We start from the raw sequence: 72089 nt of genomic DNA on the forward strand, positions 1-72089 counted from the left end.
CATCAGTGTGGTTGCAGCAGGAGTTGAATGGTGCTAAAACTGTCCAGTGATAGTTTGATAGTAACAGCCTCTCTGGACAACTTTTTCCAATGCCTTCTCATTCGAGTATATTTTCAACAGAAATATTTTAAATGGGTTTTAAGCCTTATCCTAACTGGATAAATAATTGAGCAAATTCTGCTCTTGCTAAACAAGATGCAGGTTTGGGATGACCTTAAAGATTTTTTGTAATTCTTAGGCAATAAGGTAAGAGGCACAGTAAAAACCTGATGGCACCAGCATACCAAAGAATGCTTGGCTATTCCTCTTTTTTTTTTTCATTTAAAATTAGCTTTTTGGGGCCCTTAATTGATTATACTACTTTGGCTTTTTGAAGGTGAACCTAATTCTTTTTAGAATCTCGTATTACTCATTTGTTTAACAGGCTATTAGAACTAAAGCCTTAGTGGTATGGTTAGCCAATTAATACTCTTGCCGTTGGTCCATGTGGAACTTGCACTCATGTCCCAGGGAGTTCTTCCTGTTTTATACAGTAGAGATAACAGTGAACGCAATTAAATGCATACTCCTAAAGGCTAAAAATAATTGTCTTAACTTTATAGGCTCCTGTTGCAAAATAAGGAAGTAAGGTTTAAAGAATCTGTCTGAGAGAAACAAATGAGCAAGGAAGATACTGGAAGGGGAAGCTCAGTGTTTCTTTATCTTCTCTTTTCTCCTGGAGTAATCCTAACATAGTGAAGGCTTCAAGAATTTACTGCCTTTGCTTTTCAAATAAATGACTTGGGTGTGAAAAGCAGCACATCCGCCCTGTGGTTGAGCTTTTTTTTTTCTGTGAGTGGCTTAGCTCTGAAATTCTCTGTAGTGGTGGGCTGGTGGCACTCCCCTGGCCTCTCTTGGAGATTCCTCTCTTCGTTCAGTTACTTTCAGTTTACTGACAGACCCCAAGATGGCATGAGGAAGATCAGCTGCTCTCATTTTCTGACTTCAGACTGCAGCGATCACGTACGTCTTCGAAAGTAGAATTCTATATTTAGGAAAGCATACCCATGCCCTATTCTATCAGGAAAGCAAGATCCCAGTTTATTGCATTTATAACTTGTTACGATGAAACCTCCAGTAATAGAACCCACCAAACCCAAATCTTTAATTAACCAGTGTACCACCCCTCCCCCCAAATTCAACTTTTAGGGGAAAAAAGCAGAATAGCAACTGTTTCAGGAATATATTTATTTACTTTTGAAGTGTTCTATTAGGATACATAACCATACAATATAATAGTTAATTTTAAAAATATGACTCCAAACTTAGTTCCATTTATTTGTAATACAGTGGTATTATTAACCATTTCCTTCCATCTTTTAGGGTTCTAAATAGGGGAACATACACTCAAGGATCATACTTGGATGAAAGTCAAAGTATTACTTTATTAATATTAGCAAAAACCCTGTAATCCTTAAAGTGGAATACCTTCTCATAAACAAGCGAGGTCCTCAAAAACTGGTGTTTAATATACACTTTTTCTCCTACAAATTGATGAAAATACGCCTCTAGTACAAACTCCCTGACTCACCCATCTGGGTATAAGAAATGAAAAGGTGGCAGCCTCTTCCCATTTCTACTCCTAATCAGGAAAGGCCTTGACCAGGTGTGCGGAAACTTGAGGAGGGCTTATGGCCCCTGGGCAGAAGGAGGGCCTCCATGAAATGGACAGTGACCTTACTTCTCCAGTAAAATATGCAGCAATAAATATTAGGCTCCAGCTGATTAGAGCAGGGAAGGCAGGATTCCTGGTGGGGGTGGCAGTGGGAGGTATCACACACAAAACTTCATCAGGTGCAGAAGGAGTCAGGTCACCATATGTGAAGGCACAAGTCATGCACTCCATCACTGTAAGGTGTGGAGGGTTCCATTTACAGAGACTATGATGCCACTGTATCCCAGAGGGTTGTACAGGAACAGACCTATACAAGAAACTGGGTGTTTTACCTTGGCCAAGTCATTTAATCCCAATTAGCCTCAATTTCCTTGGTTAGAGATTACTGTTTTCCTACCTACCTGTCATTCTCCCCTATTTCCTTAGCAATAGACCCCTATGCTGATGGGGATAGATTTGTGTCCAGATTCAGAAAAAAAAATTCAAAAGTACATTTCCTAGCTTTCCTTGCAGATAGGAGTGGCCAATGGGAAATCTCTAAGTGAAAGTAGCTCAGCTAGGAGATACACCCTTTCTTCTTCCTCCTACCCAGAGGAAGATCGTGATAACTGGAACTCCTGAGATGTAAGGTTGCCGTGAGTTCACCTTCAGGCTGGAAACCACCCACTGTAAATGATGCAGCAGAAAGAGAGAAGGAGTCTGGGTTCCTGATATCAGTGAAGCCACCAGGTCAGCCTTGCCTTTGCAGGCTTCCTATTTAACAGGAGATAAAAATACAGTCTTATTTTGATTAAGCTACTGATGGTTAAGTTTTCTTTCACATGTGCCTGACCTAATCATAAATGGTAAGTACTTTATCTGTAATAATACTTGTGTGGGTGCAGAGGAATAAGAAAGAAAATACCTGGAAACATTTTGTGAACAATAAAATGCCACATTATTGTAATAGCCTCGTGAAAACCTAGGCTCAAGCACTGTTGCTTTGGGGCACCCGTGACAAAGATTAACACAGAACTGTGCTGTGGGTCATTCTCTTCCTGCCCCCACTTGGCCCCAGAACATGGTATAGCTTCCTGAGGGCTTGGAGTGGTCATTCCCTGAAGATAGCTCTGCCAGACCTGGTGGTGTTTTCTGCACCTGAGGCAGAGTCTGCCGTGATACTCTTGGCAGGAGCTGAGAGAGAGCAAAGTGTAGGAGTAGGCAGGTCCTGAGAGCTGAGGATTCCTTCCCCGAGTGTTCCCTGGAGTAAGAGTCAGAGCTAGGGTAGCTGACAGGAAGGGTCCTGAAGTGCTGATGAGACTAGAGCCATAAAGACTTCTGTACATGACCTAGAGGATCATTAGACATCTGGATACAGTAACTCAGTCATCTGAGAAATCATGTGCAAAAATAATCCCAAATGAGCAAGGGAGAAAGACTTATCTCTTCCTGGAGATGCCAGGGAAGCTTCACTCATCCTTGGTCCTAGATGCAGGCCTAGATCTGCCCTTGTACAAAAGAAAAAGGCTATATTTGTGTTGTGTAGACCGTTGGTCCCCCACTGCTCAGGACAGGAGATCAGGGTGTCCTGGATATAGTTACAGGAATCTCTTCTGCAATATCCTCAACAAGCTGACATCTAACCTGTCTACATACCAACAGAGGCTAAGAGATTAAGGTAGTAGTAGAATTTACTAGCCCTTTAAAGAGAGCACGCTGCTTTTGAATTTCTTTCCTTTTGGTAAAATGTTTCCCCTTATAGTAAGCCCCAGAGAGCTTCTCTGCAACTTCTGCTCTTGGGATTCAGATCTGTTTTTTGAAGACAAGGAAAGTCTATCCTACCCATCTGTGAGCTTACCCTTAAAATATCTGCAAACAGCTCTCACGTCTTCCTGCAAGTCTTAAGGAAATGTCAAGTAAAGAAAAATACAAAAAATGCAAAACCTGGATTCTAAAATCAGTTTGGGGATAAAATACGAGCTTTATCTTCCTGATGGCTGTGTGACTTAATTTATCTAACTTTTCTGAGCCTATTCTGCCTTCTAAAAATGGAAGTAATGATTTCCAACTCCTGGAATTACAAGAATGATGATATTGAAAATAGTAGCTAACCCTTAATGGCTGTAGACTGTAGGTGAGGCATATATATTGTTTCACTTACTCCTAACAAGATCCCCGTGAAGTGGGGACCATTGTTAACCCCATTTTTCAGATGAAGAAATTGAGGCAGAGATGTTTAGCAAGTTACTGATGGTCACACAGCTGCACTTAACCACTAACCCATACAGCCTTCTTGTAACATTGAGTCCCCACCAAAAGTCAGTCAGGACTGACCCTTCTAAGCTTCAGAGATCAGATAAAATGAGGCATTCCAGGGACGTAAGGTCATAGAAAATAAATGAGCTAATGACTATTGATGCCTACTACAGAGCTGGGCATATTAATACACGTGACTTCATCTTGCCTTTCTTTTCCTCTAGCTTAAGAAGCCACAGTTCCTCTGGGTCAACTTAAAGGGTGAATACAAATTAATTTCAGTTACATTTTGGCGGAGTGCGGGGGGGAGAATCAGGAAGATAATTTCTTCCCTCAAGCCCTCATAATTACTCCTAATTAACTCCAGCTAACTTTATGGAGACCCAGTTATGTGCCAAGCTCTGTTCTACATGTTGTTCACGTATGTTAACTAGTTTGCTCGTCACCCCAACCCCAGGAGGCGGGTAATATCATTATCCTTGCTTGCCACAGGTCCAAGAGGCACATCAACTTATCTGTCTTTGTGAGACAGCTATTCACTCGGCCTCCAGAGGTTCTTCACCTGCCCCTTAGCCTCTTTCCACCATGCCGTGAAGGGGGATATAGTTGCTCCAATGAAAATCTCTCTTCATTTTAAGGGTTTGCTCTAATCATAATAGGAAGAAGTTGGAGGATACCAAATACAATATGGGTCAATTAAAAAGCTTATGAAGGTCTGGCAGACTTCTCCAGGTATGTTACCTGGGAAAATAGAGTCTGAGGGTATAACAGAAGCCTTATTGGATTGTGCTCCTTGATATGATTCTGGAGGGTGAAGGTCTGGAAAATGTGTCTGGTTAAGGCAGTGTTTATGGAGTTTTCAGGGGCAACAGAAGCTGAACGCCAGGTGCCCCCTGTCTCAAGATGTGACTTTAATTTCTGGAAACCTCCAAATAATACCTACTTCACTGAGTGCCCTTTTCACAGAGTAATGGTTTTCTTTGGGTATTTCCTTACATTAAGAAAGTTTTTGTTTTATTTATTTTTTTTGTGGGCTACCCAGGAAGCCAGTTAATTATGATTTATATAATGCTGTTTCTTCAGAACAAAAATTTTGATGTCTAAAAAATCAACTTGCAAATGAGTGTTTGGAACTCAAATTTTGAAGTCAGGGTGTTTATGTATTGACTCACTGTGGACGTTAAATTTCTAGGTAGAATGATACCTATTTTCTTTCAGTTCATGTATTTTGTGAATACCATTATTTTGTTCTCTTTATTTTGTAAAATTACCCAGTGCATTTTAAGATGTCATCCTATAAAGATGACAATTTTCCATGAAGTTAGTTCATAGCTTTAACATCAAATAAAATTTTTAACATTCTTTTCAGAACTAGACCAGCTGGTTTTTAGATTGCTTTGGGAAATTAAACAAAAAAAAATCAAGGCGTATTTCAAAGAAAATGAAAAATAATGGGAGAAGACAGATCCTAACAGATAGTAGATTATGTTATAGCAATAATAAACAGTATAATATCAGTGCTAAAATTATCTGTTTAGTGAAATGTAGTAGAAGAAATTCTAATCAATTTAGTTTACAGTAGTAGATGTATGATCAAGTTTAGACTATAGAAACTTTATTAAATGTTATAAAAAGTAGATAGGAATATGGAGAAAAATTAAGTTAGAGGTATGTGCCAGAATACAACACAGCAGAGTAAAACATTAAATTTTTTTTTTAGAGTAGAAAGTAAATTCCCAGGTATGTCAGAGAGATCGATGCTTTTGAGAAAATTAAAGCAATAGAAGAAATCATGGGGAAAAAGATGGATAATTTGATTAAGTAAAATTTTTTATAAAATTAAAACTAACAAAAGAGGATTTGATAAAATGAAAAAATGGTGGCCTGTAATGAGACAGAAGAAGGTCCAGGAGGGGTGCGTAAAGCAGGGGCTTTGAAGTCAGACCACTGAGTCCAAATCCTGCCTTTTCCCATGTGTAAACATGTTCAAGTTATTTAATTCATCAGTGTCTCAGTTTCTCCTTCTTGAGGCTAATAGTATCCAACTTGTAGCAGTGTTGGAGGTGTGAGGTGAATGAGTATAGAAAAAACACTTAGAATGGTGTTAGACTTGTAGTGACTGGTTAGTAATTGACAGCTATACCTGTCATGATCTATGACAGTGTTCCTTTACCTGGAGGTAAAGGCAGTTTTGCCTCCCAGGGACATTTGGCAATTTCTGGAGACATATTTGACTGTCACAACTTGGTGGGGGGTGTGTGTGGTGCCACTATATCTAGTTGATAGAACCTACTCAGCATCCTATAATCACAGGACAGATCCACAAAAAAAATTGGCCCAAAATATCAATAGTGCCATGGATGAGAAACTCTGCTCTGTGGTATGTGCAAAGCTCACACAACTAAAGAATGGCAGTGATATTCCAATAGATACATGGAAAAAAGGGCATGGACAATTCACTTAAAAAGAAGTTTGGAAAATAAATATTTGGGAAGGCATTAAAATTTGCCAGTAATTAAAATTGATTAACTCAGACAGTGAAGAATTATTTGAAAATTTCAAGAGTTCATATGAAAATCCAAAGTCACGGGTTTACCAGGGAAATGGGTATATTCATACTTTGTTGGTGGTTCTGCAAATGACTCTGAGTCCTTAGGAAATAATTTGGTAGAGAGCCATGAAAATGTGCATGACTTTTAATCCTTTGGTATCCTTTCTAAAGATTCATTCTAGGGCGCCTGGGTGGCTCAGTTGGTTAAGCAACTGCCTTCGGCTCAGGTCATGATCCTGGAGTCTCGGGATCGAGTCCCGCATCGGGCTCCCTGCTCAGCAGGGAGCCTGCTTCTCCCTCTGACTTTCCCCCCTCTCATGTGCTCTCTCTCTTTCTCATTCTCTCTCTCAAATAAATAAATAAAATCTTTAAAAAAAAAGATTCTTTCTAAATTAATTATTAAAAAAATAACTTATATGGGGCAATATCTTAATGCATACTGTAATATTTCTAACAGCAAAAACCTAAGAGCAATTTAAGTGAACATAAAAGGGAAACCGTTAAGCAAATTATATTTTATAATGAAATGGACTGTTTAATCGCCACTGAATTTATGATCAAATAAAAAATATAACTGTGCAGAAGATGTAATGCTGAAAGTAATGTTAAGTGATAATGAGTAAAACATTTTATTTATTCTATAATTAGAATTATATAAAACAAATACACATAAAAATGTGTTCAGTGACATTGGTTGAATGAATTAAAAAATTTATATGCATTTTTTCCATTTAATTTAATATTTTTTAATGTCTGAAAGTTGTCTAAACAAGTAGAAAAAGCAAGCAAAAATTCACCAGGCATGCCTACATTTTGTGAGTTAAAGTTAAGTCAGAGGCACAAATGGATGGTGGCCTTCACATAGCCACAACTCATAGGGCCAGTGACCTTCAGCAGTCTGTGATATTTCTGAGTACACAAGCATCTGAGGTTCTGCTCAGTCGGTGGCCCCTGCAAACTTTGCATTTAGCTTGGGGCAGGATCGTTTTCTTGATGCTTTTTTTTTTTCCATTTCAGTTGAAATCTTGGGGGGATCCTTAAGTAAAAGATGTAAATAAATCACCAGACTTATTAGACACATTTTTAAGGATTAACAATAAAACAATAGTGTGTTTGTGATTGTATGAAGTTGGTCACAGGGAAAATTCTTTTTTCTTAGTTTTGAATAATGGTCCTTGGAAAAAAGTAATTCATAGGTTAAGTTTTTTAATTGCTTACTTTTAATATATGTTAAGTCAAAGTTTTGACAGCAGTTTTCTTCTTTAATTTTATATTTAAGAAGGCATTGTGCTTTATATATTTACAAATTTCCTAAGCTTTTGCCATTGGACGAAACAGCATATAGATAAGGAAAAAGGCACAAAGTCACTTTGGAATTGGTTCTGAGAATCTGTAGTAAGGAGAAAGTGCTACTGATACTGTGTTTTGCTCAAGATGGGTGGTGATCAATGCTAAATATCACACCATGTCATCATCTTCCAATCATTTTTTCCTGTAGATTTTTTTTTGGGTACAACAACCCACTGGTTACCAGAAAAAAACTACAGAAACACTCTCCACCCCCTTACACCCCCCCTACCCCCCACAGGGAGAGAGAACAAGAGAGAACTTTGACCATTTGACTAAAAATTTAGCCCTGGCTTCACCAACGGTTCTTAGTCACCTTAAATCATTTAACCCTTTTGGCCCTTGGATTTCCTTATTATAAAATAGGAATAAAATGTCTCTGTGTGCTTCCCACCCCACTGAGATTTCAAATCACAGAGGAAAAAGTGCTTTTTTCTAGAAATGAGTTTCTGGCAATTGGAGAACCATTTGTGGGGGAAAAACCGAATCCATGTCTCACTCTATCCATATACCAAATAAAACACAGATGGATCGACATTGAAATGTATGAAATGAAACTATAATTTACCAGAAGATAGAATGTTTTTATAATTTTGGAGTGGCTGTTGGGTTTTTAATATTCCTCTTTATTAATTTAAACCTAAATGTACATGGAATGTCCTCTGGGTAAAAGATAGGTTTCTTACAATTACCTTGCAGTAATAACAAGTGAGAAGGCTTAAACTGTCCCAGCCCTTATCCCTGGGGTAATGTGATGAAAACCAGGTAAACCAGGTCAAACTTTATGACACAGTGACTTGGCTATATGGATTTTCCTTATTTGTTTATAGGAGGAGAGACAGCTATTCTCTCCTCCTGAAAGGAGAGAGAGAACAAAACCCTTTACTCCTTCCAGAAGGTATGGAAAGGGTCCGTGGTTCTCACTCTAATCTTCTGGAATGTAAATATGTCTTCTAAAGGAGCACAAATGTTGGGTGTCTGCATCTTTTATGACCTAGATATGTGTTTAAAGTCTGGGCTTCTTCCTTTTTAAAATGTAATTACCTAAGGAGAAACAGCTCCCATTTTCCTGACCCCTTGTGGCCTTGCCTGGCTGTAACCATTTGGCCCTCTTGGATTAGAGCAATTCACTAGAAAAGTGGCTACAGATCTAATTCTCATGGTATGTGTGGAGCAAAATCCTTCTAGGGGAAGTGAGAATAAACATTCCCCATCTTCTGTATTTCCGTGTCTTAGGAGGCTTAGGACTTTTTACAGATGCACTGAGAAACTCAGGGAAATTTTATTTTCCTATTGTAGAGAATATTTTTCTGAACAGAGCACAAAGGCCAGCACCCCCACCCACCCAAAAAATTTTGACAGATTTGACTAGGTAATAAAAAAAAAAAAAGTTGAGAAACTAATGATGACCTGTAAAAAAAACCCCCATATTTACAGCATATATGCTAGGCAAAGATTTAAAATATCTCTTGACTCTTAGAAAAGCAAACAAAAAAGACCTTTAAAAATTGTGCAAAGGGCAAAGATTTTCTTCACAGAAGAATAAAAGTTCATCTATATGCTTAGACTCATTAGTAATCAAGTAGATGCAAGTAAAACTGTATGTGATATCATTGCCCACTGACGAATTGGCAAAATGAAAACAAAACAAACAAAACAATGCCTACAGCTTGCAGGGTAGTGATGAAAAGTCCTTTTCATACTAGATGGGAGTGTGATGCTTCTACAGGACACTTTGGCATTACGCATTCTGGGAGGCAGAATGATAAACCCACAGATGTCCACATCCTAATGCCCAGCATCTGTGAATATGCTGTTATAGGGCAAAAGGGAATTTGTGGTTGCCGATGGAGTTGAGGTTGCTAATCAGCTGACCTTAAAGGGATGATTCTGGAGTACCCAGGTAGACCCAATATCATCACAGGGTCCTTAAAAGTAGAAGAGGGAGTCAGGAGAAGAGGTCAGTGATACAACGTAAGAAGGATTTACCCGTGTTGCTAGTACTGAAGATGCCGGAATGAGGTCTCCAGAAACTGGAAAAGGTAACAGATTCTTGCTCCGAGCCTCCATAAAGGGACATGATGTTGCTGACGCAGTGATGTTATTCCAGTGAGACCTGTGCCAGCCTTCCAGCTTATAGAACAGTAAGATCATACATTTGTGTTGTTTTAAGCCACTAAATTCATGGTAATTTGTTATAGCGGTGATAGGAAACTAATACAGCTAGACTTTGAGAAGCCATTAAAAAGTGTGTGGGCTGAGAGAGAGAAGGCCATGAGCCACCTAATTAAAGTCTCTTTTTAGCATCCCCACTCGACTCTCCTGTTTCTTGCTTGCCTTGTCTTATTCATCTGGAAAAACCAGAGTCCCACTAAAATCCTGTTTTCCTGTGCTTCACTCCTTCGCCCCCATCGGCTGGGCATTGCTGGAGAAAAACCCACAACCGCACTGGCTGGGCTCACTTTACAACCATGATCATGAAATCTCAAAAGGCATCTGAGGGCTGCCCTGCAGCCATACTGCATTTGTCTAGTCCATTATTCTCCCAGTCTCTCAAGCAGCCAGTTTGCTTCTGTCCTCTCCAGTTACCTCCAACACCTCCTCCTTGGGCCCCACTCTCAACCATGACCTTGCTTGCTTTTCACTGGAAAAGCTGCAGCACTGGACGTGAACTTCCCCCTCCCACACTGCATTTTCCCACCATCTGCCTCTGTGCTCCTACACCCGCCCTGTGCTCTGAATCCTTTTACCCTCTTGCTGACTCAGTGATCTGCTCCAGCCCTTGTTCCATCCCGCTCCTTCATCCACAGCCTTTCCCTTAATAAGGAATTATTCTTGCCAGCATACAGATGTATTTTCACCATCTTAAGAAAGTCTTAACCCCACTTCTTTGTTCAGCTGTATCCCCAGTTTTTGTTCACCTCGAGAGTGAAACCTAGCAAAGCAGTTGGCTACACTCGCTGTCCCAATTCTTCCCATTCTCTCTTGAACCTGTTCTAATCAGGTGTTTCTCCTCACTGCACCACTCCACAGGAGTCACTGATAGATAGGTGCCAGGTTCTCCAAATTCAGTGGGCCTCTCTCCACCTTCATCCTATTTATCTGTCAACAACATTTAACATAATCCGTCACTCCTTGCTGCTTAAATTTTCCTCACTGCCTTACAAGGCGTTCTTCCCTCTTTTCCCTCCTGCCTCAGTGACCACCTTTGACTCCTTTGCTTGGTCCTCTTTATTTCCCCAATCTCTGAATCTCCATGTATTTGAATCCTTTCCTGAATTAAAATTTTGCATGGGAGTCTAAATTGGATCTCAGATTAACATGCCCCAAACAGATCTATTCTAACTTGCTCCTCGTCTGGTCTTCCCCATTTGCTCAGGGAAAGATTTGACTCTTACACGCCATGTCCAGTTCCCTAACAAATCCTGAAAGCTCTAATTTCAAAATATACACAGTGGCTGCCCAAACTCTTACTCTCAGAAGCTTTTTAACTGTTTACTGCTGTTTTCCTAGTGCCAAGAATAGAGCCTGGCACACAGTAGATGCTAAAAAGATTTACTGAATGAGTAAATAAGTTGAATGAGCCCGATGTTAGGAATATAAGGATATGATCAGGTATGTGCTAAAAATGCGTGAGAATGTTCACAGTAGTGAACTTAATTTAAAATTTAAAATATTTACTGAGCCTTATGTATGGTAATTAAAAATTGTAAGCCTCTTATATGTCCATTAATAGGATTTGATTCAGTGAATGATGGTGAATATCTGTAATTTCATCTGCTCAGTAGCTCTGTTCTCATAGGACCTGCCTTTGCTTATTCAAGTGGCTGCCATGGGAGTTGCCATATTCTAGTAGCTAGTTGACACGGGGGTGGGAATTAAGTAATGAGCATCTTCCTTGAGATTTTGAACTTTGTACCCTGAAAATTACATAGTCAGTACAGTTAGAGCAATGTTTCTTGCTGTGTGGAAAAATCCATGCTAGAGTGAAAGAGCATGAAGTAGACCAAGAAAAAAGCAAATGGATCAGGAGGACAGAAGTCTCAGTGCTGTTGGGGTCCCTGGTCCTCATTTCTCCTGAGGTTCCATTGCATCCTTGCTCTTTCCTCAATTAGTCAACCTTTCCTTAGTTCCGGCAATCGGATTAGCTTCCTCTTTCTAAAAAAAATTTTTAAATTAACATATAATGTATTCTTTGTTTCAGAGGTACAGGTCTGTGATTCATCAGTCTTACACAGTTCACAGCGCTCACCATAGCACATACCCTCCCCAGTGTCCCTCACCCAGCCACCCCATCCCTCCCACCCCCCTCCACTCCAGCAACCCTCCGTTTGTTTCCTGAGATGAAGAGTCTCTTATGGTTTGTCTCCCCCTCTCTGGTTTCGTCTTGTTTCATTTTTCCCTCCCTTCCCCTATGATCCTCTGTCTTGGTTCTCAAATTCCTCGTATCAGTGAGATCATATGATACTTGTCTTTCTCTGATTGACTTATTTCACTCAGCATAACACCCTCCAGTTCCATCCACGTCGTTGCAAATGGCAAGATTTCATTTTTTTGATGGCTGCATAATATTCCATTGTATCTATACACCACATCTTCTTTATCCATTCATCTGTTGATGGACATCTAGGCTCTTTCCATAGTTTGGCTATTTTGGACATTGCTGTGATTAGCTTACTCTTTTGTTCGAGTCCATTTATATCTGGGTTTTGTCACTTGAAGTCAAAAGCACAAACAACATAGTACAATGTAGGTATTAGGGTGATGCATAGCAATATTCACGGGTGTAGGAAAGACCCCACGATAGAATAGAAAAGCAAGTTGTGAATAAAGATGATCCTATTAGTAAAAGAGTATATATTTCAAATACATATATGCATTTAGAAAGGAAGGGAAGGATCTATGTATGCTAAAATGTAGTTATCATTGGGTGGTGAGATTTCTGAGGACTCCTTTTTTTTTTTTCTTATGTCTCCTATATTTTTTTGAATTTTCTACAGTGAACATCATAATGGTTACAAATTTTTTACATACAGAAAAATAAGCAAAAGTTCCTCTTACCTAATTTATTATCCGGGTATTTTTACTCAAAATACATCCTATGTAGGAGAGAAAATGGGGAAATGTAGCAAAAATTTTTCTAGGACTTGACCCATTTACCCTATTGAATGCTTTAGTAAGTTGATACCATCACACCCCTCCCCCAGCATCATCACCAATTTACTAGTGAAAAACTCAGTTGAAAGGGATCGTGAGGCGATTCCTGGGGGGGAAAAAACTACCGTCATTGAATGGTGTCTGTCTTGGGTGTGAGAAGAGTAGCATCAAGTGTGATATGGTGGACCCTCCTGAAGACAATGGGAAGCCGAGTCTTGGCTTTCTCTTCTCATTTTGCCCAACTCCTTAATGTTGATCCATGCTCACAGAGTGAACTTTTAATCCCCGTGCAGGTTTGCACATGCAGATATAAATATGAAGCTATATTTTGTATTAAGTTTCTAAGATATATTCATATTCTTTGTAGCTGCCGTATATTTTCACAGTTGCATGATAAGTTAGTAAACCATCCCCTCCCACCAAAAATTCTTGTGGAAGGTCAGAAGGTCAATAATGAGCCTTCTGATTATAATCTGACTTTCTATGTAGTTTGACTACAGATACAGGGTATGCTAATCATGCTAGATGAGTCTGTTCAGTTATGTGAGGTTTTTGTTTTTTTTTTCATTGTAAACATGTATGTTGGCATTCTGATGTCTTCCTCTGGCTCATGCATGTTTTAGTGAGCATGAGTACATCTCCTGTGACTCCTCAAGACAGGTCTCCAATGCCTGGAAGTGAAAGGCCAGATCTAGGCAGCCTTCCCTTGGAGGACGTAGAATCTTTGCAATTTCCAGCAAGTTGTTCCCTACTGATTTTAATTAACTGCTCTGGCCCTCTCTATATTGGTCATCCTTTATATATTTTTATTATGCAATATTTCACATACGCAAAAGAATGCAGTACCATAATAAAAAAACACCCATGACCCACCTTTCCAACTAAAAAAAAAATAATGTATTAATGCATTACTTGTATCATGTGCTTTTCTTTTCCTGCCTCTCCCTAAGAAGCAACCATTTTTCTGTAAGTTGTGTTTATCATTCTGTTGATAATTCTAGCACATACATATATAACATTGTAGTTTTCTTGTTTTGAGCCATATTAAAATGGTGTCATACTGTTTGTCGCCTTTAGAACTTGCTTTTCCCATATACTACCTTTTTAAGATATAGTCATGTTGTCCATGTAGCTCCAGTGTATTTTCACCCCTGTATGATACAGCCTTTGTGACTATACCACTTTTTTACCTTTCTATTTTTTATTCTATTGAGGTTTGTTTTTGGGAGCATTTTATGCTATGTCTTCTCTCCTGTGCCCTGTGTAAGAGTTTTTCTAGGTTATACATCTGGGAGCAGAAATTCTGGGTCATAGGATATGTGGATATTCACCTTTTATGAGATAAGGCAAAATTGTTCTCCAAAGTGGTTGTCACCATTTTACTGTCCCACCACTGTTCATAAAACGTTGTCTTCCTTCAGGTTTCGGGGCAGGGGAATGACCTAACAAAGTGGCATTTTAAGTGGAGACATCTGGCATTTATGTGAAGGATGGATTTGAAGTATATTTAAATTGGGAAATCCAATAAGAAGCTATTGAAGTAGTCCAAATTTGAATTCAGATCCTAATTTAGAGGGTGAGCAATGGGCTTGGTTGACCAATTATTTCGGTCATTGTATTTGGTTATTAAGGTGGAAAAAAAACATTAAAAATAATTCTAGCATCATTAGCTTGAGACGGGATTCATTATTCAAACAATAAAAATATGTTGAGAACCAACTACATGTCAGGTTGTATATTAAGCAGCAGGAATATAAAGATGAAACACAGAGACCTTTTCTTCAATTAAGGGAGAAATATTAGGTTATGATCAGTTACAGGATAGAGTCATCGCCGTGGTAATGAGGATGAGGACAAAGGGATCTTAGAAGTGCAGAGAAGGGTCACCTAATCCAGTCTGGTGGGGGTCTTCTGGAGGAGGGGATCTCTGAGCATCCCAATTTTGAGAAGCAGGAATGATCCAGAAGATACAGCAGAAAAGGCCTTTTAGCCAAGAATACAAAAAGGATGAGCTTGTTGCTGCATTTGAGACACTGTAATTATTTTGTTATGGCCAATGCTTGGTTGGCATACAGGGGAACTTTTACTTACGGAAAGATTGTAGTGGTAGGCAGGAGCCAGATCCTGCTAAGGAGTTTGGACTTTATGACAAGGCAGTGGGAGGCCTTTGGAGTTCTAACTCTGTATTTATGCTCAGCTCCCCAGACGTTTTGCCCTTCTACTTTTGATTGTGGCTCATCAGCTTACACTTGGAGGTTGTGTCTAGTTATAGCCTCTAGTTCCTATTACTGAAGGAATCCTGTAAGAGCCTTCCTGGCTGAGGCATTAAGGTCTTTATACCTCCAGTAGCTTACTGCCCCTGGAATTACCCTGTCTGGTTTCCAACTCACCTCCTTAACTAGATCATTGTGTGCCCCTTAAGCCTGCCTGCATTATGAGCATACAATTCCTCATCCAAACTGGGCCTCTCTTGAGAGTGAAGCAAGGTGGTATTGGTAGTTATTTGGGGCAATGAGGATAAATCAGGATTGTCTCTGGGGAAAAATAGTGACCTATGATCACCCCAGATTCATCCAAAATGCTTTATCTTGTCTTTTGTGTGTTTGTGTCCTATAAGCAATTTGCCAAGCTTCTGATCCCCCAACTCTGTCTTAATGGCTACATTTTGGACATTTCTTCAGTTGGGCAAACTTCCTCATTTGGACTCTTCTGTTCTTTTTGGATTTGCATTAGATCTTCTTGATGTAATGTCTTTGAAGTGTCTGGGATCTGCTGTCACCTGGTCCTGGCTGTCAGACTGGGAGACCAATGCAGTGAGAGGGCCAAACCTGGATGGTGAGTGTGCTCTTGAGAATATAAATGCCCTCATTAAAGTGGGTAACGTTTTTGTATAACTTCTAGGTCCAGGTATCACTTCAGATACCTTATCTCATAACAAGGTTATTATATCCATTTGGATGCTCAGAGAGATTAGACAACTTTCCTGAAATCTCACTGCCAGTAAGGGTATGAGCCCCACATTTCTCCCATGCTCATATCTTTCCATTCTAATACCCACAGGGATTTGTTTTAAAAGGCAGCTAAGGTGATGTAAGGACATCCAATCCAGCAGGCAAAGATTGAATCCAGAGAAGGTGGTGCCAGGAGATGCCTGGGGCTCTGAGAAATGTCAGAGGTCCTTGCAGTGGGGTGGATGGAAGGGCATGGATGAGCCTTGGAGATCAAGGCAGAGAGGAATCATGATTAACTTAAGTTGCTCTCCCACAAGGCTGAGTTTACAACAGAAATTAATGAACGAGTTTACTAAGGTTTAAGGCAACTTACCTTGAACGTGCATAATGTACCATTAATAAGATATAGCTGACTAAAAAGGTGTGTAACCAAAATTTCTCCAGGCTTCATTATTAGATTGCATTAGAAAAGATACTAGTTGTGTACTATTCAAATCCCTCTGGTTAATTCTCTCCAATTTCTGAAACAAGACCTGAAGTCCCTGCAAAGTTTCCTCCCCACCAGCTTTCTGGGGGCCCTCAGAGAATGTGTTCAGAGATAAATATGCTCACCTGGGACCTGCAGCTTTTCTGGCATGCACCTGCCAGGTGTCCTTTCAGGAGATTCTCCATGGTCTTCTGGGTGTCACAGACTCAGTGAGCCTCCCTGTCGGGCACCATCATTGAGTCCTGCAGATTGACTTCAGAGTGGGTGTAGGGATCTACTAGGGCCCTCAGTGAGCTCCACGTCCCACCTCAACCAAAGCAGTCCGCTTTTATCCAGTTCATAAGGGGTCTCTTTCTATGTTGATTTCACTAAAGAAGAATTTGAACAATTTTTTTTTTTTTTTTTAGAATTTGAACTTCTAACAGATGTTTGAAGACTATTTCCCCAGAGCCCCCTTGGTGCCAGGACTCTGCTGCATTCCAGGGAAAAGTGGGCAAGGGGTCATGTTCCTGCTCAGTGTAGAACTTTGTCTACCTGGCGAACGAAGTACTGTTGTTCAGACACTAAGCATCACAAAATTGCTTATTGAAATAATTTCTGCCATTCTGGCTTCCGGTTCCTTTCTCTAGAGGTGTCAGACCTGGGGCAGACTGGGAACAAACACCCTACTTGTCTCTGTCGGAGTCCTTAATTGCTACTAATTGAAATTTAGTGTGAGCAGACAAGGAATTGATTTCCCAGAAGGCCAGAAACCAGGTTGGGAGGCCCTGGCCAGGACCAGTGCCCAGAATCACACTGAAAAACTGCTCTGGTAGAAATGGCTCTGTTGCTTCTGCCAGGCATGCACACGTTGCTGGTGCTGCGTCCTGGCTGGTGTGTGACCTTGGCCATCCCTTCCTCCGGAATCTGATTTACCTGCTGCCATTCTTACCAGAATGGACCCCAGATGGCACTTGTTTCTCTGCAACACATGCTTCTGATTCAAAACCTTGCTCAGGTGTGTGTGATTGTCAGGGCCTGTGTTAGAGCCCAGTGTCCTAGCTGCAAAGGAGGTGGGCAGTTCTCCAAAGGTAGGAAGCACGTTCGGTTGCACTGAGAAGCTCAGAAGAAGTGGGCCTCAGCTGAGCTCCCAGCAAACAGCCGGCGTCAACTTGCTGGCTGTGTGAGTAAGCCATTTGGAAGTGTGTTCTCAGATGAATGCCTGGATCCTTCTCATTACCAGACTTGGCTTGCATCACTGCTTTTGCCTATACTAATATCTTTATTAGCAAGAACAAATAGCAGGCTATATGTGATCTTGAGCTCAGCCTCCATGTTGCATGGTTCATAGAAGGCTTGTCCCTGGTTTTATCTCATCAGATGGTATATTTTCCTTGCTAACTAATGTGAATCTGGCTCTTTGAGCTTTCACTTTTGTTCTTTTTCCTCTGCTGCCCTCTAGGGGCCCCATTTAGACCTTTCATGTGCCAGGCAAAAACTTACTGCCTGGTGGGAACTATTCTAAACATTTCACCTGCACTTATTCCTTTATTCCTGACAATTTTCTGAGGTGGGTTCTACTTTTAGCCTCCTAAGAAAACAGATGTCAGAATCAAGTAACTTGTTCAAAGTCCTATAATGACCAAAGCTGGCATTTGAACCAAGGCAGTCTTGTTCTGTTGTCTATGTGCTGCACTATTCCCCTTCTCTTCTGGTGTGGCAGAGGAGATCCATTAGGCATCTATGTCAGACTTGTTTATGTCTATAACTTTTCTTCGAAGGGTGGGTTTTTACCTCTTGTCTGGATTATGGTACTAACGGCCTTACTGGCTTCCCTGTTGTTAGTAACTTCCCACCAAATAATCTGTTCTCCACACAGTAAACTGAATGATCTTTTAAAAAAAATGATTAAATGCATTCATTTCTCTTTACCTCTTCTCTACACAGGAAAACTAGAAGAACCTGTTTTACCAGGGGGTAGATTAGTCAACCAAGCAAATGGGGTTCAAATCTGCTAACACCCTAAAACCACAATCTAAAATGGAGTCTATTGATGCGTGGTTATAACAATACACAATGTTAATTTCTGAGTAATTTTCAGGTTTATCTTGTTCAACATCACACTTATCCTGCAAGGGAGAAAGCACACCTTCTCTTTTTTATGATCAAAATTCTACCAGTGCTCTGGCTTAGACAGAGTTACAATAAACGTGGTACAGGGTTGGCACTGTTACTTAGAATAGAACTGCGACTCCTAAAACCTAAATGGTTTTCAAAACCTGAATTAGGTGCATACAGTGAAACCCTTTAAGTATAATCTGAAACAGAAGGTTACTGTGTAAAACAGATAAAGCTGCTCAAGTTGAATAGGGGGCAATAACTGTAGGGGGTATGTGCTTGGCCATTTGCAAAGACGTTGGAAGCATAGCAGAGAAACCTCTTGAGCTCAGCTTCAAAAACTCCTGGAAAGCATGTGTGGTGAAGAGCCATTTTCAGCAGTGAAGATAGGGATCAATAAGTTGCCAACCCCAAATCCATAATCAATATTTGTACTTCTTTCCAACGTTTCAGTTCTTTATCTCTCAGCATTCTAGTTTTCTATGTCACGTGAAAGAAAAAGAGAAACATTGAAATTCAGTTATCCTTATGACCTCACCTACAGAACTGTGGCATCTCCCAGCCAAGACCTCCAGCTTCGCTCCTTCTGTTTGGAGATTTAAGCTCCCTTGCCTGGTGCGTGGGAGTGGGGAGAGGGGATGCCAATGAGGAGGTGGCTTTACCAAATTTATGCTCTTGTGGGGGGGGTCTTTTCTGGGATCAGAGCTGCGTACCTGCTGACTTGTCAGCTGATATGTAAAAGGTGAAGAGAGTCAAGAGAGGCAGCAACTACTCAATAATGAAATACTCAATAGATGAAAATACCATTTCTCAAGCTCCTGTCTTTCCAGTCCTTATTGCTGAGGGCAAAATCACCATATTCAACTTCAAGTGTGAATCTAGATCATGGGGGGAGATTATTTTAGATGAAGATTCCGTTATGATTAAGTAGATTTTCGTCTGCTTGTTTTTGTTGTTTTGAAAAGCCTCCAGGGTGATTCTGATGCAAGCAGGTCTGATGCAAGCAACACTGGCCTATGGGTTTAGCAGGGAAATTGGAATTAAGTAGTATTAACATTATTTCCCATATTATTCTTTTAATATGGGTCATTTGGATTCCTCCCGAGTTTTGTTTTGTTCGGCTTTGCTTTCTGGAAAAACAGATAAGCTTGAGACCTTTAGGGAAAAACAAATTGCTATGATCACATTGGCCCTGAGGATTGAACTATTTCTAGATCCATCTATTCTGACAGACATAGCAATTTATTCTTGTTCTGTTGTGTAATCTACCCCAAATGCATTCACCTGCCATGCATTTCTCCCTCTTCATTTTCCACTAGCAGCTTTAAAAACCTGTAGTTATAAATCTTCTATCTCCTAGACTGATGCCATGGCTCATTCCTGGCTCTGCCTTCCAGCATTGGAAGAAAAAAGTAATTATCTTTGTGACAATATAATTATTCCCACCTCTGACATCCCTGCTCCATGGTCACATTGGTAAGGAAATAACTTGGAAGGGGAAAAATACACATGTTTTGGAATTAAAGGCATTTAGCAGGCCTGTACTGAAAGTCTTAGAAAATTTGAAATGTTGAAGCAGCTGAAGACAAGGTCTTATAGATGTAGTGTCAAGAGGAATTTTCAAAAGTCTTAATGAAACAATTGTTTTCAGTGTTTCACTACATTTATGAATCTGTAGTGCATCAGTGGAAAATATGATGCTCTGAGAGGCAGCTATGAGGGTGGGCTGGGATAGAGTGTTGGGTTATCTCTAAAGATACTTGTAGTCCACTCATAAGTGTACTTCACTGTTCTAGACCATAGGGCTTTTAGACACCTAATCTGATTTAGAGGCAGCCCTTCGAGGTATCACTGAGACTTATGAAATTCAAACAGTAGGACCTCATTGTAGCCTTATAGAGAGAAGCTCAGATTTACTTGTCAACATTAATAGGTTGCTCCTTTCATTAATGTCAGCCAACCAGTAGACTGTAACACACCTTGGTCTAAACTGAAAATTCCACTTTGTGCTCAATTAACTTCTCTTCCACCCTGTCAAGTGTGCTGTAGTTTCCCATTCTGTATATATTTGCTGTTCTTGTTAGTCACATGAAGGCTTACCTCAAGGCCAGAAGATTGGTCCAGAAAGTTCTAAACCATTCAGAGTTCAGCATCAGATTTCCAGCCTTGTTTATTTATGAATCTGTTGTTGGTTCTGACCCACCCAATTAGAAGAGGAAGTAGAAATGTTATCAGCATTCAGGTCAACAAACTCACTACAGGGGCAGGAGTTCTAGCTGTATGGAAGGTACCAATAGTGGAGACTCCAAGCCAGGAGAAATTACATTTCCTATTTAGTTCCTGGAGTTCTCAGACATGCATTAATTTGAAAAATCTTTAGTGTGTTCCACATGCCAGAGATTAGAAATGAGTAAGATTAACTTTAAAGCTTTAGAACATTGACTTTATAACATAGATTGAAAAATCTACATCTTGTGTCCTCATGTACAACTTTAAAGGGGTAAGTTTGTAGAAAGTTAGAATGGATGGCCCCAGAGGGGGATAGCCAGATACCTCTCTATTAAAGGCAGCCTTTGGGAATTTCTTTTGGGGAACTATTTAAGCAGTTGATTTCTGTTCTCTCTGGGATCTATCTGCCTCTTTGCTGACTCTGGCCCAGGGGGTGAATTTTAATATACCAATTCATAAAATTGGAATAATAGCACCTACTTTGTAGAGTCATTGTGAGGATGAGAAATTGTTAGATGTGATAAACAGAAACATGGCGAGGATCCCGAATGCCTTTTATCTTAGGTTGGGTTCTCTAGAAGCAGACCCAGAGACAGATTCAGGCCAAGTGACTTGTTGAGAGAGTGCTCTTCCGGAAAAACCTATAACAGAGAGGAAGGCAAAACAGGTATAGGTCCATTGCTCATCGAGGATATAGTCACAGGTAAATTCTGTTGTTGGTCTGAACAGTGGGGGACTCTGAGGCATACAGGGTACAGTAGAATTATCATGATTTGAGGCAGACTGTCCTTTTGTGTTCCATACAGTCAGCCATTGGCTGATGGAGAGTGGTAGGGGTAGGTGGTGGTTGTGTTGGTGCTAGGGTAACCTCCCAGGTGTATGTATGTAAGGTGACTTCTATCAGCCAAGGGCCATTCTCTTGTACTTTTAACCTCTGTTCCTAAAATGGAAACTTCTTTGGACTGTGTCCCTGAAGATCCCATTCTGTCCTTAGTACTTCCTCTTCTGGTATCCAGTTAGAAGGTATCTTTGAGCCCGCTTTAGAGTAGTCTGTGTGAAACAAAACAGTGTGCTTCAAGGTTCTAGCACGGTGCTAGGCAGACAGGAGATCTACAGTTGCCAGCTTTTCTTTTGTCCTCCTTTGTCCCTAGAACTGTCTCTCATTTAAGATAATCGCTGCTAAAGAATCCTCCTTCCAAGTCATACCAGCGGTGAAAAAAATAGAAGAGACTCTAATCGAAGCACCTGGCACATAGTACCTGTTACGTGTTGGGTACATTCCTTCCTTCCTTCCCCTTAAGAGCTTGTCTCAGGATCATTTATGTGATTTGAACTTTCTTAAGGTATAGAAGAACTTGTTTTCATCGGTCAGTTATCATGGACATTATCGATAATAATCACCATACATACTAAGATCCAAATGGATTTGGAGTCATAACCGTTTGGGGGAATGTATTTGTAGAAAATAGCCAAATTTTGTCTTTTTAAAAACCTTTATCTCTGATTCTTTTAAAACATGTGTAGTAGACACTATCACCCAATTTGGTACTTAAGTATCTGTAAAAAGTTTTCTTTACTTTTTAAAAAATAGTCTTACGATAGACTCTGAAAGACAAATTGAGGGTTCTAGAGGGGAGGGGGGTGGGGGGTGGGTTAGCCCGGTGAAGGGTATTAAAGAGGGCATGTTCTGCGTGGAGCACTGGGTGTTATGCACAAACAATGAATCATGGAACACTACATCAAAAGCTAATAATGTAATGTATGGTGATTAACGTAACAATAAAAAAATTAAAAAAATAAATAAAAAATAGTCTTAAGGGTAAAGACTTTCTATTGTCTCCCTTGACCATCCCATGCCTTCTGCCCCAGTCCTTAGTTAACTGTCAGAAGCAAAGAAAGTGCTTAATTAAATACTTGTTATCTTGATCAAGTAGATTAGTGGGCAAATTAAAACCGCCATACATCAACTGAAAATAATCCCTTAAAAAAAGAAACCACATGAGGAATTTCTTCTAAAATTCTGTGCCAGAAATTTAGCAATAACTTGTAATATTTTGAGTGCTCACATCTTTTTGCCTAGTAATTATGCTTCTATGAATGTATCCTTAAAAAACTGTACCCAATTCCTATGCCCACTAAAAGAATTACATCATTACATTCAAAGGTCTTTAAGCAAGAAAGAGATAGATGTATGTACTGATGACAAAAGTCCAAGATGCAAGTGAAAAAAACAAATTGCATGTCTATATGTATACACATATATTCAGATATATGATATATATAGAAAATTTTAGTATTTAGTATTTAGTTGTGTGCCTTTTTAGCTGGGTCAGCAATCCTAGCAGACTGACCTACTAAATAGAAAATGTTAATTTTGCTGTATGTCAAGTTACCATAGGTAACTGGATCTTTTTCTGGATGCTACTGATTTGTCTCTTCCTTCAGGGGTATCACAGTAATCTGATCACAGTACCTTTGTAAACAGTCTTAATAGCTACATAGCAAGTGTCCCACCCTGCCTGGCTCAGTTTTCTCCTTTATAAAAATTTACAGGCAATCGCCTACATTTATTTTTATATTTACTTACAACTTTTATCTGGTTTAAAAAAATAAAAATATTTTAGTGTGATTGAAATTGCATTTAAGATTAATTTGGGCAGAAGTGCTAACTTTATAAAAATGTCTTTTTTGTTCACTGTCTCTCAGTATAATCTTATAGGTTTCCTCTACTCCCACCCTGTATGGGGGGAATTGGCTATTTCTCTTTTTATTTTCTGACTGGTTAATGCTACTATAAAGACAAAGTATTGATTTTCATTTATTTTATATCAAGTCACTTAATAAACTTGTATTCTGATTTTTTTTTTAAAGTGTTGATTCTTCAGCTTTGTTGGAAAATTGTTGTGGTTTCTTTTAACCCTGTTAGATACAGAAAGGATATAGTAAATGAAAAACCTTCCTACAACCAAGTTCAAATTAGTTTCACTCTTATTCTTTATCAATCACCATTCCTAAAGCACCTTTCCACCTTCTGACGGAAGAAAGGAAAGCAACATATAAGCACTTACGTAATCAGGTCCTCCTGCTCTCACTCCGTCTAGGACAGCATGACCACCAGACTCCTGAATTGGAAATTCCCATGATCAGTGGAGGAGAAATCCAGCAGCTGATGCATGAGGACTCACAGCTTGGCAAGTTCTCTGTGTATCCTATCAGGTGGATAGAAGCCAAGGAAGGTAGGTTTATTTAAATTTTATAGGACTGATTTGCACGGTAGATTAGGTACCTGGAGGCTAGCCTCAATCATCCCTTTTCTCCTTCTTCCTGGGTTAAAATCAAGATTACAGTGACCTGGTCCTGACGGTTATACATTCTACAAAACAGCTTCACAAGACAGTAGTCTCTAAAGAGGTTTTGCAAAAAGAGAAATGTAAATTTATTCAGTGTAGCTGTTTCAACAATTTTGTGAATTAATTTTAAAAGAAGACCTTGATTTTATTTCTAACATGTTTTATACAAGGTGGAAGGACAAGGGGAAACTCATTAATGGTTTCTAGCCCAAGGAATGAACTAGCATGCACAGTTTTCTGTGACCCTTCATGACAGTTCTCTCCCACTAACCTCTGTGTTTAACTTCTTGGCCCTTTGTCCCATCAGTACATTGTAGTTCCCATGTATCATTCTATTCATCCATCACGTGGATTTCAGTGAACGGTCAAGAATCACCCTCAAAACACATTTCCACCACTGCCCATCAGCACTACCAACAAAGAGTGTAGAGATGGAGTGATTTTATAAGTATTTAAAACTTTATTGAAATAAACTCAAATGCCTCCATCAACTTTTTAAAAGAGAAATAGATGATAAAATTTTCTGAAGCACTTACACACATGGGGACCCTCTATGCAAAGTTCCTAGTGATTCAGTCACACTGTTCACAGCTTAGAATTCTGTAGCATACATCTCTGCTGGATATACATGTTTCAGTTATTTGTATGTTCTTTTCTAAAAAAAAAAATCTGGCTTTGACTCATAATGGCTATATAGCAACACCTCTTTTGTTATTAAGCATTTTGAGCAGATAGACCACTGGTATTTCTCTACTCTGCTGCCTCAGCAGCTGCTGATAGATGAAATCACCCTTCTTTACTGAGAGAGCCTATCGCTCTCAAGCAGAGAGTGGGAATTCTGAAACCCCTCTGGCCCAGGGGTATGGGATTATGTTTTAGCACCAATTTGGAGAAGATCTTTTTCTTAATTATTACAGACGTGTCACTTTTTTTATTATAAAAGTAATATGTCATTATTAAAGACATTTCAAAAAATCAAGAAGACAAAAGTAATGAGAGTACCCTTAGCAAACATCAAGATTCTCCACTGTACCATCTCTGCATCTGTGTCAAATATTATTAGTTACAAAAATATCAGCAATACAGTGATATGTGTATTTTATTTTGTGTTTCTGTTATTAATGATGAATATAAGTTGTATATGCCTATTGATTAGTTATAATTAATAAATACAATTGTTTTTAATTTCCCTTTCATATTTAGTTAATTTTGCATTTATTTGTATCTCCCACCCACTCCCCCTTTTTTTCTGTAGAGTTTTTGGTCAAGTAATATAAGCTCATGAAACAGTAAGATACAGTTTTTAATATTTTCAGCAGGCCTTTCCACAATTTGATCCTAGTCTCATGATTTTTCAGTTTCTGTATTGAAGTTTTATGTTTTCGTATGGTGTGATCTTTCATTTCTTCCCTTACGTCTTTCGTCATTTCCAAGCTTAGTAAATCCTTTTGCCTCTAGGCATTTGATACTCATTTTACCTTTCTTCAACTAATTTCTGTTGTTTGATTTTTCATGTTTACTTACTTAATTTATCTAAAATTTATTTTGGTGTGTGAAATGAAATGAGATTATAAATAAACTTTTTTTCAAACTAACTGATGACTCACATAGCACTATTGACTAAAGCTTCACTTGCTCATTGATTAATGATGTCTCCTTTATTGAATACCATGGTGCTATATTTCGTGGGTTCTGGTTCTGAGCTATACATTCTGTTTATTTTTAACCCAGTAATACATATTTATTTCAGAGGCTATAGAATATATTATAGTAGGCTATATCTGACAGGATTAGTCTAGTCTTAGTTTTTTTGTACTCGTTTTCTTTATTTCATTTCTATTACTTTTCTGATTTATTTTAGTGTAATTTGGTTGTGTGTATGTGTGTATATTATTGAAATTTTGACAGGAATTATTTAGAATATACAAATTTATTTTGGAAGAACTGGTGTCTTTACTATAGTCAAAGAAGAAAAGCTTCTTTAATCTTTCAGACTCAACAAATAGCCGTAACATTTGCTAGTACTTATCAGAGTATAATGAAGGGTTTAGAAATTGAAAATGCAAGCAGGTTGATTACTATGGTAAATAACTGGTTCGCACAATCACCTCAACACTTTAGTCAGGCTCTATAGCAAGATCCTGTTTTGTCATTATCATTATCACTATCGTAATTTCATAATAAGCATAAAATGATCCCATCACTTTCAGCCACAGACACGAGGTCAACAGGTTACAATTAATTACGGGTTAGGTGCTAGATGCTGGGGGTACCAAAAGGTAGAAGACTTCTTCAATGTGGTAGAAGGCTTACTGTGCTCTTTCATACCTCCAGGCTTTGTTCCTTCTGTCATTCTTTCTGCTTCTCTTTTTCCAGTCCATCAAGATCCAGTTCATGCATAACTCTTTGTTGGTCTTCAAAGACCCTGGCAGTTAGTCACTTCCTTCTCTTTAACCTTAAGTAGTTGTTTATATTTCTCTGATCAGCTTGTCTCTGAGTTGTAGCTACTTGCATACGCTTCTCTCCTTCACTAAACTGAAGTCCTTGAGTGCAGGAACCTATGCTTTTCATTGTTATAAACTGAGTGCTAATTATTGAGGATGGACAATAGTGTTTATTCAATGAGTATATAAATGAATAAAAGAAAAATGTTTTTATTTCACAAACATTTCTGTCAGAAAAATACTGAAATAAAGATTTCTTGGAGATTTTTGATACGTTTCAAACATTTCGAAGCCATTTAATAGAACTTGGTGAAAATCAGATATTAAAATCTGGTTGTGTGCGTGTGTATATGTGTTGTAGGCAGAATTTCCTCCTCAGATTTCAAGATGACATATGTGGGTTAGTTGGCTCATCACTTTTGTTTTCCAAATAATTCTTAGCTTTAGAAAATATCACTATAAGCACACAGCAGCCAATAGGTAAACTTTGTGAGCTGGACCGAAATGTCATCGCCAAGCTGGACTTTCCCAGGTGGAAGGCCCATGTGCTAAATAGAAACTGTAGTGTCTACCTGTGAAAAACATTTACGTGTCAGAATTGACTTTATATGTGGATGGGGTTGATAATTCTCTACAGGGTACTTCCTTCAAAAAAAATCGTCTCTCTTCACCCACAAAGGAGCCATAGACTCTCGCCATTGCATTATTCTTTTAAGAGTGTTAAAACGAATTAAATCATTATGATGTAGAGCACTAAATTAGGCATTATTGGATTATATACATTTTTTTAAACCACTTAGTACAAATGGCCACCCCACCCTCAAACATATTCCAGATTCTTTGTAAAAGAAAGCTCTATTGTGTATTCCATATTCACAACCTTACCCATGAACACAATCCTGATTCCAACTCCTCCTCAACATAAGCTTGTCACCCACTGGTGCTTCACATCTTGGACTTGATCTTTGGTTCCAATTACCTCTTTGTAGCTTTGGCTCTATTTTCTCAGTCTTTCTGGTTCTCTACTTCCTGAAAGGTTTAAATTGTCTCTGGCCATTGTAGATAAATATATCCAATCTCTTAGGCCCTGGAGAATTTTGTGTTCAGTAGTAGATGGAGCTTCTTCTGGATTACTCTGGCACAAGTAGGAATTAAACCCTACAAGAGGTCTCTGACCATCAGTCAGGGGAACAATGACGGTAGGTGGATGGTTTACAGGAGACCAGCTCTTTGGAATAATGTTAAATATTGTATATTTCTGGCCATCACAATCAAGTCAGGACCAAGCATATCACATTAAGGAATGCCATATTATTCTAGGGTCCTATCATTCAGCATGACATTTTGTTTCTGACAGTGAACAACTAGCTTCATTGTACTTCAGTACACATCCAAGCAGGGTTCCCCACGTTCCTCTGAGAGCCCTCCCCACCAAAATGTATTTTATCAAAAGACTTATTTATAAGAAGTCTATGTAGAGCAGCTTGTCGGAAATGGTACACCAAGACAATGACCGTTACTGCAATACTGATTATTAATATTGACTTGTTTATTATTTACAAAATACTTTGCTTTACATATTATTATTTGGTCTCCCTGATTCTAACCTTACTCTGTGAAAATATATTCTCAACAAAATAGACCGTTAAAACACAAATGATGGTATATCACTCTTCTGCTCTAGACCCTGCAATGGCTTCCCAGGTACCTTTCCCAGGGATTGAAAATCCAAATCCTTAGGTTGACAATTCTCTGTGATACTTATTCTACCCCCCAAATCCTCCCTGTCTGCCTATAAAAGGGTCTCAAGTGCTTATCATTAGTATTGCCTGTTTAGTTCAGGGTCATTGGAACCAATTAAGTCAGATGATTTGGAACATATGCCCAGGCCTTATGATCTCCTTCCTTTTACTGCTCAGATTTCTTCTCACTTCCCAGCTTATTCAGTCCAGCCACAGTGGCCTTCTTGTCCTTCTTCTAGCACTGTACTTCTGGGATGAGCCCCACTTGGTCCTGAGCTATGGCATTTTTTCTGTATTGTCACATTCAACTTGCTAAAGTTTTGTTAAGGATTTTTACATCTGTGCTCCTGGGGAATATTGGTCTTTAGTTTTTCATTACTATCTTTGCCTGGTTTTGGTATTCAACTAATGCTAGTCTCAGAAAATGAGTTGGAAAGTATTTCCTCCTCTTCAGTTTTCTAGAAGAGTTTGTTTAGATATTCTGTCTTGCTTAAGTGCTTGGTAGAGTTCACCAGTGAATTTTCTTTGTGGAAAGGATTTTCATTCAACTTCTTTAACAGATTGTAGTTAAAAAGTAGATTGGGGAGGGTATATGTTGTAATGAACAGTGGGTATTATATAAAACTGATGAATCACAGACCTGTACCCCCGAAATTTTTTTTTACTCTTGCCTTTTTATTAGAGTAAAAAGAAAAAAAGAAAGAAAGAAATCTTAAAGCAGAAAAAAAGTAGATTTAATTTCTTAATAGATACAGGGCTATTCAAAATCTAGTTCTTCCTTCCTGAATGAGCTATGGTAGCTCATGCTGTTCAATACATTTATTAAAGTTGAGTTATTGGCATAAAGTTCTTCATAATATTCCTTTTTTTTTTTTAAGAGAGTGCATGCAGATCTGCAATAAGGACAGAGGTAAGCCGGAGTGGATGATGGTAGGTTTTGTTCTAAGTATAATGAGAAGCCATTTGGGTGTTGAAATCAGGGAGGTAATGATATCTAACTTACTTTTAACGATACCTCTAGTGGATATATGGAAAGTAGACTGTGGCAGGGCAAGAAAGGAAGCAATAAAAACCGGTCAGGAGACTACTGCAGTAGAGCAGGCACAAGATGATGGTTGAACCTGGAGTCTGTAGTGGAGGTGGTGGGATGTGGAATTGGTAGAGTTGACTAAGGAGTTGGATATAGGGTGTGAGGGAAATTGGTAGCCTACATGATTCCTAAGGTTTTGGCCAAAGCAACTGGTCAATGGTGGTGCCATTTCCTGAAATGGAGGACAACTGTGGAAGGGTTAGTCATGGGCTGAATTGTGTCTTTCCTCAACCCCACTTCCTGTGTTGAAAGCCAAATCCCAGTGTGACTATCTGTGGAGACAGGGGCTTTAAGGAGGAATTTAAGGTTAAATGAAGTCATAAAAGTGGGGCTGGAATCCAACAGGGCTTGTGTCCTTATAAGAGGAGGAAGACAAGAGCAATGTGTGTATATAGAGAAAAGGCATGTGAGGGCACAGCAAGAAGGTGGTCACTTGCAAGCCAAGGAGAAGAATCTCAGGAGAAACCAACCATGCTGGCACCTTAGACTGATAGTCTCCAGAACTGTGAGAAAGCAAAGTTCTGTTGTTTAAGCCTCCCAGCCTGTGGTATTTCATTGTGGCAGCAATACTACCCTAGAAAACCTAGCAAACAATACAGAAATGAAGATAGTTGGGGGGGGGATAATCAAATTCTCTATTAGACATGTTGAGTTTGAAATGTCTATTAGACTTCCAAGCAGAGAGGCTGAGTAGGCAGGTGGATATATAAGCTCAGGGAAGAGATGGAAGCTGGAGATGTAATGGAAAGGTATTAGCATAAACATGATATTTATTATAGGGAGAACACATATACCTGGTTTCTGTGTTCCTATGAGGAACCTCCATTAGTGTTACAGTCCTGACTTCTCACTGTTTTCAGAGTCCCACTTCCCTAGGAGGAGTATTGACATAACTTGATTGGTGAGTTTGGGAAAAAGAATCAAATTTCATTAATTTTCTGGTATCTTTTTGGGATGTCTGCCTTCAGAGAGTATACATTTTCTAATCTTTCAGGTTGTGAGTTTTTCAAGATGCAGTTTGCACTGGGAGAAGCCTGTGGTTATACAAATGTTCCTATGATTGAATGAGATAGTCAGCAAAATATTAGCAAGTCTAGTTACCCTGTGACTCAAGGGGAAAAATAGTTCTACAGAGTTCCAGGCAGAAGGACAAGAACCACCACATGCAATGGTTTAACAGAATTGAGCTTTGCCTGGAATTATGTTCTGCAATATAAATATTTCAAAAACCAGTAATAGAGGTGACATTTTGATCTTTCTTTGACCCTATATCTATGCTAAAATTGATTGTGAACTTTAGGGTTCACTAGATAAAGTCATCTATCTAATGAATACCAACAGAGAAAATCATAGGGTCCAAACATAGAAACTTGGGGCTTTCCAACAATTAGATGATGGGAGAGGAATCATCAAAGGAGATTGAGAAATTAAGACTAGAAGAAACCAAGAGAGTGTGATGCTGGAAACCAAGTGAAGAAAATATTTTAAGAAGGAAAGAACAGTCATCTGTTTCAAAAGCTGCTGCTATGTTGGCCTAAATGAGAGTTTATGAAATTGGTGGTATGACCATCGCCTCTCTTTCCATTTAATTTCGTGAAAAGAAGAGAAAAGCCACAACTCCAGCTGGCTTCACTGGAGGCAGGATATCAGCACAGCCTCCTACATTCAATCACTTAGTTAAACATCTCCCTCAAGAAGGGTGACCGTCGTCCGGTTTGTAGATCAGGGAGTGAGTAGTTTCCTGAGATGCAGGACTTTCAGTGCTAAAATAGGGAAAATCTGGGGTAAACTGGAATGAGTTGGTTAGCCTGTCTTCAAGTAACACCCCCTGCAAACACACAATTACACACACAATCATAATCATACCACTGTGGCTAATTATCTTGTACCTCTCAAGGTAAGCTATTCCGCTGAGAATGTATATTCTTCTTAGTAGTGATGTAGACATGGATTGGGGGAAAGAAAAAGGAAAAAGGAAAATTGCTGACCCTTTCAATCACAGATAAGGACACTAGCAACAAGCCTACTTGCAATTGTGTAAGATAAATACCATGGTCTCCTGATGTGAGGTGGTGGTAGGGAGGTGGATGAGAGAGCATGATTCCATATGATGTGGTTTCTCCTCAAAGGTGGGGGAGGTGTTTTTGGGCATGTAAGTAAATGGTAATCCGTTATCAGAGTAGGGAATAGGAGGAATAGGAGATTTGGGAGACGAGAATGATGATTTTTGTTTTGAACATACAAGGCGGGGGGAGTGCCTGGGGGCCACGAGAGAGTGTAGTGCAGCAGAGTGTAGTTCTTAAGGGCATAGACTTGAGCCTTCCTGCTTGGATTCACATCCTACCTCTTCACTCATGACTAGCTCTGGGACTTTGAATAGACTTAACCTACTAGACCTCAGCTTTCTCATATATAAAATGAGCAGAATAATGGTGGCTCTGCCTCATAAGGTGATTGTGAGGAACAGTCTCTGACACATAGCAAGCGATAGCTACTCTTCATAGACTGGAGGAGCTAGATCTATGGGAAAGGGGCTAATTAAAAAAACAAAACAAAACTGAGCTGGCAATACACCGATATGGACACTGAGAAATGAGATGCCCAAAAGAGATGAACAGGGCAGGTGGGAGATTGAAGAGAGAGAGAGAGAGAGAGAGTGTGTGTGTGTGTGTGTGTGTGTGTGTAGGAGGAATAATAGTGGAAGGGCAGTTAGACAATATATAAAACTTTAAAGGTGATTGTTAAAAAGATAGTATGTTGTATCATGGTAATATATGAGGTATTTCTTGTCTCAATTTTCATTTGGAGTTTTTATCAATTAGCTGTTTCTTCAAAACAAACCTTGTCAAAATTTATTTTTTCTGCTCATAAATTGCTGTTTTAGCAGTTTGGGCAGGGCTCAGCTGGGTGATTCTTTTGCTGGCCTGCCTGGGGTCACTGATTTGGCTGCAGTCACCTGGCAGCACAACCGAGGCTGGAGGGCCTCCCTCACATGTCTTGAGGTTGGATCTACCTGTTGCCTGGGAATGGTCTCTTATCCTCATGCAGTCTGGCCCAGGATTCCTTATGTGGTAGTCTCAGGGCAGCAAGAGCCTGAGAGCAAAAGCTGAAAGGCCTTTTAAAGCCAAGGATCTGAAGTCATTTGATGCCCTTTCTGCTTAAGTGAAGTCACAGGGCCATCTCATAGTCCAGGGGAGGGGAAATAGACTCTATGTCTTAATGGGAGTGGTGACAAAGTTACATTGCAAGGAGGCACATACATAAGAATTGGACGAATTGTTGTAGCCATCTTTGTAAACTTTGTAAACAGATTAGACAACGATCTGATGTGATGTTTTTCATGTCATAACTGAAGGCCTACCAAACAGGACCTCAGATGCTTAACAATCTCCCTACCCCAGTTATGCCCTGAATAAGCCTTGTGCCTGATACATAAGGGTAAGTGATGGGTATGATAAGGGTAAGAATGAGTAAAGGTGCAGTTTGTACTACAGTTTGTATTCTGATGTGATATTACCTATTGTGAAACTCTCCTTTCATGAGAATTTGGGTAGCTGGTCAAGTGGACAACCAAGTGATCATAGGGATAGAACTAAAGAAGAGAGTATTCTGAGACCTGAGAGCTGGAGAGAAGCCAATATATCTTCGATATTGGAGAAGTCAAAGTGGAAACACAGTGAGTAGACCCCATAGAAACACAACGTCTCAAAGGACCAGGACAGAATGGAGACAATACCTACAGCACTCACAGCTCAGCCCTACTTTCCAGTGGGGTTTGCTGGGGGGGCTAACAGGACCCAAAGGCAGATGAGTACTTACTGCAGTGGTTGACAGGGGGACTTGGTACCAAAGAAAAGTGCCAGGCTAATGCTGCTCTGTTCTCTGCTCTGAAGTTTTTTTGGGTCATTGAAGTCCTTCCTCCTCCTTCTTCTCACTGGCCAGTCACAGCTATGAGCTAACCAGAAAGTGAGAGAAGAGGTCACAGTTTCAGTAAGGAATGGGTATGTTTTCTATTTGGGGTGCTTCTTCTACTTACCACCACTGTATCTACTATACTCACATTATCTTCAGATCCCAGTATGTGGCAGCACATTAGGATAAAGGCATTGCAGTGGGGGCAGAGGTCTAGGAGGCCATGTTGATGTCAAAGATGACCCTGGACTAGGATGGGTCACAAAATCTGCAGAGATCATAGGAAGATTGTTACCCACATTTTTAAAAAGCCAAACCTTTCCTGATCCAATCTTGTCTGTAGTTCCTAACGAGGGCCTCTGATTTTCATTTTTTTTCTGTTTTCCTTTTGGAATTTGAATTCAAGGAAAAAAATATTGAAGGGTACATTAGAGCACGGTTCTGATGTCAGACTATGTGAGATCATACACTTACTGGCTGTATGAGTGTGGTAAACATAACTAACCTTCCCATGCCTCAGTTTTTTTCAGGTGTAAACTGGGGGCGGTGACAGTAGCTACCTCACGTACTTGTTGTAATGAGTTAATGTAATTAAATGAGTTAATACATGTGCAGCTCTAGCAACAATGCTGAGCACATGGTTGGCATTCAAAAGGTCTTAGCTCTTATTGTGACTGTTGTTTTGTTGTTTTTAATTTTTACATGCCATGTAAGCCATGATGATAAAATTACAGAAAGATACCCCCAAATATTCCCATCTTAAAAATGTTTGCAGTTGAATTGAGGAAATAAGGTATGCATATATAAAATATTTAAAGATGAGTTAAAAGGCCATGTTTGAGAAAAACACTTAGACTAATTACCCATACAAGTATTGAGGATGATGAATATGGGGAAGGATGTTTAATAGGGGACCTACAACTTAAAAGGAGGGAGACCTTGAAGAAATGGTGTTTAGTTTGGGATTCTGTGGGAGGACCACCGGCCAGTGTGGACAACCACCTTCAGTCTCCCAGCGCCCATCCCCTCAGGTCAAATGTGGCTGGTGGGGAAGTGGCATGCTCTTTTCTACTGCTCTCACTTGACTCTTCTGAAACATTCTTTCACTCCACTTTTTTGGGTGTGTGAGTCAAAAGTTCAGGAACTTGTCATTCTCACATAGTACCAGATTGCTTGGGTTGAGTTGCAGTTTTCATCGTGATTTCAGAAGTCGAGTTTTCCACAACACTCTATCAGCTTCTCTTCAAGGGCATATGAAAGCTGATTTCAGAGAAAACAACGTTGGCCCTTCTTGGTGAAAAGTAAAGGCACTTCTTGAGCTTTGAACATTTTGTTTACTTCTCTGCTTACTTCACGTACTTTGTCCAGATTCCGTTATCTGGTGGAAATATGTGCGTAATTCTACAGTTGCCTTTCTTTGCACATCTGAAATTTTATGTGGCAGTTTGTTAACAACTACAGTTTTTTAGTTTGGTCTTCCTTAGTGGTTGTAATCCCATATTTCTATTTTTAGACCAGTGACAACTTTTGGCCCTTCCCCCTTAAGATTTTAATATATTGGTGTATTTTGGTGTGTATTTTATTATATCGGTGAAAGAGAAAATCAAATGTTTCCTTATACTGTCTCCCTCAAAATCGGTCTCCCTCATACCTGTGCTCTTCACTTTAACCTACACACAACACTACACAAATTGTCTTGCTAAAGCACAGGTCCGAGGATGTCCTTTCCTTTAAAAAACCCCTGATGACTTCTGTGGCACACAGAGTCAAGCCTGTGGTCCGTCATGTGACATTCAAGGCTTGCCAGAGCTTCTTCTACCTCCCAGGCCTCCTTCACTCTTGCTGTTGTTCAGAGCCCACTCCCCCTTCGCTAACCCTGTGTGAAGGGAGTTCTCATGCCTCAGTGCCTTTGATCATGCAAATTCCTCTCACAACGTTGGCCTTTCCTCGTCTCTTCCTAGATCATGTTTCAAGGACTTTTCTAACTGGCCCCTCCAGCTCTAAACAATTGGTCTCACTCTGGGTTCTCCAAGCTTTGGACTCTTACTTCTGCTGGTCGTTACCTGTTGGTGGACTTCTGTCAGTAAAAGCCACAGTTTATTTAGAAGTGTTGAGATAGTTGGCTTCAGAGACTGCCTTCTGAATCAGTTTGAGTTCGGGAAACTCAAATTTTAAGACCTCTAAATTGTCCATTCCAGCCATTATGTTTGTTGTCCATAGGCCCTCTATATTCTGACTTTTATTAGAATTTTATTAGAATTTACCTAGAATTCTGATAACACCTTATGAGCAAGTTGGAAATTAAAGGCACTTGACCTAGTATGGGTGCCCCTTTGGTGTCTGAGGTTCAATTTACATTGTCTTCTTCAGGCCTCACTGAGTTCAGCCTCATTAGACCCACTTTTACAGACAAGGAAGCTCAGATTCTGAGAGTCCAGTGATGTGCTCCTGAAGTACATGGGGGCAGGGAAATGCAGTGGATATAGGCATAGGTATCTGGAGACAGACTGCATGGGTTTAGAGCTACACTTCCTGGGTTTGAGTCCTGGCTTTACTGTTACCTAGCTTGTACCAGTTACTAAACCTTTCTGTGCCTCAGTTTCCTTCACTGGAAAATATGATAGTAGTGTCTTCCTTGTGGGTTTTATTTTTCTTAAGATTAAGTCACTGTATATAAAGCACATAAAACAATATGTGATGTGGTAAACACATATAAGTGTTAGTATTACTATTAGAATTATTACTAACAACTCTAATGAGCATAGAACTAAAAAGTGAATGAATCAGGATTTGAACAAAGTCTGTTTGGCTCCAAAAACTATCTGCTTGTACATGTCAAACTGTCTCCTGCTCTGCCCATTTGCCTTGAGATTAAAAGGTAGAGTGAAAAGTTCTTTCATCTTTTCCCTTAGAAATTCAAACCCTTTATCAAATTACTGTAGTTTAAAATGCATGACTAGTACCTCCTGCATACTTTCTGGAGATTGAAGGCTTTAGTAACCTTAGCATGAGAGAGACCAAATTCTGAAATTATTTTGGTTTAAAATGCACAACCAGTATGTCACACATATTTTCTGGGGTTTGAAGACTCCAGAAGCATTAGCATAAAGGAGACCAAGTTGTGCTTCCATACAAGAGCGTGGTAAAAACCACAGGTCCTACTAGAAAGTTTGTTCCAGGGTGTTTTGGTACAGTATTAATATTGGTATCTGCCTACTGATATCTGGACTCTTTACACCAGACCACATGGTAAGAAGGGACTCAAACCAGCCTGAGCGTGCTTGTTCCGGCACATGCAGTAGCAGCTCTGTCTCTACCTTCTTTCCCTCATTAAGGGGTGAAGGAAAGTTTTATAAAGTTGTAGGAGTGTGTCTTCCTCCACACCCCCCTTCCCCCTTCTTCTGTTCCACAGAAAGACATGGGCCCCACATTGCTCAGGAAGAACAAAGCAGAGGTGAGAGGTAGATAAGAAAGGTGTTATGTTTGGCATGACTGGTTTAGGCTTAAAGTTGGGCCTAAATAGACAGGGTGAATTTTTTATATCCCTGGGGTGTAACTTGCTGTGTCTGCATCCATATGATACCGTATAATTAAACAAGAGACTTAGTTTGTGAGATGCATTCCCTAAGAGTATCCTGCTTTTAATTTAGCTAAATTCATTTAAATCCAACAAACTCATTCTGGGCTTCGAGCCATGACATCAGACTAATTTCTGTGGGTATAAATTTGTATAAGATAAGGCCAGCTACTTCCAGGAGTCCTAAGTCTTTTTCAGAAAACAAATAAGTATAACTCTAATATTATGTGTTAAGTTCTGCGATCATGCAAGCAAGAGAAATGGCCTAGATGATTGGCTGGGGTCAGTGGCGGTAGGAGGAGTAATCAAGGAAAGCTATCCATGAAGAATATAGGAAATCATCACGTGGAAAAAGAGATGAATCCATCAAGGAAAGGGCAGGGCAAGACCTCAGAGATGTGAAAACACTGGGTTTATTCAACTGATCTAAAAATGGTAGCTTGAAAGTGTTCCAAATGTTTTTTAAGATGACCATTTTATGGCACCTATGAGGCAGGTTCTATTATTATTTTCATTTTATAGATGAAGAAACCAACTTGTCCAGTAATATAGCAGGGAAGTGATAAGACTTGAACAAGGCAAAGCACCTCCAAAGAAAGATATGATGGTTAGCTGTTAAACTTGACTACTATTCTTTATACAGCCTCTCTAGGTTGCCTCTTCTCAACAAGGGCTAGCCATCAGAATCACGGGGGAGATTTCTACAAATGTACAGATCTTGGCACTTCCCCCAGGGGGACGCTTCATGCCTCTTCTTGGTAAGTGGCTCTACTATTCTGCTAGTTGCTCAACTTTGAGCTTCAGAATAGTTCATGACACCTCTTCTTTTTTGTTTTCCACCTTCAGTTCATCTCCAGATTTTCTCAATTTTCCACTGGAAATTTATCTTAAATTCTCCCATTTGTGTGTCCACCTCCACTTTCAGCACCCAAATCCAAAATATCCAAACCAACTGTACTTTCATCTTCTCTTCTGTCCCCCGTCTAATCCATCCACTTCACAGCCACAGTGATTATATTATCCTCTGGCTCAAAGTCTTCCAGTGGCCCCAGGTTGCCCTAGGGATTAGTACAAACCTTCATGACGGTTTACAGGGCTCTGCATGGCTGAGCCCATGCCTGTTCTCCCAGTTTATTTCCTATCACCCTTCCTCTTGTCCAGCCACATGGATGTTCTCTTACTTCCTGCACTGCAACAAGCTCATTTTCTACCTCAGGGTCTTCCCACATGCTGCTGTTCCTTCTGTGAGAATTTTTATTTATTTATTTATTTGTTTTTAGAGAGAGAGCACACAGGAAGGAGGGGCAGAGGGAGAGGGAGAAAGAGAATCTTCAGTAGACTCCACGCCTAGTGCAGAGCCGAACATGGGGCTCCATCTCAGGACCCTGAGATCATGACCTGAGCCGAAATCAAGAGTTGGATGCTTAACTGACGGAGCCACCCAGGCACCCTGAGAACTATTATTTTCATACCTGGCTCCTTCTCAGGTTTCAGACCTTACCTGACCCTCTTTGACAAAATGTCCTTTCTGTCATTTTCTTTTAGGACAAGCTGTTCTTTTATAGCACCATATGATTACTTATTGAAATCAGTGTTCCTAGCATAGGCTTAAAGGTCTGTGAGGGTAGATATTGCACCTGCTGTATTCATCATTGTATACCTTCTACCTGGCCCAATGTCTGGACCAGAACCGATGCACAGTACAGTTTTAATGAATAAGTGATGGACAAAATGGATTTAAAGCTGCGTGAGATTGGAAAAGAGGTCACTGCATTTAGCAAGAGGCCACTGGTAATGTTCACTTGGCTTCTTTCAGTTAAATGATGGGGAAGAAAACAAAGCAAGTGAATCCCAAAGTTGAATGAGGAAGCAGAAAGCAAATCAAGTTAATGTTATGTGGAGGAAATAATAATTACCATGTTCCAAACCTTGAACTAGGCACTAAGCATTTATTTAATCATTGCAGTATTTATTTATTTGCGGGGGGAGAGAAAGAGAGAATGAGCACGAAGAGGGGGCGGGCAGAGAGAGAGGGAGAAGCAGACTCCCCGCTGAGCAGGGAGCCTGACACGGGGCTTGATCCCAGAACCCCAGGATCACAACCTGAGCTGAAGGCAGTTGCTTAACTAACAGCCACCCGGGTGCCCCTCACTGCAGTAAACTTATGATCCTGTATTATCTCCATGTTTTGGATAAGGTAAAAAAAACCTCAGAAAGGTTAAGTAATATGCCCAAGGTCACATATCTATAACAGAGCAAAACCAGGACCAGGCCTAATTTCGGAGTCCATGCTCATGACCAATAAACCAATGGCTCTTGAGTGTGCAGAAGAATCATGGCAATGGGTGACCTATTAAAACCACTACTATCAAGAAATTGAAATTCTGCTACTATCAAGAGAATGAAATTAAGTAGGTCTCTGAGAATCTAGGCACAAGCATTTTGAGTGATTTTAAGGCAGGTTGACCTGGTTTCCTGCTCTATGGAGCATCACTCCATGCTATGCTTCACAAGAGAGTAGATTTTAGGTCACTTGCAGCTTCTGATCTAGGTTCTAGGATCTCTAAGACTTCATTTCATCTGTAATTGATGAAAATGTTTTCTAGGGTCCCCGGGTGGCACAGTCCATTGAGCGACCAACTCTTGGTTTCAGTTCAGATCCTGATCTCAGGGTTGTGAGATTGAGCCCCGCAGCTCTGTGCTCAGCAGGGAGTCTGCTTGAGATTTTCTCTCCTTCCTCTGCCCCTCCCACTTGTGCTCCCTCTCAAAAATAAATAAATCCTTTTAAAAAAAAAGTTTTCTCACAAGCTTTGGTGATTAAATGGGCTCGTTTGTGAGGTGCTAACATATAGTAGGTGCACAATAAATGTTGGCCCTCTCTCAGACTTTTCTTTCAGGAACTTTCACTAGGTTAGGAATAGAAGAAATAGGCAGTAGTTTGAAGTTGTGCTAATTTCTGGGAAAGTTTTATTTTTCCCCCTGTTACCTCCATTTTATAGATAGAGAAATAGAGTCACAGAGTTAAGTAACTGGGCCCAGCATCACAGCAGATAAATAGCAGCCTTCCTAACTTCTGTGCGATGCTGGTGTAGAAATTAGACTTGGAGAGACGTCTATAGTAAATGCTTATTGAATTGAATTTCAAATCTAGCTATTCTTTCTATGGCTTTTCTCTTAAAACAGAATATAATCTTCTCTTTCTTCTTTGTTGACTTTTGTCTTTCACTCTTTTTAAATATATGTCCTTGTGTTTTTATTATAAACATCAAATTCTGTTTAGGAGACCACATAGTATTGAAATCAAATAAATACAGTGTGTCAGGTAATAGGTGGACCATAAGCGCAGCTAAGGTGAATTGTGGTGTGGATGCTTAGAATTTGTTAATAGAAGCTCCAATAACTCTAGAGGCTTCAAAGTAGCATGTGTGAGAAGAATGTGAAGCCTTTGCCCAGAAGGGTGGGATGACTTGCTCCTGGCTCCTTGCCTCAAGCTGGGTGAGATCAGTAAGGACCCTGGGACCTTGTCTTGGGCCTTTCCCGCCCAAACCTCACTGATTCTATGCTTTGGCTTTTCTTCAGTTTTTCTCTGGCTGTGTCTTCATCATGCAGAAGCCTGTGACTCCACTTCTCTCCTTCTGTGGCTTTGCTTTTGGAGCATGAATGCATATGCCAGAGTTGAAGGCTCTGCCTGCATGTCAGCTAAAAGCTTTAGGTCTGTCTGGCTTGCCTTAGATAAGACCTCAGTAAGAGTCCAGGATTTTTTTCATCTGATGTTTTGGTCCCTTAGTTCTTACATCAGTGCTTTTCCTTTTAAGATTCACTTTGTTCTGACATGTTTCATATTTGGTCGTAGTGCCTGGGTTTTTAGATGCCCTTTATCTCAAAATCTGTTTGTATGGTGCACTAGCAATATGTATGTTCCTCTTGCTCTTTGTGCCATGAATAACAGTTAATCTGACTACCTGGGAATAGACTCCATTCTATTTTCCAAATTTAGTATGTGAGTCAGGGTTCTTCAGAGAAACAGAACCAATAGGAAGTATAGATACAGAAATTAAATATTCATTTTAAGAAACTGGATCATGTGATTGTGGAGGCTTTGTGAGTTGAAAATTTGGGGGGCAAGGTTGGCAAACTGGAGACTCAGGGAAAGGTTGCAGTTCGGATGTAAAGGCAGCCTGCTGGCAAGCCAGAAAGAGCCAGCACTGCAGGTGAAGTCTAAAGGGCAGTCTACTGGCAGAATTCCTTCTTGCCCAGGGGAGGTGAGCCTTTTGTTCTATCCAGGTCTTCAGCTGATTGGATGAGGCCCACCTTCACTAGGAGGGCAATATGTTTTACTCAAAGTCTACTGATTTAAATGCAAGTCTCTTCCACATATCCTCATAAAAACATCCAGAGTAATGTTTGACTAAATATTTGGACACTGTGGCCAGCCAAGTCAATACATAAAATCAATCATCATGAGCTTATTGTTTTTCAAACCGGTTTCAACAGAACACTATTGTATATGTTAATAGATTGGCATGAATATGGAGTTCAATGGTTAAATATATTTGTGACATGTCACCTACTGTACCTCCCTCTTGGAGTGTCCTATTGCACATTCATCTCTTAAAGACTTTTGAGAATTCCTGAGGTCAGGAACATTGCTTACTTTGTGCACTGCTGCCCAAGGAAGGCAGGATAGCCCTGACTGTGGTGCTTCCCTTGGCAGCTGCCACCTCCACCAACACATTGGGGGGAAGTTGTTTCCCTAAAATTCCAAAACTTGAACCCTGGTTCTCAGACCTAAATTGCACAGAAATGTTTGTCTAAGTGCTAAAAATATGTGTTACCAACTAATCCAATAAAATAGGACTACCATTTTGTTTGGCTGTCCATAGGCTTTCCAATAACTGCCAGGCAAATGCTTAGCATGTCTGTGCTGCGGTGAGGTTGAGCTATCATGAGCAATGCTTGGTCATTCCAGTTCTGTTGTTTTCTCCTTTGATAACACCTTCCCATTTTGTTTTCACTTCTCTGTCCCATGCCATTTCACCTCCCTCTTTTGCCACTGCATGTTTCTTCCCTATGCCTCAGGGAGCTCTAACCAAATGAGTTCTACCACAGAAAGAGCAAAGGTTTTATTGTTTTTATTAATGCGTGCAGTTTTCCTTCTATACTAGGTGGCAAAGTCTTTTACCCTGTGCTATATGCCAGTAGTTGTCTTTCCCTAATTAAACTACCCACAGGCTGGAATTATATTATGCACATGAAGTGATAATAGATATTGTTAGTGATGTATAAACATGTGCTTGTTGAGTTTGATGGGGTTTGTAGAATTAAACCAGCTGGGAGAATCTAGGCTTTCTACCTCCTCAAACCATGGGCTCAGGTTAGATACATGGCTTTGACATGACTTACCTTGAAATGCTTTCTGGAGGAAGCTAGTTGCATGTGTTCTTCTCATTCCTTCCATTCCCTTTATTTTAGGGAGAAGTGGAGGCAGCATTTCCTTGGTTTAGCATAGCCTCTTCCACCCCCCAATAATCTTTCCTGTTGAGATGGACACATCTACATATACACCTTTCCTCTACCTGTCCAATGGTTGTCATGTACTGAACTCAAGGTGACTCCTCTGAACGCAGAGAACCTTGATGTTTGTCTCATGAAAGACCTTCCATCCCAGCTCTGTCCATTGACCTGGATGTTTCATTATGCATGAGGATGAGTCACCCAGCCCTGTGGTTCCTGATGGCTCCCATTTCTACACCATAGCAACCCACTCCTATGATCAACCCTGCTTTGTAAACCACCTGGAACTCTTCTATCTCAGAAATTTAAAATCTTTCTCACTTATTATAGATTGTTTTTCTTGTACTTATTTTTCTTTTAAGAATGTAGGTACTCCTAAGTGTTTTAAAACCTCAGCTGTTCTCAAAGGATCACTATTGTTCTTTCATTCTCCCTAATTCCAGCGTCCTCCAGGATAGGAGAAGAAAGAACCATTGAAGACTTACAGTGGAGATATTGGAATGAAAATCCTCTGTGCGGTGGAAACCATTAGTGATAGCAGTCTAGGAAGACCAGGCTCATGCCTTCCATTGCCTTCTCTTGCTCTGCCCCACTTTGTCCCCAGGCTAGGAAGGGGTGGTGTGGGTGCATGCTGTTTAGAGGCCTGAGGGTTGTAAGTAATAGATAAATAGAAGGGGTGAAGAGATCCTTTGGGGAGCTGGTTTGGGCCAGATCTAGGGCTGGTGCTGGCTGGTGCCAGGGCCAAGACAGAGCAGGGGTCCCTGACACCAGAGCCTGAGAGTACGACACTGAAAGGAAGAAGCAGGAGGCTTGTGGCTTGTTAGTTTTTTGGATCAGGGCTTCCAGGGAGAGCTAGAAGCAAAGTATGTTTCCTTCTGGGTCATTCTATATAATTCACCAGGGTTGAACAAAAGGCAAGGATTCAGGACTGACGCCTGGCTCTAGAATCAAGAGTATGCTACTTTGGGATATTCTGGAGACAACCTAGCATGGTGGTTATGGCGTGGACTCTGGAGCCAGACAGTCCTATGTGACCTTGGGCAGAGATCTTTACCTCTCCTGGCCTCAGTTTCCTCCTTTCTAAAATGGGAATACAAATAGTAAGGAGTAGGGTATCATTAAGATATGCTAAGTGCCTTGGCCATTGTTGCTTTGCATTCTTTTTGTTCTCTTATGGTGGTGATGCATCCAAAGCAGGCAGGTGAAGGTGATGAATACTTGCTAAATGAGTCAAGCAGTGTTATTTGATTGAGAAGACTGACATAGACACAGAAAACTGTGTGTGTGTGTGTGTGTTTAAAACAAGCACTGACCTTCAACATCTAATGTTTCCAAAAATATCAATTGCTCTCACACCTTTAGTGGTCATGCAAACTGCTTAGGGTCCCAGGTAGAGGTAATTGCCAGGGGGACATGACCAGAGTTGAAGCTCAAAGCCTCGTATGTCAGGTACTCCCAGGATAGCCACTGTTGCAAGGGTCGGAAAAGAGAAGTTGGGGAAATCTGGATAAGTGTCAGGCTTTCCCTGAGAGTTAAGTAGGTGGCAGTGAATTCAACCCTTGGAGATTAGGAAATGGGAGCCATGGAGGTATGGGGCAATGCTATCAAAATCCACCACTCCAGGAGGATCAGCAAAAGGGCCTCACACAAGGCAAAGCATTTGTAAATCCATCTGTCCATCCTGGCAGGAGGCTGATACCCGCTTTCCCTGTTACTTCAAAAATATTACGTCTTTAATTAATGTGACTTAAGATATTTGGCATGAAGGGTAAAACCAATTAGAAAGAAATAAAAAGCAAAACAACCTGGAAACCACAATCTAGTGACTGGGGCTCAGGAGGCAGAAAAGCAATGTCAGAGTAGGATGTGCTACATTTCCACACTACCCTGCTGACAGCGGGAGACTTTTTTTTTCTTTTTCTTCTTCTGATAAGTGAACACCCCCACATAAAGGAACATCAGACCTTTCCAAACTCAAAACAGATTGCTAGATTTAACATTCCAGAGTAGCTGAAGGAGACCTGTGACCCAAACAGGAAACAGGAAAGCAACAGCTCACTCTTGCATTGGAATCTGGTGTATAGTCCTTGTCTATTAATCAAAACATCTCCTGCCTTATAGACTGAGCAGGGGTGTGGCCAGCAGGGCAGAGATGAGTCTTGACTCCCACACAGTTGGGCCCTCTCATCCCCTCACTTCAGCCCATGGTACTGGTAGTGGAGGGAAGCACAGCCAGTGGGTATCAGCTTGCTGTGGTCTGACCATCCGTTTGACACCAGCAGTCCTGAGTTCAGTCTGTTTTCCTCCTCTCCACTTGAGTCTGTCTCGTCCTTAAGTGGGAAGTAAATAATAGAGACCGGTATTGAGGAAAATCAAGGTTCTAATGCTACCAGTCCACTGCAGACAAAAAATATAAGGGCTGACATTTGGGACTTGTTGACTAGGGGGAATGTCATCTCAAGATCTATCCCATGATGCCTCTTTAATTCCACAACTTGAAATATGGGCTCTGTGGTGAACAGCTCCCTCTGCATTTTCAGGTTACTGGGGAGTTACAGGGTATATGTAGCAGTGAGAAATGACAACCTTAGTTTCTGAGAGAGACCACAAGAGAAAGACTACATTTATAGTGGTGGTTAGACACTTTAAATTCTTAGTAACCAATTGTCAAATAATTGAACCACAACCCACATTTTGATTAAACTAGGTCAAATTTAAGTTTGTGTTGCTTGACTTTTGGTGAAATGGGCTGGTGTGGCAAAGAACCACCACAGAAGTGCTGCTCAAGGGAGCACACAGTGAGACTATGTATTTATTGTAAATGTGCTTCTAGTCATAACAGTTTCTGTTGTTACTGTAGTTCAGGAAGCAAGTAAATGAATTGGGTTGCTATCACCTGGAAACTCTAAGGCTCCAAGGGCTATTCCCAAACCAGTTGAGCTGCTCAACCTTCCTTTGCCTCAATTTCTTCATCTAAAAATGTGGACATGATACTAAGAACCTACCTCCCAGGGATGGTATAAGGATTAAATGAGATAATACATTTAACGCTTGACAGAGAGCCAGGTACATAGTACGAACCTAAATAAACAGTAGCTATTATCTGAGCCTAGGAAACTGTTACCATCCCCACTTTGCAGAGGTGGAAAGGAAGCTGAAATGCTCCAGTAATTTCCCAAGGACACCAGGGTAATAAATGAAATGATGCCATGAGGCTTGGCACATGGATGGTACCCTGAGTGTCCTTCTGCCCTCTTCCCTAATATGTGGTCCAGCCAAGGTAAGCACTCAGAAGCAGGGAAACCTACAGAAGTGAGAACATTGACTCCCATATTGTGAAATGAAGCACATGGGATGGAGGAGGGCACTGGTCCCGATAGGTTTGTCAGGTCGGCAAGAGTTCATCAAACTATAACAAGGCCTAAGAGGTAACTTGGGTAGAACCAAGGCAATCAGATGGAGGGGGGTGTGTTCCGAGAAGCTTTTTGGAGAGGACAGCACAAAAAGTGTGTGAGTGTGCCAAGGGGGTACAGGAAGTAGGATTTGAAATCAGGGAAGTTGAAATATGATAGAGAAACCAAGAAGATGAGGCATTCAGGGCCATATTTTGCTCTTAGTTATTTTGATTAAGGTTATATTCTTCAGATTGGAATCTGAAGACCAGAAGACCATGGATATATTCTTGGGGCTTAGTGAAAATTAATTTTCTGTAAAAGAAGTCTGTGTATAACTCAACTTTGAGAAATGCTGAACAAGGGCTGTTCTCTGCTTTTGGTAACTACATTGATTAGACAGCATCCTCACAGTAATCCAGACTTCAGAACCACTCTGTAAATTAATCCTTTCAATTATACAGAATTCAGCTTATCAATGATAGTGTTACTTGCTTCAGATGATAAGCAGTGCATAGCTCAGGTCCAGTTCCGGACCTGAATGTTCATGGAGTTCCTTAAGTATGGTGATACACATTTATATGTGGCAGAAGTTAAATCTAAAAATATCTGAAACAACCTGAATCTAAATACGTGATAACCAGATTATTATGTATCTCAGCTCTAGAGTTACACTGCCAACATTTTCAATTACATAATATTTTAAGGTTGCTTTCATTTTATTTTTAAATTAGAGTAATTTTTCTCTCTGTGAGCTTCAAATATTCTAATGTTGAAACACTTAATTCTTAGTTCAAACCACATCACATATTGCTTGCATAGTGTATCTCTACACATTGGATAGAATGATGATAAAACCCTAGGGATTGGGCAAGCCCCGGATGGACAAAGACTGGATCTCTGAATGACTGCATGGAAGATGCTTGCTAATGTGAACACTTGCCCAGGAACTTTTACAAGAGCAAGAAATGAACTTCTATTGCGTGAGGATTCTACCTTTTAAAACCTTCTCAATCCAATTAATATATTCTGATTCTGTGCATTTGATTTCTTAGCTCAAATAATAGGACATCTTGCTTCTTTGTCTTCCCAAACCAACAATACAGTTAGAATGAAATATTTATAACTGATAATAATAAATGCCAATCATTATTCTAATGAGCTTAAACATATTATCTCATTTCAGTCTCCTAAGAATCTTAAGCTGTAGGATTTTCAAATCCTCATTTAAAAGATGAAGAACTGATAAGATTAAGGCACAGAGAAGGGAGATATTTTGCCTAAGATCAGACAACTGTCAAGGGGCTAAGTTTGGAAACTAGATTTTTTTTTTTTTAAGAGAGCAAGCAGGCATGCAAGAGTGAAAGGTGGGTCAGAGGGAGAGTGAGAATCCTAAGCAGACACCCCGCTGAGCATGGAGCCTGACAAGGAACTCCATCTCAGGGTCCTGAGATCATGACCTGAGCCAAAATCTAGAGTCTGACACTTAACTGACTGAGCCACCCAAGCACCCCTGGAAACTAGATTATTTTGACTCAAAAGTTATATTTTCTTCTGTAAATTTTTAATCATGTACTAGCTGCACAAGTACACAAATTGCATGTGTACTTATGGCAGAGACTGCTTCCTGTACACTGAAATCCACTTCCTCCTGGCATAAGACCACACTGTATTTTCCTTTCTTCTTTGCAGTTAGGTATGGCCATGTGACTGAGTTGTCCTTAAGAGAATGAGAGCAAAGGGAAAATTCATGCTACTTTCAGTCTGGTCCATTACAACCTCTCACATGGGCTCCCTCATGCTCTTTCTCCTGTTGTCAGGTGGAAGCAAATAACAATGAAACCATAGGATAGGGAGGATCCTACAAGGTGGAAAGAGTCTTGGTTATTGAATGATTGCAGGGAGAGGAATTTCCCTACTGATCTCACTTTAAACCATTTTGTGAGCAAGAAATTAATTTCAATTGTGTTAATCTGCTTACATTTTTGATATTTTCTTTAAAATTCAGTCTTTTTGATGCAGGGAATTCAAGATGTATCTTCTCATGATTAGGATTCCAGGTCATCTGTTTCCTTCTACCCAGCCATCTATCCATCTACCTACCAACCTACTAACCTACCTGCCTTTCTACCTACCATAGCTAAATAGCTTTCCCCAAAGTAATCTCCTTCAATTGCCTTTATAGATATGGAATATTTGCATTGTACAATTCCTTGGAAATAACACATAGCAATTATAACACAAGAATTTAGCAGCTGCTCATGTGTCTTAGTGATTATTTTGGAACTGTGACTGATCCCCAAATCTTAAGGGAGCATAAAGAGTTCCAGATATGATAAGGCCTCCCCCAGCTATTTTTGTTGTTTAAGATTGAGACCATGTTTTCTTATATTACTTTATCCTTTATTTAATTTTTTTCTGACTGAAATTGACTATGAAACACAACACAGTGATAAATTTGATCTTTTTATCAGATGCCTTGAATGTTTATAATAGAATGATATTCTTATTTGTTAAGGGGGGGTATAGGAAGAAAGCCTTTGATATATCTAGATCCATTGATAATAAGTAGAAAAACATCATATGAAGATAGCTAATGTTTTATAGTGTGCTTACTGAATGGCAGGTGCCCTTATAGGGACTTTGCATAAATTAAGTCCTTTAATCCTCAGAATGATCCTGTGAGGTTAAGCCCTACCTTTATCCTTCTTTCATAATGAGGACATCAAGGCATGGAAGCATGAAGAAACATGCCCAAATTGCATAGCCAGTAGGTGGTAGTGTTGGGATATGAACCCATGTAGCCTTTAACCATAACCACATTGCCTATTTTAATAGGTTAAGTATTAATTCTATTGTGATTTTCCTTACCATTCTATAGGTATATTAGTTTTCTATTGCTTCATAACAAATTACCAGAGATTTTGGAACTTAAAATAATATATACTTATTATCTCACAGTTTCCATGGGTCAGGTGTCCAGACTTGGCTTAGCTGGGTCTTTGCTTAGGGTATCACAATATCTGTAGTTAAGGTATTGGTTAGGTCAAGGGTCTCATCTGAGATTCAAATTCTTCTTTCCAGCTCACATAATTGTTGGCAGAATTCATTTCCTTGTAGTTGTAGAACTTATTGTGGCAGCTTGCTTCTTCAAAACCAGGAAGAGAATTTCTATGTGACCTCCTTGAAGTCCAAAATCCTTTTACAGAGCTTCCAACTGATTAAGTCAGGTTCACTCAGGATAATCTCCTTTTGGATGAATTTGTCAACTAATTTGGGATCTAATTACATCTGCAAAATCCTTTCACTCTTGCCATATAATGTAACCTAATCAAAGATGTAATGGAATCATGCATGTAACACCAGGAGCATAGATCATGGGGGTCATTTTAGAATTCTGACTACCATAATGGCACAATGTCTGATCCCTTCTTCTGTGGGTGAAGGAGATGGATAAGTAATACCATCATACAGTGAGATGGTATCTCCATTAGAACTGACTCATCAACTTCAGCTTATAAAAATATCAGGGGTTTGTTAGAAGTTTTATACATAAAATTTTCCTTCTTTAACCCCCTTCTAGAAGAACTCTTTTCACACTGAAAGAAGGTTGATAGTATACATTAATAACTTTTTTGAATTTATTATAAGTTTACCTTGACTAGTTTTCCAGGACATTTCTTAAAACCACCTAGTTACTTTTGTACTACGATCACCTACTGGATAAAAATGAAACTACTTAGTGTGGCACACTAAGATCTCTCATACACTCACCAAACATACAGTGTTGCCTTCATCTCTTCTCACTCCCTTCTCCTCCCATCATTCTACTCCAAGTCCCTTTCATGCCTCTGGATCTTCACACATGATGTGCCTATATATGTGCTCAGTTTTATCTGGAGTACCTTTTATATCTCATCCCCACCCCATCCCCTACCACCAGTCTGCTGGTAAATTCTCTGGTTCTTCAAGACTTGGCTCAGATGTTATTTTTGTGTGTGTGAAACTTTCCCCAATTTCCAAGCTGAAAGATGAGTAAATGCTGCTGAAAAAGGATCTGAGTTCTAGCTTCAGCTGGAGGGTAGAAATGGGGGATAATACTGATCTGAACCCCTTCTGAAGGGTTCTGTCTCATTCTGGATTTAAGTATGTTGTAGAAAGAAATACTTCAGAAGAAAATAACATGAATTTAGGAAATCAAAGCTAAACTAAAAATATACACGTGTACTCCTAACATGTTCTATCACTAAAGAGGTTGAGATAATAAAATGTCAAATGTGCTCTGTGATGTCTGGGACTTCGTTCTTTTCTAACTCTCCACTAAAAGGAACTCAAGCTCTTTAAAGACGAGGTGGACCTTTTACTCTTGTCTGAATGCAGAGTGGCTTTAAAAATACTTGGAGTAATGCTGACAACGGAGTCAGCTTTGAGGGATTTCCACTGTCCAGCTCAAAACCATTTCAGTATAAAAAATTATTCATAAACAAGTTGAGTTCTTGATTCCATGAATCCATGATGATAATCAAAATGGGGAAAGATGAAGTTCACAAAAGACATTGTGATATGAAAGAAGATTGAACATAATAGATATGCTTAATTTTTATTAATTTTAAGGGAATGGTTGTGTTGACATATGTGAGTATTCTGTTTCTTTTATTGGATATATGGTCCCTTATTAAACATAAATATATGCTTTTCCTGTATGTAGGCAAGGTAAAGAGAATTATGAGTAATCCTAGGAGTTCTGAAAAAGTGAGAGGTATACCAAGAGTAAGAAAGATTGTGACCAGCCGCGTAGGAATACATGTGTAGAAATTGAGGGTTGAAAGAAGATAGATTCACCATATTACTCAGAGTAAACACAATCTCTCATCTTCTAGGAAACAAAACCTCTTGGATGGTTGGACTAATTATCAAGAGATGCTAACAAGGCGTCATAAGTTGATCATAATGCTAACAAATCATTCCAAAATTATTTATAATAATGAAAGGACAACAGTGTGTTTTGCTGGCCAAGGAAACCTTTAAGAACATATCATTTCAGAAAAACATGACAGATCGCCAGAAGTCAGAACAGTGTAAAAGATGTAAAAAAAAGAAAGAAAGAAAGATGTGGTCTTGAAAAGACCCACTGACATTGTAAGTACCCTGTGACGCTAGAAAGAGGAGGGGGTGCAGACAGGGAAGGCAAAAATGGCCACTGGATTAAGTCTGAATCACTCTGGAAATTTCAACAGAGCCCCAGGTCTTTTTTTTTTTTTAAGATTTTTATTTATTTATTTGACACAGAGAGAGACAGCGAGAGAGGGAACACAAGCAGGGGGAGTGGGTGAGGGAGAAGCAGGCTTCCCGCTGAGCAGGGAGCCTGATGCGGGGCCTGATCCCAGGGTCTCTGGGATCATGTCCTGAGCTGAAGGCAGATGCTTAACAACTGAGTCACCCAGGCACCCCGCCCCAGGTCTTGATTAAGGATTAATTGATCATAACCTGCAAACTGCAGCATTTGGTGGTCTGAGATAATATTTCTTTCTCTGTTGGTTAAAGGTTACTTTAACACTGGAAGGTATAAATTGAGAAATATGAATAAGTGAGTCAATAATCTTTAATATGCTAAGTGAGGGTAAAACAATAACTACTTTAATCATTGTAATAATTTGTGTTCCACTTTTCCTATTAATCTACTTGTCTGTTCCTAATGTACAATATTATTTATTTATATATATGTATACTTTAAGTATATTGCTTATCTGCCTCCTTTTTTCTCATCCTTTTCCCTTCTTGTAAAATATGAGGGCAAGGGTCATAGTCTACTTTTCAAACTGCTATATTGATGGATGATTGTATTTGATGTATACAACTTGACGTATTTGGAGGTAAATAATACACCTGTGAAACCATTGCCACAATCAGTGCCATAAACTCCTACATCATCTCCAAAAGTTTCCTCCTGCCTCCTTTGTTTTGTTGTGGGTTTTTGGGTTGGTTTTGACCACTGATGCATCCAAGAACCCAGCACAATACTTGTCACATAGTAGATGCTCACAAAATATTTACTGAATGAATAATTCTCTTACAGGTGCTTGTAAGTTGTGTTTTTAAGGTTTTTGAATCATTTAAGAAAAGTTAACTCACTAGACTTGTAACTATATTGAAATTTTAATCGGTGTCTTGCTGTTTGAGCCTAACACAGATTGAAGGACATTTTCAAAGAGAGGGAGGGTATGAGTAGAGAATGGTTCTGTGTGTGTGTGTGTGTGTGTGTGTGTGTGTGTGTGTGTGTGTGTGTGTGTGTGACATGCTGTCTTATGGCTAATCTGGCAGGTAGAATTGTGTACTAGCATAGACTTCTTGAGAGGGCAAGCCCTCTATGAAGTAGAGATCTATAACATTCCACTTCCTAGAGTTTTTATCCAGAAGGATATCAAGAGTGAGATAGAGCTCTTCATCCCTGGAGAGTGGGTCCAGGTTTATTTTCCCCATTTTTTGGCTGAGGAAACTGAAGCTTATATACAAGTTAGGTATGACAGAATATTTTTGGAATCTCTCCAGATGCCTCTTTCTTGGTGGGTGAACTAGCTTCTCTCTCTGAAACCTGTCCACTGCTATGACTTCAGAAAAAAAAGACAAAATACCACCTCAGAAAGGCTATAAAGAGAGAGGGTATGCAAAGAGGATATAAAAATAAGTTCCTTACAGGTAATGGGATATTTTCCCTTCCATGCTGTGGACTGCTGAGGAAGAAAGGAAGGAGAATCAGAGATGCAGTTTTTTCAGTATATGTATCCTGCTTAGAAAGTTCAAAGAAGAGTCCAATTTTTCCCCTATCACTGCTTGAAACTCTGGAGGAAAGAGCCTTTCAGACATGTGAAGTGATGGAATAATTGTGGCTTTGGCAAGTGGCTAGATGGATGAGACAGAACTTTGACTCTTAGGAGGTCTCTTAGGCTTCCATGAGTGGATGTGTTGGCACTTAGAAGACCAGAGAATTCGCAGAGGCCTGAGGATGCACAAATTGCTGCAGTGTGAGAAGACACATCAGAGGCAAATGGTCAGGACTATAGTAGGTGCCAGCATAATGTTCCAAAGGCCAGTGTGGACCCAGTGACACATCAGCTGGGAGGGGACCAAACCATTCACTAGGGATCAGGAGCGCTGTCATGCCTTGATCTTGCTGCCATGTGATCATATCAGCCCCATTCTCCCTATCTTTGGAAAGAGCAAAGGAAGAGAAAGGAAGTAGGAAAGATTTAACGTTTATCCAAAAGAAAATGCGTCATAGAAGAGTCCATTTAAAAGAGAAGAGACAATAATACCTATTATTGGCAAGTTTAAAAGAGTGTTCTCCATCCCCTGGTACCCAGTAAGGTGGATGTTTATGAGGAAGAGTAAATCTATGATAGAAAATAAAGAAAGCTGCATATTCTCCATATATCTAGGTAGTATTTGACGTTTCCACCCCTGCTACCTGGGGGACATATTGAAGCCTACCCAGGTGTGAGGGTGTAACCTCAATCTCAACCTGGATCCTTAGGGTGAGGTTCTATCCAGTATACCCTAACATTCTATTCTCGGATGTCAGCAAAATCTGGCTGCCCTACAAACAGTTGCTATATATAAACTAACTTAGCCTTGGATATTCCCCAAAACAGTATAATTCATGGGCACACAAATGAGTGGCTGGGGATGGGAAAGTGAACTCTGTTAAGCTCATGGTATGGTCTCTCTCTCTGTCATTTCCAATATGGACTCACAGAGGTTAGTCATATGCTCAAAGCAAAAGAATAGTATCAATTTCCATGGGCTTCACACTGAGCAGGGCCTGGCGGGGGGGCGGGGTGCAAAATGTGATGAAGGCAGGTTTGCTTTTGAAACCCACTCAACTTTATTAAAGAAGAATCTGGTTCTCAAAGGTATCACAGCAGTAAGAACAGTCAGAATTGGCAGATTCAAAAGATGATTTTCATCTATCAGAGCTAGGGCTCAACACTCACATCTAAAGAGGAACACTAAATCCTATAATAGTAGACTGATTAAAAAGCTGAAGGTGATAAAGTAGGAATGAATAATGAGCTATATTAGCAAAAAATAGACTTCAGTAAATTTTAGGCAATGCAGAACATTTATATAATTCTGGGACTATTCTGAAAAAATTAAGAAACATTGCAATTATCTCAAACATGTTAGAATAATATAAAAACATTCCAGATAATGCACAACCATCCTTCTTGATATATCACAAATACTTACACCATTTTTGGCTAAATTAGCCAAGAAAATTAGCTCTCTAGTTTGCTTTTACCTGTTTAGAGAGATTTGGAAGCATTGTGGGAGAAAAATGTGGTGCACTGGTATTTCAGCTGTACAAATGCAGTATTAGTCATGACCATCCTCAAACTAACATGGACTGTTTTAGATATAGAAATATCTTACTGATTCCAACTAACATGCACAGTTTCCCTCAAAATTGCTCATCTGTGAAATGAGTGTGAGAGATTTTTATACAATGTGGAGAAAATGACTTCAGTATAATGACTGAGTGAGGTACCGTTTCATGCAGAGACCAGTTGGATTCAAGTCCAAGCCTAAGATCACCTGCCCATTCAGACAGTTTCAGCACAACTATTAGCAGAATTGAAATAAGTTTTAAACCATTAAAATCTATAGTTCATCACTTTTTCCATGTATGTGCCAATCAAAGGAAAAAAGGGGGGTTGGGGCTTAGGTGAGAAAGGAAATAGAAATAAGAAAGGGGGAAATGGGAGAATGATGGTAGGAGGAACAGGGAAATTTGAATTGTTTTTACTCCAAGTAATTTCTAACTTCAAGATCAAAATACCATGTATTTGTAAGGAGATCTCATCAACCCAACATCAGTAGAATGAGCACTCATTTTGATTCAGTTCTCTAGCGTGGGGCTGGCCGGGTGCTCATGTACATGCACTCTCTCTGCATGCCCTCTGTGACCCACAATGTGCACCTACTGGTCACAGTGAGGGGGTGGACCTGATTTTCAGAGATGTTCACTGATCCATATACAAATTGAACTCAAAGACCTTGGCCTCATTGATTCTGGACTAGCTCATCCCTCATTTTCTAAATTCCATTGCATTAGCCAGCCAATATTTTTCTTAAACATCACCAGGAGAGGAAACATCACAATTCATTACTGCCAACCTTTTGCAACACTGAATGGAGTGTTTAACCTAAATCAATAATGTAATTAATAAATGAATGTAGGTGAGCACTTTCGAGAACAAGGTTGAGGATTATATTCTTATAAAAGAGTGAGTTTTTCACTCCTAACCTCTTCCTGTCCTCATCTGCACATACCTTATTTGTCTTCTGAATGAGTTTATTTCTGGAAGTGGCGAACTACAGATTTCAAACCATGAAATCAGAGAATCTCAGAAGCAAGTGGGCTTTGTTGGTCCTATTTCTTAATGTCATATGCCCTCTGGTGGTAAAGTCAGGGGACTTGCTGTGGTTTTATTTGAGTTCTCCAAAGCAAAACATTTCATTAAAATGAAATTTAAAAAGCATTCATCCTAATTAGCTGCTTGTTGTAAATAAATATATTTTAAGAAACTAAAGCACACTTCAATGTAACCTGAAACTAAGAATGTGAAAAAAGCACAGAGTAGTGAAGGGTCTTATAGTTGACCAAACTGTCCTCACCCTTCTGGAGCAGCAGGGATTCCAGGCCTTTATCCTGTTCTCCATTTCTTCGCCTTTCTTTCTGAAATAGAGAAGAAAACTTCATAATTGCACATGAGTACTTGTCACATGTGGGCCAACTCTTCTTTACTGCTAAATTACAGCTGATAACTTGGACAGAAAAGGAACTCCCTGACATCTGCCTAGAACAATATATACATAAAATTAGACTGTAAGACAATCAATGATCATTGAGTACAATCACTAGGAGTTTATTCATAGAAAAATTATATCATTACTTGGATCATATCCTCTGAAAATATGAGCAATACTTGGAAAATTAAAATAATGAGTCAGAGAGAGGGAACATACTGATCTGTGGGAGAATTTATATAAAAAAATATCTTTCCAGGGTCACCTGGGTGGCTCGGTTGGTTAAGTGTCTGCCTTCGGCTCAGCTCATGATCCCAGGGTCCTGGGATTGAGCCCTGTATGGGGCTCCCTGCTCAGCAGAGAGCCTGCTTCTCCCTCTTCCACTCCCCCAGCTTATGCATTTTCTCTCTCAAAGAAAATCTTTAAAATATATATGTATATCTTTCCATGTATATTTTTTAGCTTTTCATAAAGCAAATGTTTAACATTTTTATTTTGAGAAGAAAATATCCTTTTATTTTGAGAGGGTGTCAGGTTATTCCTTTAAAAACAAAATTTTATATAACCATAGATGGCAGGATTTTACTTTATTTATTTTTTTGCAAACTGTTTATTTTCCGTCAGCCTTTTCCATTTCTATTTCCATTTTGTTTGCCTTTGTGGAAGAGCAGCTTAAGACCACTCAGTGGTTGTTCCTACCCATTCAGTGGCCTGAGCAGTGGGAGCTGCAGACCAGTCTTCAGTGGCCGGCTGGGCGCTCCAGTCTTCAGTAGGGAATTGCTGAATAGGCACCGAGGACCCCTGCACGCCTTCAGACCAGTCTGCGACTTCAGGCTGAGTAGCAGTGAACTCAGGAGCTGGAGCCGTCCAGTCACCCTGAAATTCAGTTCTGCCTTGGTCACAGCCTTTTCAGCAGTGGCCTGCTCTTCCTTTTCAATCTCTTCAGGATCGCTGTAGAAGTAGAGATCAGGCGTGACCTACCACGGGTGTTCTTGGGAAATGGTGCCACGCATGCGCAGAACTTCCCTGGCGAGCATCCATCACATCAGACCCCCTGAGTGAGCTCCCTTTTTAGGACCTTAGAGCAGGATTCATCAAGTTGTTCTGAAAATCGAAAAGGTCCAGTAACATGTGAGGCCCAAGCAGTTAAGAAATATGGAGAAAAGAAAATACAGATCATTTAAAAAAGGATTTCTCCTTAAAGCTGACACATTTGAATTATGCTTGGAGCAAGAATTACTATCAAACTCCACTCATTGGGCCAGAGACCCTTGTGGTGTTAGTGAAAAGACTTGCCCCTCATGTAGCACACTACCTACACTTGTGAGTTCATCGGCCAGCCAGCGGCCTCAACTCTTAAGCTCTAACAATGTGCAGGATGGCAGGATTTTAAAATGCTTTTTTTTCTTTAGTATTTTTTTAAAATTTTTATACTGAAATAGTTTCAGATTAATAAGAATTTGCAACAGTGGTACAAAATATAGTATAAAATTTCCATATACCTTTTATTCAACTTCCCTAAATATTAACATTTTACTTAAATACAGTACAATTTTCAAAATCAGGAAATTAACATTGATACTATACTATTAACTAATCTACATACATTATTCAACTTTTGCCAGTTATCCCATAAATGCCCATTTTATGGTCCAGGATCTAGATTATGATTAAATCAATAATGATTAAATTCATATTATACATATAAATGCCACAGAAGTGACATTGTAATTTTCTCAACTCATTGTACTTGGAGTCTATGATGTTGATGTAGCTTATTTCTGGTGATGTTAATTTTGATCACTTGGTTAAGGTAGTGTCTAATGGATTTCTGTACAATAAAGGGACTATTTTTCCCTTTGTATTTAATTAGTATCTTATAAAGAGATACTTTAAAACTATGTAAATACCCTGTACCTTATCCTATATTAACCCACTAATTTCCAAATGAATTTTTTAATTTCCATCATTTTTTGACATTAATTAAAATTCTGTAAAGAAGAGAGGTTTTCTTTTTTTCCTCATATATATATATATATATATAGAGAGAGAGAGAGAGAGAGAGAGAGAAATATTTTATTCTGTATGTTCTAATCCTTTACTATCATTACTTTGTTCTTCAAATTGACCCAGATTTGACCATTGGGAGTCTCTTCAAGTTGATTTCTGTGTCCTTTCAACATTGCCCATTATTTTTTTGAGCACATCTTTTTCCTGTACCACAAGATGTTTCAGGCTAATTTTATACTTTCCCTGCTCCAACCCTGGGGTCTTTTTTCCAAGGATAACCCTAAAAATTAAAATAGTTACTTACGGTTATACTTTTTCTTATTTGTAACTCCTTTCTCTGACAGTAAGAAATCTCCTTTTCATTATTCAAAATTTATTTACTTGTTTGCACAGTCCTAAAAGATACATGAACTAGTTTCAGAATAACTAACTCATTGCCCCTTTGGGGGGTGGAGGAAGTGAATAACTAGTATACAGTGGTTGTGTCATTTCCTTTTGTCTTTAGTCTTAAGAGCACATAGTCAAAATACTGTTTTCAAACTTATTTAGGTTTACTCTTTTCTTCCCCACCCCCTTCAGGGTAGTGTAGTTTGTAATAGAGTTAGACTCATTTGTTATTATTTGTATGAATTTTGGGTTCTTCTCTCATCCTCTTTGATTTGAATTACTTATTTGTATTTTTGGTGGATGAAATACTATCATGGTTTCTAAGATTCAGAACTGTACAAAGAATTATACTCAAAGAACTGTTTCTTACCCTGTTGCCATCATCCCTTCCACCTCATGCCCCTCCCTCTTATTTCTGTAAGTAAGTAATCTTTAGTTTCAGGTTATCTTTTTTTTGGGGGGGGGAGCAGAAATGAGTAGATACATGTATATTTTATTTCTCTTTCTTTTATAAAAGATGGCACATAATAGGTACTCCTTTGCCCTTGTCTTATTTCTACTTAATGTATCCTGGAAAACAGTCCATCTTAGTTCATAGAAATCCTCTTGTAGTTTTTTCTTCCTACAGCTGTGTAGATGTATGTAACTTATTTAACCACTCTCTTATATTTAGACATTTGCATTGTTTCCAATATTTGCAACAACGAACAATGCTGTGATTAATAACCCATGCAAATGTATTTTTTGTATTATTGGAGGGTATCTTCTGGATAAAGTCTTAAAAGTGGACTTGCTATGGATAAAAAAAACAAGACCTGTCTATATGCTGCCTACAAGAGAATCATTTGAGACCTAAATACACATGCAGATCAAAAGTGAAGGGATAAGAAAACATTTATTATGTAAATGGAAGTGAAAAGAAAGCCAGGGTAGCAATACATATGTTGGCCAAAATCGACTCTAAAATAAACAAAACAGAGGGTCATAGAGGAAGAGAGGAAAAAAATAAAACAGGATGAAACCAGAGAGGGAGACAAACCGTAAGAGATTCTTAATCATAGGAAACAAACTGAGAGTTGCTCAGGGTTGAGGGGAGTGGAGGGATGGGGTAACTGGGTGATAGACGTTAAGGAGGGCATGTGATATAATGAGCACTGGGTATTATATAAGGCTGATGGATCACAGACGTGTACCTCTGAAACCAATAATATATTATATTTATCAAAAAAGACTCCAACACAAAGACTGTAACAGGAGACAAAGAAGTACACCATATAATCATAAAGGGAACAATCCAACAAAAAGGTATAACAATTATAAATATGTATGTGCCCATTATGGGAGCACCCAAATACATAAAGCAGCTAATAACAAGCATAAAATATTTGATACTAATACAATAATAGTAGGGTACTTTAACACCCCACTTAACATCAGTGGAGAGATCATCCTAACAGAAAATCAACAAAGAAACAGTGGCTTTCGATGGCACATTGGGCCAGATAACTCTAACAGATATATTCAGAATATTCCATCCTAAAACAGGAGAACACACATTCTCTTCAAGTGCACATGGAACATTCTCCAGGATAGATCACATATTAGGCCACAACACAACTCTCAACAAATTCAAAAAGACTGAAGTCATACCATGCATCTTTTTCAACCACAGTAGTATGAAACTAGAAATCAATCACAAAAAAAAAATCTGGAAAGAACACAAATACATGGAGGTTAAATAACATGCTACTAAACAATGAAAGGGTCGACCAAGAAATCAAAGAGGAAATAAAAAAGCACATGAAGACAAATGAAAATGAAAACACAATGACCTAAAATCTTAGGGATGCCGCAAAAGCTGTTCTAAGAGGGAAGTTTATAGCAATATAGGCCTACCTCAAGAAACAAAAAAATAATCTCAAATAACCTACCCTTACACCTAAGAAGAAGAACAAACAAAATCCAAAATGAGCAGAAGGAAAGAAATAATAACAGAACAGAACAGAAATAAATAGTATAGAAACTATAAATAAATAAATATTATAAAACAAACAAACAAACAAATATAGAACAAATCAATGAAACCAGGAGCTGGTTCTTTGAGAAGATCAACAAAATTGATAAACATTTAGTCAGACTCATGAGAGAGAGTGAGAACTCCAAATCAGAAATGAAAGAGGAGAAATAATAACTGACACCAGAGAAATACAAAGGATTATAAGAGAATACTATGAAAAATTATATGCCAAAACAAATCAGATAACCTAGAACAAATGGAAACATATATAACCTCCCAAAACTGAATCAGGAAGAAATAGAACATTTGAACAGACTAATTATCAGCAATGAAATTAAATTAGTAATAAAAAAAACTCCCAATAAATAAAAATCCACTTCCTGATGGCTTCATAGGTAAATTCTACCAAACATATAAAGAAGAGTTAATGCCTATTCTCAAAGTAGAAGAGGAAAGATAGTTTCCAGAAAATAGAAGAGGAAAGATAGTTTCCACATTAATTCCATAAGAACAGCATTACCCTGATACCAAAACCAGATAAAGACACTACCAAAAATGAGAACTACAGGCCAATATCTCTGATTTACATAGATGCAAATATCCTCAACAAAATAGTAGGAAACTGAATCCAACAATACATTTAAAAAAATCATTCACCATGATCAAGTGGGATTTATTCCTAGGATGCAAGAGTGGTCCAATATTCGCAAATCAATCAACATGATACATCAACAGGAGAAAGGATAAAGACCTTACGATTTCTCAATAGATGCAGAAAAAGCATTTTACAAAGTGCTACATCCATCCATGATAAAAACCCTCAACACAATAGTTTTAAAGGGAACATACTTCAATAAAATAAAGGTCATATATGAAAAATCCACAGTGAACATCATAATGGTGAAAAACTAAGAGCTTTCCCCCTAGGGTCTAGAACAAGACAAGGATATCCACTCACCACCTTTATTCAACATAGTATTGGAAGTCCTAGACACAGCAATCAGACACAAAACGAAATAAAAGGCATCCAAATTGGTAAGGAAAAAGTAAAACTATCTGCAGATGACATGATACTATATATAGAAAACTCTGAAAACTCCACCAAAAAACTTCTAGAACTGATAAATGAATTCAGTAAAGTCACAGGATATAAAATCAATATACAGAAATCTGCTGTATTTCTATACACAAATAATGAAGCAGCAGAAAGATAAATATGTGTTTTATTAATCTAAATAAATTCAACCTTAAAACAAAACAAAAAAGCCCATTTACAATTGCACCAAAAATAATAAAATACCTGGGAATAAACTTAATCAGAAAGTACAGAAAGATCTGTAGTCTGGAAACTATAAAACATTTTTGATGAAAGAAATTGAAGATGACACAAAGAAGTGGAAAGACATTCTTTGCTCATGGATTAGAAGAACAAATATTATTAAAGTGTCTGTAATACTCAAAGCAATCTACAGATTTAATGCAATCCTTATCAAAACGCCAACAGTATTTTTCACAGAACTAGAACAAATAATCCTAAAATTTATATGAAACCACAAAAGACTCCAAATAGCCAAAGCAATTTTGGTGAAAAAGAAAAACAAAACTGGAGGTATCACAATCCCAGATTTCAAGATATGCTACAAAGCTGGGTAATCAAAACAGTAAGTAAGGTACTGGCACAAAAATAGGACACATTGATCAATGGAACAGAATGGAGAGCCCAGAAATAAATCCATGATTATATGGTCAATTAATCTTCAACAAAGGAGGCAAGAAAATGCAATGGGAAGAAGACAGTTTGTCTCTTCAACAAATGTGTGGGAAAATTGGACAGCCACATGCAAAGAATCAAACTGGACCACTTTCTTACACCATATGAAAAAAAAAATCGAAATGAACTAAGGACCTGTATGTGAGACTTGAAACCATAAAAATCCTAGAAGAGAGGACAGACAGTAATTTCGCTGACTTCAGCTATAGGAACATTTTTCTAGCTATGTCTCCGGGAAGGGAAACAAAAGCAAAAACAAACTATTGGGACTACCTCTAAAAGCTTCTGCACAGCAAAGGAAACAATCAACAAAACTAAGACAGACTACTAAATGGGAGAAGTTATTTGTAAATGACACACCCAATAAAGGGTTAGTATTCAAAATACATAAAGAACTTATGAAAGTCAACATTGAAAAAACAAATCAATGAAAAAAAATGAGCAGAAGACATTAACAGACGTTTCTCCAAAGAAGACAATACAGATGACACATGAAGAGATGCTCAACAACACTAATCATCAGGGAAAAACAAATTAAAACCACAATAAGGTATCACCTCACACCTGTCAGAACGGCTAAAATAAAAAACATAAGAAACAAAAAGTGTTGGCAAAAATAACGGAGAAAAAGGAACCCTTGTGCACTCTTGGTGGGAATGCAAACTGTGCAGCCACTATGCAAAACAGTATGGCGTTTCCTCAAAAAATTAAGAATAGAACTACCCTATGCTCCAGTAATTCCACTACTGAGTATTCACCCAAAGAATACAAAAACACTAATCAAAAAGGTATATGCAGCCCTATGTTTATTATAGCATTATAATATACTATGTTTATTATGTTTATTGTAGCCAAATTATGGAAGCAGCCCAAGTGTCTACCAATAAATGAATGGATAAAGAGGGTGTGGTATACATACATACAATGGAATAGTGCTCAGCCATAAAAATGAATGAAATCTTCCATTTGCAACAACACGTATGGATCTAGAGAGTATAATGCTAAATGAAATAAATCAGAGAGAGACAAATACCATATGATTTCATTCATATGTGGAATTTAAGAAATAAAAAAAGAGATGAACCAAAAACAGACTCTTTAGAGAAGAAACTGATGGCCAACAGAGAGCAGGGCGGGGGGCGAACGGGGGGAATAGATGATAAGGATTAAGGATACACTTACCATGATGAGTGCTGAGTAATGTATAGAATTGTTGAATCACTATATTGTACACCTGCAACTAATATAATATTGTATGTTAACTGTACTGGAATTAAATAAAAAAGTGGGCTTGCTGAGTCAAAGGGTAAATGTAGATGTAATTTTTAGGTATTGCCAAATTTCCCTCCCAAAAACTTGTACTAGTTTGCATTCCTCCCAGTAATGTATGAGAGTGCCTGTTTCTCTACAGAATGTGTTGTTATATTTTTAAATTGTTGCCAATCTGATAATTATATACCAGTATTGTTTTGATTTGTATTTCTCTAATTATGAATGAGGCTAAATACCTTTTCCTATATGCAGAGGTCATTTTTTTAAGTTGTTTGTGAATTGCCTTCTCTTGCCTTTTCTCCATTTTAATGAGTTTTTAAAGATTCTTTTCCCCTCAGTTTTTAAGTTCATTATATATTAGCAATATTAGTATTCTATCTATAGTTAGAGCTATGTTGTAAACACCTTTTCAAAGTTTGTTATCTTTGACTTTATTTATGATTTTTCTGTCATACAGGTAACTTTTTATTTTTATATAGCCAGTTTTCAATATTTTAAAAATTGCCTCTGGGTTTGCGTCCTAGTTAGGAAATCTTTTCTTACACCATGGTTGAGGAGGAATTTACCTATTCACCTGTGTTTTCTTCTAGTAAATTACAATTTTTTTTTTTTACATTTAGATCCCTCCCTGTTTTACATTTGGAGTTTATGCTCATGTATGGTGTGTGAAGTGTGGATCTAATTTTATTTTATTCCAAATGGCTATCCTGTTGTCTCAGAACAATCTATTAAAGTTACAGTATTTTTCCTAGTAATTTGTGATGCCGCCTTTACCGTATACTCAATTTCCATATGTACCTGGGTCCATGTCTGGGTTTGCTTATCTATTCTCTTTGTTGGTCTATTCATGCACCAGTACCACACCATTTTAATTACAAAGACTATATAGCATATTTTATGTTGATTAGAGCTATTCCTTCTTCCCAGTCTTTCCTTTTCAGTGTATTCTTGGATTTTCTTGCATGTTTGTCTTTCCACATGATTTTTAAAAAATTTTTTTATTATGTTAATCACCATATATTACATCATTAGTTTTTGATGTAGTGTTCCATGATTCATTGTTTGTAACATAACACCCAGTGCTCCATGCAGAACATGCCTTCTTTAATACCCATCACCAGGCTAACCCATCCCCCCACCCCCCTCCCCTCTAGAACCCTCAGTTTGTTTTTCAGAGTCTATCGTCTCTCATGGTTCGTCTCCCCCTCAGATATCCCCCCCTTCATTCTTCCCCTCCTGCTATCTTCTTCTTCTTTTTTTTTTAACATATATTGTATTATTTGTTTCAGAGGTACAGATCTGTGATTCAACAGTCTTGCACAATTCACAGCGCTCACCATAGCACATACCCTACCCACTGTCTTATCACCCAGCCACCCCATCCCTCCCACCCCACCCCCACTCCAGCAACCCTCCGCTTGTTTCCTGAGATTAAGAATTCCTCATATCAGTGAGATCATATGATACATGTCTTTCTCTGATTGACTTATTTCACTCAGCATAACACCCTCCACTTCCATCCACATGGTTGCAAAGGCAAGATCTCATTCCTTTTGATGGCTGCATAATATTCCATTGTGTATATATACCACATCTTCTTTATCCATTCATCTGTCGATGGACATCTTGGCTCTTTCCACAGTTTGGCTGTTCCACATGATTTTTAATATCAACTTGTCTACCTCCATAAGAAAGCTTATTTGTGTCTTTCTTGGGATTGTATTAAATTTTACATTAACTTAGAAAGAATGGTCAATTTATGATACTGAGTCATGCTACCCAAAAACTGGGAGTGTTGTGGTGCCTGGGTGGCTGAGTTGGTTAAAGCCTACGACTTTTGATTTTTGGTTCAGGTCATGATCTCAGGGTCGTGAGATTGGGCCCCGTGTTGGGCTCTGAGCTGAGCATACAGCCTGCTTAAGATTCTTTCCCTTTCCCTCTGCCTCTCCTCCCCCAGTGCACACTCTCTCTCTTAAAAAACAAAAACAAAAACAAAAATGGAGTGTCTTTCCATTTGTCCAGCTCTCCTTCTACAGCTTTCAAGAGTGTTTTCCTCACCCCTGTTGTTCCTCGTTTTTGCACCTTTCCTTTTACATTTATTCCAGAGTATTTAATCTTCTTTGTTGTTAATGTAAATGAAGTTTTTCTATGATGATGTCTTCTCATTAGTTATTATATGTGCATATGAAAAATAATTTATGAATGCATTGCTTTTATCCTGCTACCTTTAACTTATTTTATCATTTGAGTTCATGCCTTTTCTTGACTTCAGCCAGAAATAAATTTTTATTGTGATAAGCCTTTGAGATTTGGTTCATTTGTTACAGTAGTTAGCCAGTTTTGACTAATACAAGGCAGACATGATTTTAGTCATATCTCATAATAAACTGAGACCAGAGATATTGACAAATTTGCCCAAGTTCACTTAGAGAGCAATGGGCAAAACTGGCCTTTTAATCAAGATCCTGTGCTATTAACCACTGCATAATACTCTCTCTTCGTGGTATGGGGTCCCCAAGTGTCTGTTAGTTTCTTTTTGAAAAAGAGAAAAAGCAAGTTCATACCTCAACCTCCTTTTCTTCATCTACTGTGACAGCCACATTAATTATAGGGAACTGAGTAGGAGTATGAGGAGAACTGATGATGAATGGATAATAGCACTGGACTGGATCAGCAAGCCACACAGATTTAAGAGAAAGGGAGTTTCATTGAACTTCACAGACTTCATATAGATAGAAAACCATACAAGATTTTTGGCTACAAAATTCATAAAAGCTCAGCTCTGGTCCACTTTCCAATTTGCTTCTAGTATACGAGTGTTATTTTACAAAAATGAAAATAGTTAAATCATTCCCCTTCCTTAGATCTTTCAATGGATTCAGTTTGGTCTCAGAATAAAGGCAGAACTTCACATGGCCTGGACTTCAGTCTTCAGGCTTAGCTCCATGCCGTGCTTTACCATACTGCTGCTCTAGCCATAGTAAAGTACCTGCAGTACTTCATCCTGCATTCCATCCAGAAGCCTCTTCTCCAGGAGGCCTTTCCTGATCCCTGCCTTGTATACCCCTTGCATGCCTTCTGTAGGGACTTGTTCTAACCTTTATCACATTGCATTTTATCACTTAACTGTCAAAAACTCTTAAGGGTACGGACTATTTTAATTTAATTTAATTTAATTTTATTTTTTAAAGATTTTATTTATTTATTCATGAGAGACAGAGAGAGAGAGAGAGAGAGAAGCAGAGGGAGAAGCAGGCTCCCCGCTGAGCAGGGAGCCTGATGCGGGACTTGATCCCAGGACCCTGGGATCATGACCTGAGCCGAAGGCAGACGCTTAACCATCTGAGCCACCCAGGCGCCTGGACTATTTTAATTTTAGATTCTAGATCCCAGTGCCATGTCTTATGTAGTAGGCACTTAATATGTTTGTTGACTGACTGACTGAATAAATGTTATTTTCTTACCTTTTTTGATTTCATGGCACACTCTTATCTCTTCTTTAGATAGTTTCTTCTTCTTGCATGGGAAATGATTTTCCTATATCCTCAGGATTGTCATCATTGTGAAATGTGGACTTTTTCAAAATTTCAAGAGAAACCTCCAATCTGTGATCTGAGATTTTTTTTTTTTAAAGAAAATAATCAACTGACATATTTTTTCCACTTTCTTTTCTGTCTGGGAATGATTTGTAGCTGTCATTGGGATGAATAATCCTTGGCCTTTTATAAAATGCAAACCTGAAAATGTTCTTTGAAATCTGATCGTGCCATTTCTAAAAGGCATCACTTTCTGTCAAAAGTCTGGTCCAGCTCTGGCAATTGGTATATTACAAGTATCAGATGTATTCTCGGAAGTATTTTTCTTTACCTATGGTGGTGATAAGAGCTAGTTTTTATTGAGCTCCATCTGTGTATTAGACACTCTTCTAAACATATGACATATAGATTACTTTATGCAGCAGATTTAATTTTTCGCCATATTCTCATAGATGAAGCTGAGGCATGCAGAGCTTAAGTAACTTGCCCAATAGTAATAAAAGGAACTGAGATTAGATTTTCAGGGGAGCCAAATCCAGAGTTTTATTCTAAAATTGCAGTTTGTCTATACTTCACCCTACTATGCCTCCTAGAATACGTAAGGTTGTTTGTGTGCTACATGTATGTCTATTATTATCTCCCCAATGAGATCCTAAGATCTTTCTTTAGAGGGAGTGTCTTAGCTCTTTAGCCTCTACAATATGTCATATAGTGCTAGACACATTGTGTGACCATTTCATAAACACGTGCTCAGTTGCTTTGAAAAGTTTATTTAAATTCGCCCCCAGTCTTATGAAATTGTATATAGGGATTTTAACAAGTTAGGATAAAATAGCATATTTTAAAAATCTCTAAATTTGTTGATCTAAGAGATGAATTTATGATTATTATTCTAATAGAAGATATTAGAATAATAATATTATCTATTACAATAGAATATAATAGAATAATATTATTATTATAATAGAAGAAGGGGGGAAGAGCCTCATGACATCATCCACTGACTGTCTCTCTTCCCTTGCAGGCTTCTACATGAATGTAATGATGCTTTGATGAATATTAATGAAACTGAGTGCCCTGTGACCTATTTGCTTTGTATCAACACTGATTAATAAAGCATTAATTTAACTCATTCTCTTTCATAGCTTCCTCTCCTGAGGGTCACAATTGTTTTCTGAAGGAGTAGGAAGCTTGTTATTACTGTATGAACGTCTAACTGAATTCTTCTTTACCCCAAGAACACTCTCAACTAAGCTTGTGTACTCCATCTCTACTATAATGATGCATGTCTTCCTCAACTGGAATGCCACCCAGTGCTTGGGAAGTTTAAATATTCCCCCATGCCACAGTGAATGGAGTTTTGGGAGGGCGTAGTGGTATCAACCATCAAGAAAATAATAACTTTTCACTACCAAGACCCTCTTTCCTTCACACAAATAGATCCCAGCAGACTACCAAACTTGCCTGTACATGTCTGAATTTGCTGAATGTTTGTTTACAGAATAGATCTAGTGAGCTACACTTCCATTATTCTCTTAAATCAATGTCAAACTCAAGAAAGCAAAAGGGAAGATAAGTGTATATATCACTGCCTCAAAGCTTCTATAGTATAAGATTAAGTCTTTCCAGAACTTTTGCCACATTATATTTTTATTAATAACTTCTTGTTCTAATCATTTTGGATTATAAAAACAATACATGTTTTTGGTAGACCTATTGCAAATCAGAAATCCATTTTTAAGTGTTTACTAATTCATAATCTCTTCACTCAAAGATACCAACTGTTAATATTTTGGTATGTATATATGTGTGTGTGTGTGTGTGTGTGTGTTTGTGTGTGTGTGTGTATACACATATATATTTTACATATATTACATATATATATTGCCAATAACTCAGCCTTATATTATGGACATTTTTTAGATCACTTAAGAGTCTTCAGTGACTTTTTAAAAAAGGTTTTATAATGTCTATTGATAACTGTATAATGTTCTATTTAATGATCTGACATTGCTGGATATTTTGATGCTTTCACTGAGTTGAACACCAACTTGTATGCTCTCTGAATAAGAGCGGAAAGTCAATCATGAGCTGCATAAATACAGAGGGAGATTTTCTAAAGGAAGAAAGCAACAACCTTCATCTTCCCAATAAAATCCTGGAATTAAAACATAAAGAAGTTCTTTTTTTGTAAAAGGCCTCGAACTCAGGTGCTTATCTGAGGTTCTTTTCAAAATGATTCAAGTCCAATGGAGCTCGCTTCATGTCTGAAATACCTCACCACTGTGCAAGAGTAGGAAAGTGTCAGGAGTACATCTTTATCAGACTTACAGCAACTTCATTTTCTTAAGCCAAGCTGCAAATATCACAAATACAACCTTATACGCAGTGCTTTGTTTGGCTGCTCCCAGTGGTTACCAACTGATGGGAGGACTTAAGAGAATGAAAATTGGAGACAAAATCAAGAGACATTTTCACAACCTTAGAACTGGCACAGCCATATCACCTCTACTTAGGCAAATAATTTACCTTTTCTTTTACTGTGTGAAGCAAACACCTGTTTTGAGATATATTTACCCAGAACAAACTGGTGACTAATTTGTCAGCTAAAAGATCACAAACTAAAAGGAATTAGATTAGTCCTAAAAGAAATTAGATTGGGGGATGGAGCAAGAGAAATAAAAGAAAAACTTCACTTGAGTATTCTCTACAATGAAGCATACAAGGCTTTTGTAACATGGAAGAGCAAATTAAAATATATACTATTTTATACCTGTTAAACTGAAAAGGATTAAAATAATGAGTATGGGCAAAGATGTGGAGCAATGGAAACTCTCACACAGTGCTGGAAAATCACAGAGCAGTTATGTACAATCTTGTAAGCTAAGTATATATGCCCTTCAGTAGAGCTTAGGGAAAGCCAGAGAAAAATTAGGGTCTTTTTTTAGTCTTGTCTTTTAACATAATGAGGTATAAATGAAGATGAAACTTCAGGGTGCGATGTCTTGCATCCTTGCTAAAGCTCAGGAGAAAGATTCTGGAGCACTGGCATACAAGGACAGAGCAGTGGGAACATCTTTCTCGGGCACAGGTAGTGGGGGGTGCATTGTCTATTGAGAATTTAAAAACAAATATAACCAACTAAAAGTCTGCTTTCTTATTATCACCCTGTGTCAACATTTCTAAATAGTATTCCTCCCTGAATAAAAGTCTAAATTCTTTACAATTATCGTGGTTATTGTATATTTTTAAACTACTTCATCCTTTCATTATCATTGTTTTCTACATGGAAGTTAATTCAGAGAACTTTCAGTGATGCACTCAATCCCTAATACTCAGCTACATAATACCTCAGGGGATAATGGGATTGAAGAGAGGTTTTCTAGAACAGAGTATAGACCACCAAATCGGTAGATAAAGGGAAGGAGTCAGTGGAAAGGGATGGATTAACGAGAAGGGGTAGTATATAATTAATGCATCAAAATCTATAGGCTTTGTAGGTGTGGCTCCCTTTGGTGACTCTGGGCCTGACCCTGACTTTGCTTGACTAATGAGACAATAACACGTGTGATGCAGACAGAGACTTGTAAAGTGATTGCACACAGAGGCTTGCTCTCTTTTGCCCCTTTGGAGGCGGGGGGAGTTCTGCAATCACTAATATGTGAACAGGCCCTGGAAGTTTCTGGTGATGACACGTGGCCTAGCCACTTTGGTTACCCCAGTTGACATCAGGCCACTTTCCAGACATCCGAGTAGAGCTATTCTAGACTGTCCAGTCCCAAGTAGGTCTGCAGCTGGTCATGTGAGTGAGCACAGATACAATTAGCCAAACTGGCCCACACGAGCAGAAACATGCAGCTTACCTTTAGACTTGTGAGCAATGCTCTACGATTGTTGTTTGAAGCCATCACGTTTTGAGGTGATTTGTTACACAGCAAATACAAAGTCCTTGAGTAGGTGAGTAAGGATGGGATAGAAGACAGAGGCAGAAGAGACAGATTAGTCTTGGATATGACATCATATATACATATGGACGTTCAAATCCTGCCCCCCACCCAAACACACATAGCCTTTCCCCACTTCCCCTCATGGTAAGGGAATAGAATGCAGGCAGGCTCTGAGCTGAAACTGCCTAAATTTAAATCCTGGCTTTGTTCTTTACCGGCTGAATGATCTTGGGCACACATCTTACCAATCTGTAAAATTGAGATGATAGTATTTACCTCACAACGTTGTTGAAAAGATGAAGTGATATTATGTAGATAAGGGCCTGGATCATAATAAATGTTTTTTTAATTTATGTTAATCACCATACATTACATCATTAGTTTTTTTTTGTATTTATTTTTTGTATTTTTATTTTTTTGTGTTTATAATTTTTTATTGTTATGTTAATCACCATATATTACATCATTAGTTTTTGGTGCAGTGTTCCATGATTCATTGTTTGTTCATAACACCCAGTGCTCCACGCAGAATGTGCCCTCTTTAATACCCATCACCAGGCTGACCCATCCCCCCACCCGCCTCCCCTCTAGAACCCTCAGTTTGTTTCTCAGCATCCATAGTCTCTCGTGGTTCGTCTCCCCCTCCGATGTCCCCACCTTCATTCTTCCCCTCCTGCTATCTTCTTCCTTTTTTTTTTTTAAACATATATTGCATTATTTGTTTCAGAGGCACAGGTCTGTGATTCAGCAGTCTTACACAATTCACAGCGCTCACCATAGCACATACCCTCCCCAATGTCTATCACCCAGCCACCCCGTCCCTCCCACCCCCCACCACTCCAGCAACCCTCAGTTTGTTTCCTGAGATTAAGAATTCCTCATATCAGTGAGGTCATAAATGTTTTAAATGTTAGCTAAGTAAGTACCTGGGTGAAGATACGGCACAAACTGGAGATGAAATGATAGGGAGAGTTGAGAAAGTATCAGGGAACATCAAAATTTTCAAGGATACCGGATGGTAAGATACCTTTAGAAAGTAAAAGAATAAGATAGTAAAAGATACCTTTAGGAAGTAAAAGTAGAACAGTAAGAATCTGAGGATTAAGAAGGTGGTTATGGAGGAATTTTTAAAAATGGTTGAATAACAATGATAGTCTAATTAGAGTTAAAAAGAACTCTGTATGGAAGCCACACTTGGCACAGTTCCAGTTTTCTACAATAGGGCTCAGTCGCTTAGGAGTAGAATTGGGGAGAGCAAAAAATGGGATCGTTGAATAGCAGATGGACAAAGAAATGGGGTTGTGGGAGCTAATACTAGTTGACCATACAGGCCGAGTTGGCCTGGAAGCAAGAGAGATCATAAACTGATTGAGAGAACAGAATGGGGTCAGAGAGCATAGAGCAGGGGTCTACTTGACCCCTGTAGACCTACTTGAAAGTAGGAAGAGGTCTACTGCAGAGGTAGCAGTAGACCTACTTGAAAGTAGGAAGCTGCCGCTTTCTTAGTTGCTGGGTAGTATCATTTTTACCCTTAGTGACTTGTTCCCTTGCCTAGAGCCAGTGGTCCCGTTAGCCATGATTTTGCATAGTTTTTGTTCCAGAAGACATATTTT

General features: G+C 39.0%; 2 long non-coding RNA genes and 1 other non-coding gene across 4 annotated transcripts in view; all 3 read right to left on the reverse strand.

Moving 5' to 3' along the window:
* Positions 1 to 18488: 18488 nt before the first annotated feature.
* LOC113923123 lies at positions 18489 to 55462 on the reverse strand. Of its 2 annotated transcripts, XR_003520180.1 has the most exons (6): positions 55405 to 55462; positions 33395 to 33514; positions 33154 to 33289; positions 23777 to 23917; positions 21189 to 21349; positions 18489 to 18959 (listed from the first exon to the last, which is right to left on the reverse strand). It is a non-coding gene; the product is annotated as an uncharacterized LOC113923123 (long non-coding RNA). The 2 variants fall into 2 exon arrangements; XR_003520181.1 differs by lacking the exons at positions 18489 to 18959; positions 21189 to 21349 and adding an exon at positions 21629 to 21758.
* Positions 55463 to 56758: 1296 nt separating this feature from the next.
* Positions 56759 to 56914, reverse strand: LOC113923255. Its single transcript, XR_003520254.1, has one exon. It is a non-coding gene; the product is annotated as a small nucleolar RNA SNORA62/SNORA6 family (small nucleolar RNA).
* Positions 56915 to 70392: 13478 nt separating this feature from the next.
* The window catches only part of LOC113923124, a 4198-nt gene continuing 2501 nt past the window's right edge, over positions 70393 to 72089 (reverse strand). The window contains exon 3 of the long non-coding RNA XR_003520182.1: positions 70393 to 70477. This is a non-coding gene — a long non-coding RNA (uncharacterized LOC113923124). The remainder of the gene's footprint in view (positions 70478 to 72089) is intronic.

This window comes from Zalophus californianus, chromosome 9 (genome assembly GCF_009762305.2).
Source record: "Zalophus californianus isolate mZalCal1 chromosome 9, mZalCal1.pri.v2, whole genome shotgun sequence".
In the NCBI taxonomy this organism is placed as follows: domain Eukaryota; kingdom Metazoa; phylum Chordata; class Mammalia; order Carnivora; family Otariidae; genus Zalophus; species Zalophus californianus.